The sequence below is a fragment of the Mobula birostris genome, chromosome 8 (assembly GCF_030028105.1).
Source record: "Mobula birostris isolate sMobBir1 chromosome 8, sMobBir1.hap1, whole genome shotgun sequence".
NCBI lineage: Eukaryota > Metazoa > Chordata > Chondrichthyes > Myliobatiformes > Myliobatidae > Mobula > Mobula birostris.
The window spans coordinates 166250169-166322257 of record NC_092377.1 but is presented as its reverse complement, the minus strand read 5'-3'; the positions used below and the strand labels follow the sequence as shown (position 1 = coordinate 166322257).

The window sequence follows — 72089 nt, the reverse complement described above, 5'->3', positions numbered from 1 at the left end:
GGTTCTTGAACTAAAACAAAAGAGTAATTGTCAGAGAGAGTGAGTGAGAGAGGGAGAGAAAGGGGAGGGAGAGGGAGGGAGAGAGAGGAGAGGGGAGAGAGAGATAGAGAGAGGGAGAGAGGACAGAGGAGAGAACGAGAAAAGAGGGAGAGAGAGAGGGTGGAGGTCAGAGAGAGGAGAGGGGGAGAGAGAGATAGAGAGAGAGAGGCAGAGAGAGGAGAGGGGAGGGGGGAGAGAGGGGGAGAGAGGGAGCAGAGAGGGAGAGAAAGAGAGAGATAGAGAAAATAGTTTGGATTTGATATCTGGAACACTTAGACCTCATTGACTTTTTTCTCGTTGAATTAAGAGGGTCTGACCTGCTGGGAACGGCTGGACAGTGTGACATGACGAATGCCCTGGACAGAATCATACAGCGTGGAAACAGGCCTTTCAACCCGTATAGTCCGTGCTGATCAATATTCCCATCCGTTAGTCCCATTGCCCATGTTGGCCCCATATTCCCCTAAGCCATTCCTATCTGTATTCTGCTTCAAGAACCCTTTGAGTGTTGTTAACACACCAGCCTCACTCCACCGGCAGCTCACTCCACCTACTTACCACCCCCTGGGTGAAAAAGTTGCCCCACGGGTTCCTGTTAAATCTTTCCCTCTCACCTTAAACCTATGCCCTGTAGTTCTTGATTCCCCGACCCTGGGGAAACAGTCAGCGCACGTTCATCCTATCTCTTCCCCTCATCTTTATAAGATCACCCCATGTACTGCATATAGGGAAAGAGACAGACAGACAGAGGCAGAGGGAAAGAGAGAGAGAGTGTATGTGTTCAGGTTTGAGGTCCTGATCTCTTGTTAGGAACTCACAGACCTGTTCGTTTTAATCAGAAGGGCTTGACTTACTGGGAACTCTTGGAGTAACTGGACAGGGTGACGTGGCTGATGTCCTGGATGTTGATAGCCGTGGGCTCCGCCGAGATGGCTTGCCTCTTGGTCCGGTGCTGCTCTTGGGTGCTGGGTTCGTTCTGTTCGGCCGGCTGAGCGGCCGGCCGCAGCACCGAGCGGTATTTATCCAGCTCCGTCTGCAGTTTCTGGATCAGTTCGTCCTTCTGGTCAAGTTCCAGCTCGAGTTCGTCGATGAGCGCGTCCCTCTGCCTCAGCTCCTCGATCTTCTCCTGCAGCGCGTACTGCAAGTCGCGCAGGGTCCCCATCTTTCAGCCGGCAGTTAGCTCCAACCGAATTCACCGCTGACTCACTCACCCTAGCTCCGGCCAGCGATGCGCCCAGACGCGGTGAGCTCTGCGCCCGAATCACCGAGTACCACTCCCATTCTCTTTGCGCTTCCCGCTGCCGGCCCCCGAGGAATCAGCCAAACCTTTTAATGCCGCATCCCCATTCTATTTTTGACTTCGGGTGGAGACGTTGGAAGATGCAAGACAGTGTCGCCGAGAAGCTCTCCAAACCCACGCAGATAACCCTTCCGGAATGACTGACAAAAACTTCGGTAGGAATTCTCCGAAGATAAGGAACGATCCGTCGCTTCTAACAACGTTGGGGACCGAATCCACCGGGAGAGCAAACTGTGCGGACTGACCCCAAGGGTACAGCAAACTTCGCTGAAGCCAGAAATCGGGAGGAGCCGTGGAACACGGGATCGCACTGCAAGCCACTCCCGTCCTCCTCCTTCCCCCCCGAACTCAACGTACAGATCCTCAGTAACACCGGGCAGTGCAGACACTGAAGAGGTCTCCCAGTGCGACGGTACAGAACGGGTTAACGTTCGAGATTACGACGGCATCTTCCTATTAAACGGAACTGGAGCGTGACTGATCAGACCCGACTGCCCGTCCGGTTGCTGCTGCCGAACGTGAGTAGCGGCCGGTCCGGTCCAAGATTCAGAACCACAAATCCAGGGACAGCGCCCAGTCAGGTGCCCGCGAAGTGGTCGCAGAGACCCACGCTGACAGAGGTCATGTGTGTGTGTGTGTGTGTGTGTGATGATGGTGGTGTGTAAGTTTCCAGGCCAAATCATTTCGGTATATTTAAAGAGGAACTTCAGGTTCTTGATTAGTAAGAGTATCAAAAATTGCGGGGAGAAGGCAGGAAATTGGCACTGAGGGGGATAGTAAATAAGCCATGATCGAATGGCAGAGCAGACTCGATGGGCCGAATGGCCTGATTCTGATTCTGCCTTATGGTCTACTGTCTAGTGTTGTGTAGTAGTATGTGTTGTACTGCGGTCGTGTGTGTTTGTGTTATGTGGTAGATTAAAGGCAACATTAAGTGGGGCTACTTCACACTGAGAGTGGTGGGAGTGTGGAATGAGCTGCCAGGTGAAGTAAATGTGGGCTCACTTTTAACATTTAAGAAAAACTTGGACAGGTACATGGATGAGAGGTGTATGGAAGGATATGGTTCAGATGCAGGTCAGTGGGACTAGGCAGTAAAATGGTTCGGCACAGCCAAGAAGGGCCAAAAGGCCTGTTTCTGTGCTGTAATGTTCTATGGTTCTATGGTAGTGATGGTTTTGTGTGTGTGTGTGTATGTAGGTGGTATGTGTCGTTGTGTTTGTATGTGTTGTGTGTGGTTTTGAGTTGTGTGTGTGCTGTGTGGTGGCGATTTGTGTGTTTCTGTGACTGTTGTGTGGTTGTATGTTGTGCAGTGGTGCTGGTGGTGATGATAATATGTGTTTGTGTGTGTGTGTGTGCCTGTATTCTGTGTACCAGAGCTAGTTATATGTTCAGTGTGAGTGAGTTTGGTATAGTCTATTTTGTGTGTGTTCTGTGATTGTCTGTGTGTGTATGTATGCTGTCTGGTGATGATACTGTGTGGGTATTGTGTAAACCATAGAAACCATAGAAACTACAGCACAGAAACAGGCCTTTTGGCCCTTCTTGGCTGTGCCGAACCATTTTCTGCCTAGTCCCACTGACCTGCACATGGACCGTATCCCTCCATACACTTCTCATCCATGTATCTGTCCAATATATTCTTAAATGTTAAAAAAGAACCTGCATTTACCACCTCATCTGGCAGCTCATTCCATACTCCCACCACTCTCTGTGTGAAGAAGCCCCCCCTAATGTTCCCTTTAAACTTTTCCCCCCTCACCCTTAACCCATGTCCTCTGGTTTTTTTCTCCCCTTGCCTCAGTGGAAAAAGCCTGCTTGCATTCACTCTATCTATACCCATCATAATTTTATATACCTCTATCAAATCTCCCCTCATTCTTCTACGCTCCAGGGAATAAAGTCCTAACCTATTCAACCTTTCTCTGTAACTGAGTTTCTCAAGTCCTGGCAACATCCTTGTAAACCTTCTCTACACTCTTTCAACCTTATTTATATCCTTCCTGTAATTTGGTGACCAAAACTGAACACAATACTCCAGATTCGGCCTCACCAATGCCTTATACAACCTCATCATAACATTCCAGCTCTTATACTCAATACTTTGATTAATAAAGGCCAATGTACCAAAAGCTCTCTTTACCACCCTATCTACCTGTGACGCCACTTTTAGGGAATTTTGTATCTGTATTCCCAGATCCCTCTGTTCTACAGCATTCCTCAGTATGTTCTACCTTGGTTTGTCCTTCCAACATGCAATACCTCACACTTGTCAGTATTAAACTCCATCTGCCATTTTTCAGCCCATTTTTCCAGCTGGTCCAAGTCCCTCTGCAGGCTCTGAAAATCTTCCTCACTGTCTACTACACCTCCAATCTTTGTATCATCAGCAAACTTGCTGATCCAATTTACCACATTATCATCCAGATCATTGATATAGATGACAAATAACAATGGACCCAGCACTGATCCCTGTGGCACACCACTAGTCACAGGCCTCCACTCAGAGAAGCAATTCTCTACCACCACTCTTTGGCTTCTACCATTGAGCCAATGTTTAATCCAATTTACCACCTCTCCATGTATACCTAGCGACTGAATTTTCCTAACTAACCTCCCATGCGGGACCTTGTCAAAGGCCTTACTGAAATCCATGTAGACAATATCCACTGCCTTCCCTTCATCCACTTTCCTGGTAACCTCCTCGAAAAATCCCAATAGATTGGTCAAACATGACCTACCACGCACAAAGTTATGTTAACTCTCCCTAATAAGTCCCTGTCTATCCAAATGCTTGTAGATTCTGTCTTTTAGTACTCCCTCCAATAACTTACCTACTACTGACGTTAAACTCACCGGCCTATAATTTCCCGGATTACTTTTCGATCCTTTTTTAAACAACGGAACAACATGAGCCACTCTCCAATCCTCCGGCACCTCATCCGTAGACAGTGACATTTTAAATATTTCTGCCAGGGCCCCCGCAATTTCAACACTAGTCACCTTCAAGGCCCGAGGGAACACTCTGTCAGGTCCCGGGGATTTATCCACTTTAATTTTCCTCAAGACAGGAAGCGCCTCCTCCTTTTCAATCTGTACAGTTTCCATGATCTCACTACTTGATTCCCTCAATTCCATAGACTTTATGCCAGTTTCCTTAGTAAATACAGACGCAAAAAACCTATTTAAGATCTCCCCCATTTCCTTTGGTTCCGCACATAGCCGACCACTCTGATCTTCAAGAGGACCAATTTTATCCCTTACAATCCTTTTGCTCTTAATATACCTGTAAAAGCTCTTTGGATTATCCTTCACTTTGACTGCCAAGGCAACCTCATGTCTTCCTTTAGCCCTCATGATTACTTTCTTAAGTATTTTCTTGCACTTCTTATACTCCTCAAGCACCTGATTTACCCCCTGTTTCCTAGACATTTCATACAACTCCCTCTTCTTCTTTATCAGAGTTGCAATATCCCTTGAGGACCAAGGTTCCTTATTCCTATTCAATTTGCCTTTAATCCTGACAGGAACATACAAACTCTGCACTCTCAAAATTTCCCCTTTGAAGGCTTCCCACCTACCAATCACATCTTTGCCAGAGAACAACCTGTCCCAATCCATGCTTGTTAGATCCTTTCTCATTTCTTCAAATTTGGCCTTCTTCCAGTCCAGAACCTCAACCCTAGGACCAGATCTATCCTTGTCCATGATCAAATTGAAACTAATGGTGTTGTGATCACTGGAACCAAAGTGCTCCCCTACACAGACTTCCGTCACTTGTCCTAACTCGTTTCCTAACAGGAGATCCAATATTGCATCCCCTCTAGTTGGTCCCTCTATATATTGATTTAGAAAACTTTCCTGAACACATTTTACAAACTCTAAACCATCTATACCCCTAACAGTATGGGAGTCCCAATCAATGTATGGAAAATTAAAATCCCCTACCACCACAACTTTATGTTTCCTGCAGTTGCCTGCTATCTCTCTGCAGATTTGCTCTTCCAAGTCTCGTTGACTATTGGGTGTAGTGGCATGTGTGTGTTGCGTGGATGTGTGTATTGTGTGTGTTGCGTGGTAATGATGGTAACGTGTGAGCATTGTGTAGTGGGATATAGGTGTGTTGTCTGGTTGTATCTGCGCGTGTTCTGTAGTGGTTATGGGACTCTGTGTGTGTGTGTGTGTGTGTGTGTGTGTGTGTGAGAGACAGAGAGAGAGAGAGAGGGGAGTGTATCTTTTACAGATATTTTCATATGAGATTAGAGGTAAAGTTATTTAAATTCAAAGCTGAATTTTGGAGACCTCAATTAGAGTGGGCTCAGTTTCAGATGCCATTGACACCTGCCAACACAACATTAATGTGCAAAGCAGTCAGAATTCACCATGGTTTCAACTGAGAAATGTATTTTGAAAGGGGTTATTACATTCTGAGAGAATTGTGTTAAGCTGAACCTTTACTTAAACCATGGCAACGGAATCATCTGATCTTTGTAAACTGCCAAAGGATGGGTGACCATCCACCAGACAACATCTGTGACCCTGTTAGACAGTGAACCCATTGCCAATTTTATCATGGCTTCAGTTCAAAGTCAGTTGATTTGCACCCAGTGTTCAAGCCAACTCTCAGAGACCTGACATTGCACCAGTCAGATGCCTTCATGATATAGCATTGAGAATGCATTATCTTATTAAGCCCTACACTCCTTGAAGATACACTAACTGGATATTGTCATGGCAGTGTTTAGCTAAATGTGGGGTCAGGGGACACAAGGAAAATGGAGGTCAGTCAGAAGCAAAGGAAAACCATCCACTTGCTGGAGTCATGGTAGTGTAGCAGTTAGTGCCAGTGATCGGAAAATGCGGGTTCAATTCCTGACACTGTCTGCAATTAGTTTGTACGATCGCTCTGTCACCATGTGGGTTTCCTCCAGGTGCTCTGATTTCCTCCTACATTCCAATGACCTATGGTTTAGGGTTAATAAGTTGTGGGTATGCTATATTAGCACCACAAGAGTATAAAAGTAAGGATGTAATGCTGAGACATTATATGGAACTGGTGAGGTCTCACTTGGAGAATTGTGAGTAGTTTTGGACCACTTATTTAAGAAAGGTTGTGCCGACATTGGAGAGGATTCCGGGGAGTTTCACAAGAATGATTCCAGGAATTAAAGGCTTATTGTATGAGGTGTGATTGATGGCTCTGGGCCTTTACTCACCAGAATTTGGAAGATTGAGGGGGGAATCTCATTGAAACCTATTGAATTTTGAAAATGAATGGATGGGGAATCTAGGACCAGAGGGCACAGCCTCAGAATAGAGGGATGTCCACTTAAAATGGAGATGAGGAGCAAGTTCTCAAGCCAGAGAGTGGTGAATATGAGGAATTCATTGCAAACCACAGCTGTGGAAGCTAAGTCATTGGATATATTTAAGGTTGTTGGTTGATAGTTCCTGGGTGTCAAGATCTCTGAGGATCTAACCTGCTCTCAACATATCGATGCAGTTATAAAGAAGGCAAGACAGCAGCTATACTTCATTGGGAGTTTGAAGAGATTTGGCATGTCAACAAATACACTCAAAAACTTCTATAGATGTACTGTGGAGAGCATTCTGACAGGCTGCATCACTGTCTGGTATGGAGGGGCTACTGCACAGGACTGAAAGAAGCTGCAGAAGGTTGTAAATCTAGTCAGCTCCATCTTGGGTACTAGCCTACAAAGTACCCAGGACATCTTTAGGGAGCGGTGTCTCAGAAAGGCAGCGTCCATTATTAAAGGCCTGCAGCACCCAGGGCATGCCATTTTCTCACTGTTGCCATCAGGTAGGAGGTACAGAAGCCTGAAGGCACACACTCAGCGATTCAGGAACAGCTTCTTCCCCTCTGCCATCTGATTCCTAAATGGACATTGAATCTTTGGACACTACCTCACTTTTTTTAATATACAGTATTTCTGTTTTTGCATGTTTTAATCTATTCAATATATGTAATTGATTTACTTGTGTATTTATTATTTTTAAAATTTTTTATTTATTATTAATGTTTTTCTTTTCTTTTTTCTCTGCTAGATTATGTATTGCATTGAAATGCTGCTGCTAAGTTAACAAATTTCATGTCACATTCCGGTTATAATAAATCTGATTCTGAGATTCTTGATTAGTCAGGGCATGAAAGGATACGGGGAGAAGACAGGAGATTGGGGTTGAGAAGGAAATGGATCAGCCATGGTGAAATGGCAGAACAGACTCAATGGGCCGAATGGCCTAGTTTTGCTCCTATGCCTTATGGTCTTATGGACACCTGCATGCTGCCCCAGCACATCCTTGGACTGTGATGGTCATCGATACAAGTGATGCATTTCACTGTATGTTTAAACGTACGTACATGTTACAAATAAAGCTAATCTGAATCTTTGCCCTCATATCTTGTACAGAGGAAGATAGGCATGATTGTTTGAGTAGCACCTCAGCAGTAGTAGTTCTTAGGCCATTTGACATAGGAGCAGTATTAGGAATTTTGGCCCATCAAGTCTGCTCCACCATTTTATCACGGGCAAAGCTCCTGCACAAGCTGGCCAACGATCCTCTTCCTATTCCTTTTAGAATCAGAATCAGTTTTATTATCACCAGCATGTGATGTGAAATTTGTTAACTTAGCAGCAGCAGTTCAATGCAATACATAATATAGAAGAAGAAAAATAATAATAAATAAATAAGTAAATCAATTATATTGAAGAGTTTAAAAATCATGCAAAAAACTGGAAATAATATATATTTAAAAAGTGAAGTAGTGTCCAAGGATTCAATGTCCAATGTCTGGTTTCCTCCCACAGTCCAAAGACGTACACACCAGCCCTACTGACCACATGGACAATAAATGTCAGCCCTACTGACCACATGGACAATAAACGCCAGCCCTACTGACCACACGGACAATAAACACCAGTCTTACTGACCACACGGACAATAAACGCCAGCCCTACTGACCACACAGACAATAAACACTAGCCCTACTGACCACACGGACAATAAACGCCAAACCTACTGACCACACGGACAATAAACGCCAGTCTTACTGATCACACGGACAATAAACGCCAAACCTACTGACCACACGGACAATAAACGCCAGCCCTACTGACCACACGGACAATAAACGCCAAACCTACTGACCACACGGACAATAAACGCCAAACCTACTGACCACACGGACAATAAACGCCAGCCCTACTGACCACACGGACAATAAACGCCAGTCTTACTGATCACACGGACAATAAACGCCAAACCTACTGACCACACGGACAATAAACGCCAGCCCTACTGACCACACGGACAATAAACGCCAGTCTTACTGATCACACGGACAATAAACGCCAAACCTACTGACCACACGGACAATAAACGCCAGCCCTACTGACCACACGGACAATAAACGCCAAACCTACTGACCACACGGACAATAAACGCCAAACCTACTGACCACACGGACAATAAACGCCAGCCCTACTGACCACACGGACAATAAACGCCAAACCTACTGACCACACGGACAATAAACGCCAGCCCTACTGACCACACGGACAATAAACGCCAAACCTACTGACCACACGGACAATAAACGCCAGCCCTACTGACCACACGGACAATAAACGCCAGTCTTACTGACCACACGGACAATAAATGTCAGCCCTACTGACCACACGAACAATAAATGCCAGCCCTACTGACCACATCGACAATAAATGCCAGCCTTAATGACCACATGGACAATAAACGCCAGCCTTACTGACCACATAGACAAACCGAAAATAAAATGAATGTAAACAGAAAATGTCTGCGGTTTGAACCCTCCTCCATTCTATTATAAGATTGTATAGTTCAGCTCTTTTTGTTCAGTTGTGGAGCAGTTTGTGAAAAAGCCCCAAGGGATACAGATAGGATTAATGCAAGCAGGCTGTCTCCACTGAGGTTGGGAGAGACAAGAAATAGAGACCATAGGTTAGGGGTGAAAGGTGAAATGTGTAAGGGGAACATGAGGGAGAACCTCTTCACTCAGAGTGTGATGCAAATGTGGAACAGGCTGTCAGCAGAAGTGGTGGATGCAGGTTTGATTTCAACATTTAAGAGGTTTGGATAAGTACATGGAGGAGTATAGAAGGCTATGGTCCAGGTGTGGGTTGGTGGGACCAGGCAGAATAACAGTTTGGCATGGACTAGATGGGCCAAAGGGCCTGTTTCTTGTGCTGTAGTGTTCTCTGACTGTATGACCTGGATGACATTAATAATTAAATGTCATGTCAGACGACTGACAAATAATGTTCCCAATTAAAGAGTCCAGCCAGGTACATTTGGGACAGAATGGGATTACTAATTTCCAAATCTCTCACAATCAGTAACCTGAGGGTTACCATTGACCAGAATCTTTGTGAAACCTGTGGCTATGATCCATCCCCCATTGGCAGAATGATGGAATGATGGCTTGCTGGGAGAATGCAACTTCAGTGAAAATCAGTCAGAGGGTGGTGAGAGTGTGGAATGTGCAGGATGTGGGGTCAATTGCAAAGTTTAAGAGAAGCTTGGATGAGTACAATGATGGGAGGGGTACAGAGGTCTGTGGCCTAGATGCGGGTCGATGGGACGAGGTAGTTCGGCGTAACATGATAAGAACATAAGAACTACGAGCAGGAGTCAGTCATCTGGCCCATTGAGCTTGCTCTGCCATTCCATTAGACCATGACCGTAGACTCAGCACCACTATCCTGCCTTTCCCTCCGTAACTTCCGCTGTTAGTCAAAAATCTAACTGTGTCTTACATATATGCAGTGAGATAGCCTCCCCTGCTCCCTTGGGCAGAGAAATTCACAGATCCACTACTCTCTGGGAAAAGCATATTCTTCTCACCTCTGTCCTAAATCTATTCCCCTGAATCCTAAAGCCTTGTCTCCCAGCTCCACACATTTCTAACCAGCAGTGCCCAAAGCAACTCACGCAAAAATGCTGGAGGAACTCAGCATGCCAGGCAGCATCTACAGAAATGAATAAACAGTTGATGTTTCGGGCTAAGACTCCTCTTCAGGGCTGGAAAGGAAGGGGGAGAACACCAGAATAAAAAAAAGGTTGGGGGAGGATAAGGAAAATAGCTAGAAGCTGATAGGTGAACCCAGGTGGGTGGAAGAAGGCTGGAGAGGAAGGAATCTGATAGGAGAGGAGAGTGGACCATGGAGAAAGGGAAGCAGGAGAGTCACCCAGGGGTGGTGATAGTCAGGTGAGACAGGTAAGAGGCCGGAGTGGGCAATAGAAGGAGAGTGGAGGGAGGAGAGAAAAAATGTTTTTTTACTGGACAATACCCAACACCTAAAGACAATTTTGAAATATTCTAAACTTGACCAAAAAGTAAAGAAACCTTATAGGCTAGATAGGATAACTGCTGTAGTGCTCTGTTCATCATTCACCAAGTGACTCAGTACAGAGCAATTTCTCTGCATTTTGGAGATTTATCTGTATCTGAGGGCACTGCGGTAGTGTGGCAGCGAGCATGGTGCTATTACAGATCGGGGCATTCTGGAGTACTGAGTTCAATTCCAGCATCCTCTGAGGACTGGACCCAGGTGTGGAGGAATGGCAGGCTTTTGCCGTTACGGAAGTCACTGGTACCTACTCAACCCAGGAGCTGTGGATGGCAGGCTCCCGACTTGAACCAGGATCCCCAGGAAGAGACGGAAACAAGAGGTTGGACATTGAAATACCAACGGAGCCTCAGAGGAGTGACTGAGCAACACCTTGAGATAATTCATTCTCTCTGACACAATGACCCCCCCCCCACCCCCACCTCAGGCACTGAATCACAGACCTCTTTAAATCATCATGTGCCAACCACAATCAACTTATCAAGACTAAACGGAAAACACAAGGCTTAACAACTCTAGTTAAGACATTGATTAGTAAATATAGGTTCTCAAGAACCCTAGAAGCTCAATGCTCTATGACAAGACACAGAGATAGTGACAGTACATTCTGTGCCCCCCCCTCCCCTCCGCTAAGGCTGGCGTGTGATGGCCCAGGGAGCACTCAAGGTTGGACTGACAAACACAAAACAGACCTGGAGCTCAAGTCAGCACTGGAATATCCAGAACATCTCTGATGCTCCCAAGGCAAATCTGAAAAAACACAAGGGAGATCTCCCAGAGGCAGGGCTGGATTAGATAGCTCAGAAACATTGCATCAGACTCAGAACACAGCCTATAACTTGGAAAAAAAACCTACATTTCATCACCATGCAAGGAAACAATGTCAGTGTGCTGTTAATTGACACTAAATTGCTAAGGTCAGAGAACAACTAAACCCAACCAAAAGTCAAACTGTGCAAATATAATAAATAAATAATATTGAGAAGGTGAGTTGTAGAGCTTAAAGTGAGTCTGCAGACTGTGGAATCAGTTCAGTGTTGAGGTGAGTGAAGTTATCCACACTAGTTCAGGAACCTGATGGTTTAGGGTAATAACTGTTCCTGAACCTGGTGGTGTTCCTGAACCTGGTGGTGTGGGACCTGATGGTTGAGGGGTAATAACTGTTCCTGAACCTGGTGGTGTGGGAACTGATGGTTGAGGAGTGATAACTGTTCCTGAACCTGGTGAATTCTGCCATGGATGGTTCCAAGCCCAGTTGCAAAAGGAGGCTGGTTGGACGTGGGACTAGCAACCCCATCCCATTAAAAACCCAGAGCTACAGAAACACCAGCAGAAGCTCCAAATACCTCATCCCTGGGAGAGGAAGGATTCACCAAGAAGATAGGCTATACCTGGAGACAACGTGAAAGACTGACCCTGGACAGAGGACTGGCAAACATCTGTCAGTGGCCTGTGCCCCACTGAGGGTGATGGGCTTAAGTGAGGAAGAATCTGGTGGTGAGGAACCTGAGGCTCCTGTGCTTCCTTCCTGTCAGCAGCAGCAAGAAGAGAACGTGGCCTGGATATTACTGCATATTAATCTCTCCACAACCACCACTCGAAAACATATTAAGGGCTACTAGTACAATATAACCCTTGCAGACAATATCTATCACAGACACGAACAGGAGCCATTATGCACAAAGCAGAAGCCCACAGATTGCAGAGAGATGAACAAGTAATCAAGTTGCTTTAAGTATAGTGTATGAATTGACTGTAAGAATATTCTACTCACATTAAGGCTATAATCCCACCTGATCTGGACAAACACCAGTCTGCTTACCGGGCAAACCGCTCCACAGAGGATGTAATCACAACAGCCCTCCATATTGCTCTGACTCACTTAGAGAAACTGAACACTTATGTGAGGATGATATTTGTGGACTTCAGTTCTGCATTTAACACAGTCATCCCCCATAAACCGGTCTGCAAACTGAACACTCTTGGCCTTGGTTCCTCCCTGTGCTCATGGGTCATGGACTTTCTCACAGACCGACCACAGCAAGTCAGAATTGGTAAGCACACCTCCACCAGCCTCATCTTGAAAATAGGCACCCCGCAAGGCTGTGTGCTGAGCCCTATGCTCCACACACTCTTCACACATGACTGCACCTCCATCTACACCTCCAACTCCATTATTAAATTTGTGGACGATACCACAGTGGTTGGTCTGATCTCGGACGAGGATGAAACAGCCTACAGGCTTGAGGTGGATCATCTGACGGAGTGATGTAAGGACAATGACCTGGTCCTTAACACTTCTAAAACAAAAGAGATGATCATTGACTTCAAGAGATCAAAGGACAGGGTACACACACCCCTCCATATACATGGAGAGATAGTGGAAAGTGTGGAACCTGAAGTTCCTTGGAGTTATGTTGTCAAAACAGCTGACATGGACCACCAACACCTCGCTGCTTGTAAAAAAGGCACAACAAAGACTCTTCTTCCTCGGAAAGCTGAAACAGGCCAAACTCCCACAAAAGCTGCTGCTTAACTTCTACAGAAGCACAACTGAAACCATCCTGACCAACAGTGCCACCGTGTGGTATGCCAGCTGCACAGCCGCTGAGCGATAAGACCTGCATCGCGTGGTGAAGGCAGCCCAGTGAATTGTCAGGATGGAGCTCCCAGGACTGGACACCATCTACTCCAGCAGACTCAGGAGGAAAGCAATCAGCATAACCAGAGACACCACACACCCCGGCCACTCCCTGTTTGACCCGCTGCCCTCCAGCAAAAGGTTCAGGACACTAAAAGCCAGAACAAATAGACTGAGGAACAGCTTGTATCCCAGAGCTGTGGCCTCCATCACACCACTCCACAGAACAATGACTGAAACTGTGAGCACACACAGGGACTCAAATACTTGCACTAATGGCACTTTGTGCATTACTGTGATATTCTGGTGCTGCTGCAGCTTATGTTCTGCTACTTATCTATTTAATACTGTTTTTCTATTACTGTCTTGCTTTTATCTACCACTGTATTTAATTGCCTGAGAGGAAGCCAATCAGAGTTTCATTGTACCCCCATGTATAATGACAATAAAGATCATTCAATTCAATTCAATTACCAAATAATGTCAAGGTCCTACAACAACAGAAGAAGAACAAGTACTGTTTCCATTAAATTGGAGAAACAATGCATTAAATTATACATTTCTTCCTTGGGTATCACAGCCTTACCGTCACATACTCTAGCAAGTTTCTACAGAAGTAGCTTGGAGAGCATTCTTACTGGTTGCATTGCCTTCTGCTGTGGGGGGTGGAGATCAATGCACAGGATCAGTTAAAAGCTGCAGAGTGAAGTAAACCCAGCTAGCTCCATCATGGACACTGGCCTCCCCACCATCAGGAGATCTTCAAAAGAGGATGTCTCAGGAAGGCAGCATCCATCACGAAAGATCCTAACCATCCAAGGTGTGTCCTCTGCTCATTACTACCATCAGGGAGGAGGTACAGGAGGTTGAAGACAAACACTCAACGTTTTAGGAACAGCTTCTTCCCCTTTTCCATCAGATTTCTGATTAGTCCATGAACCCATGAACATTACCTCACATTTTGCACTATCTTTTTCAGATATTTCTTCTTGTAACTAATAGTAATTTTTAATGAATCGCACTTTACTGCTGCCACAAAACAACAAATTGCACGACATATGCTAGATTATTCTGAATCTATTTCTGACATATGACCATGCTATATACAGAATAAGACAGTCAGCATCTAATCAAGCCATTGCAGAGATGCACTGTCACTGAGCAGACCAAAAACAAGCTGGTGTGCCACTATTTTGTTAAATACAACCGAGACAATTCTGTGATCTGCATCTGGGTCACAATCTCTTGACATAATGTCCTTTAGGGACCTCAGTCAATAGAGGAGCATGTCACTATGAATTTAGTCTCACAGTAGCACACAATGAATCACAGGGTAGTATATGGTGACATAGTGTCATAGAGTTCTACAGCACAGAACCAGGCCATTCAGCCCATCTAGTCTGTACTGAAATATTAATCTGCCTAGAGCCTTCGACCTGAACTGGAGCATAGCCCTTTATACCTCTCCCATCCATATGGGGTGTCAGGGAGGGGTAGCACCTCTGGTGGGGGAACATGTTGCGTCCTTTTCAGGGCAGTTAGTCCACCTTTGGTCCCCACCTGGCACTCAGCTCTCACCTGTGGCTCCCCGTAGCTGTTTGCATGCGACAGCGGTCACACCCTGGGCAACGGCTTCGACAAGCCGGCTAAACCAGGTGAGGGTAGCCGACGGGTCTCAAACCCTCGGTGAGATAGGGAGTTGTCTATCCCAGCATGTGAAGACAGACTCCGGTGGATTGAGCGGACGAGACCAATGGAAGGTCTAACGGTCAAGAAGGCGGTCTCTGCAAGCGTCGTGGAACGTGTAGAGCAGGACAAGACACAGAAGACGTCCTGGTCATCCACTGCGCCTAGTCCCATCTCCAGCCGTCTCGACTCTGTCTTGCCACTGGATCCAGATGGGAATTGGGAAGAGAGAGTGAGGCTGACGCTGTGCAACTCTCCCTCACTTAAATCCGAATCACGCGCTAGACTCGACTCCATCATTATGGTGTCAAGGTCCTCATCGACGATGACGATGGACGAACACATTCATATACCTGTTGAAATTTCTCTTAAATGTTGCCATTGAACCCATATTCACCACTTACACCTCGTTCCACAATTACACCACCTTCTGAATGAGGAAGATCCCCCTCATATTCCCCTTGAACATTTCACATTTCATCCTCAGTCCATGACCTCTAGTTCTATTTTCACCAACTCAGTGGAAAAAGCCTGCTTGCATTTACCCCATCTATCACCCTCATAATTTTGTACACCTCTGCCAAATATCCCCTCATTCTCCTATGCTCTAGCAAATGTAATCCTAACCTACTCAACCTTTCCCTGTGAATCAGGTCCTCAAGTCCTGGCAACATCCTTGTAAATTTTCTCATATTTGTACATACAGTATACTGTACCTACCTGGATAATAAATTTGCCCTGAACTTTGAGTGGCTAATCCTTGATTCATCATCATCATTAGGTGCTGTGTTGTATGATGTGGGCAATCATAGTCTCATGACCATGATTATTCTTCAGATTTTTCTACAGCAGTGGTTTGCCGTAGAAAACCACTGGCCTCATTCTGGCCAGTGTCTTTACAAGACGGGTGACCCCAGCCATTATCAATACTCTTCAGAGATTGTCTGCCTGGCATCAGTAGTCACATAACCAGGACTTGTGATCTGCACCAGCTGCTCATACGACCATCCACCACCTGCTCCCATGTCTTCATGTGACCCTGATTGGGGAGCTAGGCAGGGTGGCTAGTGGCGGGAAGGAGAGACTTACACCTCCTTTGGTAGGGACATATCTTCATTCCACCACCCTAAAATTCTTGATTGGAGGGCTTAAGTTAGCCAGGAATACTTTCCAGTTGTGACTTGGTGCTTCAGTTCAAGATATCAAGTTGGCAAAGGGGCGCTCAGGGGAGATGAGTAAAAGCTTAGACCGAGAACTGGGTCTACTAGCATTTTCGATGGTGATGGAGGAACTAGTGTTGCTTTGACCCCAGCATCTGCAGAGTGTTTTGTATTTTCGATGGTGATGTACAGGCAGTCTTCAATGGAAGAGACAGACAATGGAAAAAGTGTGAAGAGGGAATAAAGACAACATGCCAGGGCAGGCAGTATAAAGATTGGGATGTCACGTTGCATTTTATGAAACTTCAGTTAGGCTGCATTGGAGTGATGTGTTCAGTTCTGGTTACCACACTATAGGAAGGATGTGGAAGCTTTGGAATGGGTGCAGACGAGGTTCACCAGGATGTTATCTGGATTAGACAGTATTAGCTATTAACAGAGAGGATGGAGAAATATGGATTTTTTTCTGGAGCATTGGAAAATGAGGAAATGTGCATAGTATGTAAATTATTAGAGGTATACATTCAATGGTCACATTATTAGGCACCTCCTAAAGCTAATAAAGTGGCCACTGAGTGTACGTTCATGGTCTTCTGCTGCTGTAGCCCATCCACTTCAAGTTTAAAGTATTGTGCATTCAGAGATGATCCTCAGCACACTGTTATTGTATCACGTAGTTATTTGAGTTACTGTCATCTTCCTGTCAGCTTGAACCTGTCTGGCCATTCTCCTCCGACTTCCTTCAATAACAAAGTGTTTTCACTGACAGAACTGCTGCTCACTGGATGTTTTTTGCTTTTCACACCATTTTCTGTAAACTCTAGTGACTGTTGTGCATGAAAATCCCAGGAGGTCAGCAGTTTCTGAGATACTCAAACCACCCCATCTGGCACCAACCATCATTCCACAGTCAAAGTCACTTAGATCACATTTCTTCCCCATTTTGATGTTTGGTCTGAACAACAACTGAACCTCTTGACCATGTCTGAATGCTTTTATGTATTGAGTTGCTGCCATATGGTTGGCTAATTAGATATTTGGATTAACAAGTAGGTCTACAGGCGTACCTAATAAAGTGGCCACTAAGTGTAGATCGAGCAGCCAGTCAGATTCATTTGCCTAGGGTATAAATGCCAAACACTTTTACGGAGGTTTAAGGTGCAAGGGGGGGGGGGAAATGTTTGAAAGAGATTTACGAGGAACTTTTTTACACAGAGAGTGGTGGGAGTTTGGAATGAATCCATGGGAGGTATTGGAAGCAGATATGGCAGCAACACCTAAGAGTTTCTCAGACACATGAACAGTGGGATGGAGGGAATGGAGGGATATGGACCATGTGCAGGCAGTGGGATTAGTTAGATTGACATCATTGGCATCATGATGAGCCAAAGTGCCTGTTCCTGTGCTGTACTATTCTATGTTCCAGATCAAAAATAATACAGATCTTAAAAAAGTTATACAAAAAGGTTGAGGCTGTCATCAGGGTGAAGGAGCAACGTCTTTTATTCCGTATGAGTAGCCTCCAATCTGATAGCATGAATATTGATTTCTCCTCCGAATTCCCTCCCCTTTGCCTCGTCTTCTATTCCTCACTCTGGCCTCCTACCTCTTCTTACCTGCCTATCACCTCTCCATGGTGCCCCTCCTCCCTCCCTTTCTCTTGTGGTCCACTCTCGTCTCCTACTGTTTTCTTTCCTCTCCAGCCCTTGACCTTTCCCACCCACCTGGCTTCACCTATCACCTTTTAGCTCTCCTCCTTCCCCTCCCCTCCCACCTTTATATTCTGACATCTTCCCCCTTCCTTTCCAGTCCTGAAGAAGGGACTCAGCCCGAAACGTCAACTGCTCATTCATTTCACTTCCATAGAGGCTGCCTGACCTGCTGAGTTCCTCCAACATTTTGTTTGTGTTGCTTTGGATTTCCAGTATCTTGTACAAGATATACTTTCTTCCCCTGCAAGCAAATCTGATCAATCATTCTAGATAACCCACTCACCCCCTCTATCTGTTGCCCCATCACTGCACCGAACTGTAAACTTCTTATTTATTAATGAGCATTTTATTCCCTATCCATACTTTAACCTCCAACTTCATTAGCTTTGCTGTTTTGCATAATTCTTTTATGTTTTTATATAATTCCACATTCTTTGTAATTGCTAGATGTTGTTGTTTGTGTTGTATGACCAACACACCACAGCAAATTCCTAAAACAAACTTGAGGAAATTTGCAGATGCTGAAGATCCAAAGCAGCACACACAAAATACCAGAGGAACTCAGCAGGTCAGGCAGTTACTATGGAAAAGAGTACAGTCGGCGTTTCGGCCGAGACCCTTCCGCAGGACTCATTCCTGATGCGTGGATTCTTGCTCCTTGATCCTTGATATAGTTACCAGGAAAGTATGACAGTTTGAAGGTATTTTCTGAAGAAAATCTTTGAGGACTTTAAAATCATGGCAGGGTTTGATCAGGGAGAAGTAACAAAGATATTCCCATGTGGAGAGATGAGGACTATAGGGAATTATTAGTCCCCACAGAATGATCAGAATGTGGAAACGACTGCTACAAGGAGGAATTCAGGTCCAGGGATTTCCAACCTTTTTTATGGGATGGGCTGCTACCATTAACCGAGGTGCCCATGAGCCCAGGTTGGGAAGCCCTGGTTTAGACACATTTGGAGAATTCTGGATCAGTACACGAGAGAGGCAACAGGAGGATGAGCTGGGACGGTCACATGGGTGCCCAGAGGCCCCCGTGCTTGGTCTCTGAGTGGTTAGATATATAAGACCCTAAGATATAGGAGCAGAATTAGGCCGATCAAGTCTGCTCTGCCATTTCATCATCATGGCTGATCCATTTTCCCTCTCAGCCCCAGTCTCTTGCTTTCTCCTCATATCCCTTCATGCCCTGACTAATCACGAATCTATCAACCTCTGTCTTTAAATATACCCAACGACTTGGCCTCTACAGCCTCATGTGGCAATGAATTCTGTTGATTCACCTCTCTCTGGCTAAAGAAGTTCCTCCTCATCTCTGTGCTAAAAGGATGCCCCTCAATTCTAAGACTGTCTTCTCTGGTCTTATACTTGATTTACTTCTTATTTTTTGTTTTTCCCGTTTCCCTCCTTTTGCACGTTGGTTGTTTGTCAGTCTGTATTTGTGTATAGTTCTTCATAAATTGTTTTGCATTTCTTTATTTTCCTGTAAATACCTGTGAGAAAATGAACCATAGAATTATATGGTGACATTGACACACCATTGATAATCAATTTAGTTTTTCTTTGTCTTTGACTTTGATCCTGAAGCTGGGCGATGGCAGAACCACCCGCTGCGTCAACGTACTGCCTTGTCTGTCCATGAAATGGATGGGTAGGGACTGATAAAGCCAGTTGTGTGACTGATGGCAATATGCACGAGCAGGGACAGGGACAATGTTTGAATAAAAGCAGCGATGCTTGAAAATCTCAGCAGCTCAGACAGAATCCATTGATGTGTCGAGTTAACACAGACATGGGACTGCAGATTTAAACCTGCAGCAGAAACTTTTGTAAACCCTGCACCTGTGGAAGGAAACGGATGGTCGACAATTTGGGTCGAGAGCCTTCAGCTGCATTTGTCAGCAACCCTTTAACAGAATGCTGTGTGAGGAAGGATGTTGTGACGGGGATGCATACAATGACTAATAGTATAGTTAAATTGGTACGAGCTGAGGTTTATTGTTGTCACACCTCCGAGGATCGTCACCCTGTCGGGGTGGTGAGGCTTGTGAGTTCCTCAGATCCCAACAGCGATATCATATGCAGTTTAGCTCCTGGTAAGGACACCCATGGTGGTAAGGTCACGAAGAAGGCTTCAGACAGAGCGATCCAACCAAGACCTCAATGGTGGAGCAGGCAGAAGATGATGACACATCGCAATGGTGGTGAAGGGGGAGGAAGGCAGCGGCAGTGAAGGGTCCCCAGATCTCTGAGGATCTAACCTGGTCCCAACATAACGATGCAGTTATAAAGAAAGCAAGACAGCGGCTATACTTCATTAGGAGTTTGAAGAGATTTGGTATGTCAACAAATACACTCAAAAACTTCTATAGATGTACCGTGGGAGAGCATTCTGACAGGCTGAACCACTGTCTGGTATGAAGTGTGGGGGCTACTGCACAGGACCAAAAGCTTGACATCCGTGGTTGGGAAGTTGTTGGAGTCGATTGTCAAGGATGAGGTTACAGAGTACCTGGAGGCATATGACAAGATAGGCAGAACTCAGCATGGATTCCTTAAAGGAAAATCCTGCCTGACAAACCTATTACAATTTTTTGAAGAAATTACCAGTAGGCTAGACAAGGGAGATACAGTGGATGTTGTATATTTGGATTTTCAGAAGGCCTTTGACAAGGTGCCACACATGAGGCTACTTAACAAGATAAGAGCCCATGGAATTACGGGAAAGTTACATACGTGGATAGAGCGTTGGCTGATTGGCAGGAAACAGAGAGTGGGAATAAAGGGATCCCATTCTGGTTGGCTGCCGGTTACCAGTGGTGTTCCACAGGGATCAGTGTTGGGGCCACTTCTTTTTACATTGTACATCAACGATTTAGATTATGGAGTAGATGGCTTTGTGGCTAAGTTTGCTGATGATACGAAGATAGGTGGAGGGGCCAGTAGTGCTGAGGAAACGGAGAGTCTGCAGAGAGACTTGGATAGATTGGAAGAATGGGCAGAGAAGTGGCAAATGAAGTACAATATTGGAAAGTGTATGGTTATGCACTTTGGCAGAAAAAATAAACGGGCAGACTATTATTTAAATGGGGAAAAAACTCAAAGTTCTGAGATGCAATGGGACTTGGGAGTCCTCGTACAGGATACCCTTAAAGTTAACCTCCAGGTTGAGTCAGTAGTGAAGAAGGCGAATGCAATGTTGGCATTCATTTCTAGAGGAATAGAGTATAGGAGCAGGGATGTGATGTTTAGGCTCTATAAGGCGCTGGTGAGACCTCACTTGGAGTACTGTGGGCAGTTTTGGTCTCCTTATTTAAGAAAGGATGTGCTGACGTTGGAGAGGGTACAGAGAAGATTCACTAGAATGATTCCGGGAATGAGAGGGTTAACATATGAGGAACATTTGTCCGCTCTTGGACTGTATTCCTTGGAGTTTAGAAGAATGAGGGGAGACCTCATAGAAACATTTCGAATGTTAAAAGGCATGGACAGAGTGGATGTGGCAAAGTTGTTTCCCATGATGGGGGAGTCTAGTACGAGAGGGCATGACTTAAGGATTGAAGGGCGCCCATTCAGATCAGAAATGCGAAGAAATTTTTTTAGCCAGAGGGTGGTGAATCTATGGAATTTGTTGCCACGGGCAGCAGTGGAGGCCAAGTCATTGGGTGTATTTAAGGCAGAGATTGATAGGTATCTGAGTAGCCAGGGCATCAAAGGTTATGGTGAGAAGGCGGGGGAGTGGGACTAAATAGGAGAAAATGGATCAGCTCATGATAAAATGGTGGAGCAGACTTGATGGGCCAAATGGCCTACTTCTGCTGCTTTGTCTTATGGTCTTATGGTCTAAGTAGCTGCAGGGGGTTGTAAATTTAGTCAGCTCCAATTAGGGCACTAGCCTACAAAGTACCCAGGACGTCTTCAGGGAGCGGTATCTCAGAAAGGCAGCGTCTATTATTAAGGACCCCCAGCACCCAGGGCATGCCCTTTTCTCACTAAGGAGGTACGGAAGCCTGAAGGCACACACTCAGCGATTCAGGAACAGCTTCTTCCCCTCTGCCATCCGATTCCTAAATGGACATTGAACCCTTGGACACCACCTCACTTTTTTAATATATGTTATTTCTGTTTTTTGCACAATTTTAATCTATTCAATGTACGTATACTGTAATTGACTTATTCATTGTATTATGTATTGCATTGAACTGCCGCTGCTACGATAACAAATTTTACGACACATGCCGGTGATGATAAACCGGATTCTTGTTCTGATTCGTCTTGCATTCGGGACCCCGACTCTGATGTGCCAAGAACAGCGGGGTTGCCGCCGGTGCATCAGCCTCCCCATGTTAAACAAAGTCAGGCACAGTCATTCTCCATTGCGGGCAGAGTACGTGGACCCTGGATCAGCTTCTACAGCCACCTGAGGACCCCAATGGACAACCCCTTAGGAGAACATCATACCCAACTCGAGTGATTGCATTAGAATTCTTGTCACAGTACAGTGATAAGCTTGTCTTGAGTTCTGTTCATACAGATTGCAACATCTGAGCTAGAATGAAGTACAACAATAACGATACAAAATAAAGTGTAAAAGTTAAAGAAAAGTACATTGCAGGTAAACGATAAAGTGCAAAATCATGTCGATGTAGATCATGAGGCCAAGAGTCCACCTTATCGTCTAAGGGGTCTGTTCAAGCGTCTGATAAAAGCCTGGTGGGATGTGCTTTCAGGCGGGTGTATCTTCTCCCCAATGGGAGAGGGGAGAAGAGAGAATATCCAGAATGGGTGGGGTCTTTGATAATGATCCCACCAAAAATAAGTCAAGGTACATGCAGCCTCTCTAGGCAACAATGAAGAACCTGGTTAAAATAAATAAACAACAACAGGAAAAGAAATACTAATGGAGGTTCAAAGTCAAAAGTTATAGTCAAAGTAAATTTATTTTATATGTCATCATACACTACCTTGAGATTTATTTTCTTGCAGGCATTTACAGGAAAAAGAAAGCAATACAATAGGATGTACGAAGAACTATTCATAACTATTCTTACCTCAGCGGTTGGTAAGTTGATGGAGAAGATCCTAAGAGGCAGGGTTTATGAACATTTGGAGAGGTATAATACGATTACGAGTAGTCAGCATGGCTTTGTCAAGGGCAGGTCGTGCCTTATGAGCCTGATTGAATTTTTTTGAAGATGTGACTAAACACATTGATGATGGTAGAGCAGTAGATGTAGTGTATATGGATGTCAGCAAGGCATTTGATAAGGTTCCCCATGCAAGGCTTATTGAGAAAGTAAAGAGGCATGGGATCCAAGGGGACATTGCTTTGTTGACCCAGAACTGGCTTGCCCACAGAAGGCAAAGAGTGGTTTTAGATGGGTCATATTCTGCATGGAGGTCAGTCACCAGTGGAGTGCCTCAGGGATCTGTTCTGGAACCCCTACTATTCGAGATTTTTATAAATGACCTGGATGAGGAAGTGGAGGGATGGGTTAGTAAGTTTGCTGATGACACAAAGGTTGGAGGTGTTGTGGATAGGGTGGAGGGCTGTCAGGGGTTACAGCAGGACATTGATAGGGTGCAAAACTGGGCTGAGAATTGGCAGATGGAGTTCAACCCAGAAAAGTGTGAGGCAGTTCATTTTGGTAGGTCAAATATGATAGCAGAATATAGTAATAATGGTAAGACTCTTGGCAGTGTGGAGGATCAGAGGGATCTTGGGGTCCATGTCAATAGGACGCTCAAAGCAGCTGCGCAGGTTGACTCTGTGGTTAAGAAGGCGTACGGTGTATTGGCTTTCATCAAACATGAAATTGAATTTAGGAGCCTAGAGGTAATGTTGCAGCTATATAGGACCCGTGTCAGACCACACTTGGAGTACTGTTCTGGTTACTTCACTACAGGAAGGATGTGGAAGACATAGAAAGGGTGCAGAGGAGATTTACAAGGATTTTGCCTAGATTGGGGAGCATGCCTTATGAGAATAGGTTGAGTGAACTCGGCCTTTTCTCCTTGGAGCGACGAAGGATGAGAGGTGACCTGATAGAGGTGCATTAGATGATGAGAGGCATTGATCGCGTGGATAGTCAGAGGCTTTTTTGCAGGGCTGAATTGGTTGCCACAAGAGGGGACAGGTTTAAGGTGCTGGGGAGTAGGTACAGAGGAGATGTCAGGGGTAAGTTTTTTACTCAGAGAGTGGTGAGTGCGTGGAATGGGCTACCGGCACCAGTGGTGGAGGGGGATACGATAGGGTCTTTTGAGAGACATTTAGATAGGTATATGGAGCTTAGTGAAATAGAGGGCTATGGGTAAGCCTAATAATTTCTAGGGTAGGGACATGTTTGGCACAACTCTGTGGGCCGAAGGGCCTGTATTGTGCTGTAGGTTTTCTGTGTTTCTATGTTTCTATAAATAATGACTGACGAACAACCAATATGCAAAAGAAGACAAACTGCAAAAGGAAATTTGGAGAACATGAGGTGCAGAGTCACTGAAAGTGAGTCTGTAGGTTGTTGAAGCAGTTCAGAGTTGAGGTGAGTGAAGTTATGCACACCGGTTCAGAAGCTTGATGGTTGTAGGGTAATAACTGTTCCTGAACCTGGTGGTGTGGGACCTGATGGTTGAGGGGTAATAACTGTTCCTGAACCTGGTGGTGTGGGACCTGATGGTTGAGGGGTAATAATTGTTCCTGAACCTGGTGGTCTGGGACCTGATAGTTGTAGGGTAATAACTGTTCCTGAACCTGGTGGTGTGGGACCTGATGGTTGTAGGGTAATAACTGTTCCTGAACCTGGTGGTCTGGGACCTGATGGTTGTAGGGTAATAACTGTTCCTGACACTGGTGGTGTGGGACCTGATGGTTGCGGGGTAATAACTGTTCCTGAACCTGGTGGTGTGGAAACTGATGGTTGAGGGGTAATAACTGTTCCTGACCCTGGTGGTGTGGGACCTGATGGTTGAGGGGTAATAACTGTTCCTGAACCTGGTGGTGTGGGACCTGATGGTTGAGTGGTAATAACTGTTCCTGAACCTGGTGGTGTGGGACCTGATGGTTGAGGGGTAATAACTGTTCCTGAACCTGGTGGTGTGGGACCTGATGGTTGAGGGGTAATAACTGTTCCTGAACCTGGTGGTGTGGGACCTGATGGTTGAGGGGTAATAACTGTTCCTGAACCTGGTGGTGTGGGACCTGATGGTTGAGGGGTAATAACTGTTCCTGAACCTGGTGGTGTGGGACCTGATGGTTGAGGGGTAATAGCTGTTCCTGAACCTGGTGGTGTGGGACCTGATGGTTGTAGGGTAATAACTGTTCCTGAACCTGGTGGTTTGGGACCTGATGGTTGAGGGGTAATAACTGTTCCTGAACCTGGTGGTGTGGGACCTGATGGCTGAGGGGTAATAACTGTTCCTGAACCTGGTGGTGTGGGACCTGATGGTTGAGGGGTAATAACTGTTCCTGAACCTGGTGGTGTGGGACCTGATGGTTGAGGGGTAATAACTGTTCCTGAACCTGATGGTGTGGGACCTGATGGTTGAGGGGTAATAACTGTTATTGAACCTGGTGGTATGGGACCTGATGGTTGAGGGATAATAACTGTTTCTGAACCTACTACTGTGGGACCTGATGGTTATGGGGTAATAACTGTTCCTGAACTTGTTGGTGTGGGACCTGATGGTTGAGGGGTAATAACTGTTCCTGAACCTGGTGGTGTGAGACCTGATGGTTGAGGGGTAATAACTTTTCCTGAACCTGGTGGTGTGGGACCTGATGGTTGAGGGGTAATAACTGTTCCCGAACCTACTACTGTGGGACCTGATGGTTGTGGGTAATTTCTGTTCCTGAACCTGGTGGTGTGGGACCTGATGGTTGAGGGGTAATAACTGTTCCTGAAGCTGGTGGTGTGGGACCTGATGGTTGAGGGGTAATAACTGTTCCTGAACCTGGTGGTGTGGGACCTGATGGATGAGGGGAAATAACTGTTCCTGAACCTGGTGGTGTGGGACCTAAGGCTCCTGTACCTTCTACCTGATGGTAGTAGTGAGAAGAGAGCCTGGCCTGGGTGCTGAACGTCCTTGATAGTGTTTCCTGCTTTCCTATGGCCGTTCAGTGGTGGGCAGGGTGTTTCCTGTGATGGGGTGCGCCGTGTCGACTGCTTTCTGTGGACTTTTCCATTCCTGGGTGTTGTAGGTTCCGCATATGAAGGTTATGTATTACACAATGTTGATAGAAATCTCTCTGCACAGTCTAATGAAATATTGTAGTGTTGTTACTCACAGCATAGTTACTGGAACCCGCAGCGCAATGTTAATTGCAAAGTCGGCAACTGTCTGTTACAGTCCATGCATCCAACCACAATAAGAGGCTCTCAAGCCTCTTGTGCCAGTCAGTCACATCCTGGGCTGTCTGCAGCTCAGCTCCATTTAGCTTCCTACTTAATCCAAAAAACAAATTTCACATCAGCTCCAAGTCTTCTTTTCCATCATGTTTAAATCAGATTCAGATTTATTTATCATGTCTACATCGAAGCCTACAGTGAAATGCGTCGTTTGCGTTAATAACCAACACACCTCGGGATGTGCTGGGGGCAGCCCGCTGGTGTCAGCACAGATTCCGGTGCCAACATAGAATGCCCACAATGCTCGGCAGAACACAACGAGCCACAAAACAGCAACCGCAAATTTATTATTACTGACATTTGATGTGAAATTTGTTGTTTTGCAGCAGCAGTACAATCAAAGACATAAAAATCTATCAACGACAAAAAATAAATATCAGAACAAAACAAACTGTACTAACAAGGTAGCATCCACAGGTTCCTGGATCTACGCTCCCCATCAGGCTCTTGAACAAAAGGGAATAACGACACTCATTCTATTTCTGGTGTTCCCACAACCGATGATCTCACTTTAAGGATTCTTCATCTTTATCTTGTTATTTCATGCTCATTATTTATTGCTATTTATTTATATTTGCATTTGCACAGTTTGTTGTTCATTGATCCCGTTTACAGTTACTATTCTATAGATTTTTTAAGTATGCTTGGAGTAAAAATAATCTCAGGGTTGTATGTGCTGACATGTATATACTCTGATGATAAATTTGACGCAGAACTTTGAACCTTTTGAACTTTGAATGTCCTAGCTCTATTACATTGATTAAAAAATATTAATTCTTTAAACAGTTGAACATTTTGGCTAAAGAAGTTTCCATTGGTCATGGTCCAGGAACGTTGGAGGAAAGCCCATGTTATTTCTTTGTATACAAAGGCAAAAGGGACAAACCTGAAATCAATCAGTGAGCTATCCACCAGTTGTCGGGAAATTGCTGAAGAAGATTCTTTCGGACAGGATTTACTTGCATTTAGAAACGGTTCAAGGTTCAAGTTGATTATCACATGTACATTAGAATGTGCAGTGGATGTGTCATTTGAATTAACATCCAACACACCCGAGGGTGTGACGGGGCAGTCCGCAAGCGTCGTCACACCTTCCAGTGCCAACATAACATGCCCACAATGTTTAGCAAAACAGCACCAAACACAACTATGAACAAAGCAACGTCAGTAAAGCAAGCCCTTTTCTCCTTCCCACTCTCACACATACACAGTCCTCCAACTCCAAAACAGGCCGTCTTATTCAGCCTCCAGCCTCCAGCCACCGGTGTGCTCAGACTAGGAATGGACCTTCAACTACCCCAGTGGACTGGCAGAGATTCGCAGACCTGAGAATCCAGCTAACGGGCTTCTAGTCAGCGTGGTTAGTGTGGGAGAGCTCCTGTCTCACAAACTGGATTGAGCTTCTTGAGGGGTGAAGGAGATGATTGTCATAAATAGGACAGAGGATGTTACCTACATGGACTTTGGTCAAGCACCTGATGAGCTCTCTCGTGCTAGGTAGTCCAGAAGGGTAAGTCATGTGATGTCCACTGGGAGTTGATCAGTCATGTGATGTCCACTGGCAGCTGATCAGTCATGTGACGTCCACTGGCAGCTGATCAGTTGGATACAGAATTGGATTGGCCACAGAAGGCAAAGGAGAATGGTGGAGGGGTGATTCTCTAACTGGAGTCCCATGATTTCCTGAAAGGATCAGTGTTGGGACCTCTGTGTGATCTGAATGAATGTGTAGGTGATCTGATAAGTAAGTTTGTGGGGGATACAAACATTGTTGAAGTAGAGGGTAGTGAGGAGGGTTGACAAAGGATAGAATAGGATATACAATAGCTCAGTCGGAAATTTGGGTACAGAAATGGCAGGCAGAACTTAATCCAGACAAGTGTTAGATTTTGCATTTGGGAGGCCAAATGCAAGGGAAAGTTTTTGTAAAGCAAATGGCAACATCCTTAAGGGCACTAATGTACAGAGAGATCTTGAGGTGCAAGTCCATCGCTCTCTGAAAAAGGCAACACAACCAGCTACATTTCATCAGGAGTTTGAGGAGATTTAGCATGTCACCAAAGACTCCAACAAATTTTCATAGATGTACCATGAAGAGCATTTTGACTGGTCGCATCATCATCTGGCATGGAAGGGCCATTGCTTAGGATCAGGAAAAGCGGCAGAAGGTTGTAATCAGAATCAGAATTGGTTTAATATCACCAGCATATGTCATGAAATGTGTTAATTTTTTGCAAAAAAAAAGGAAATTAAAAAAAAAGTAGTGAGGTAGTGATCGTGGGTTCAATGTCCATTCAGAAACCGGATGGCAGAGGGTAGAAGCTGTTCCTGAATCACTGAGTGTGTGTCTTCAGTCTTCTGTACCTCCTTTCTGACAATAACAATGAGAAGAGAGCATGTCCTGGGTGGTGTGGGTCCTTAAAAATGGACACTGCCTTTTGAGACACTGCTTCTTGAAGGTGTTTTGGATACTGTGGAGGCTTGAACCCATCATGGAGCTGATTAATTTTACAACTCTCAGCAGCTTACTTCGATCTTGTGCAGTAGCTCTCCTCCCCATATCAGATGGTGATGTAGCCAGTCAGACTGCTCTCCACGGTCAGTCAGAGTCAGAGGCCTCCATCGGTCAGGGTTGTCCATGGATGTTGCATCTTAGCTGTCTAGATATACAAGCCTGGGCAGTACGATATGGCGAGCAAGCTGTTGCCCATGTAGCAAGCTCCCGCTCTCCACGCATCTGATGAACCTAAAGGAACGGCATAGACCGATAGTTTGGTACCAGCGGCATTGCAGGACTTGCCAGCCAGCATTGAAACTCCACTCCGTAGGACTGCCTGAGGGACTCCACTCCGGATTTTCCCCTCGGGGTTTACTCCTGAAGCCTTCCCCATGGGTGGGTATAGCCGCAAGGCAGCAGAGGTTTGAGATCAGAGTTTTCCTTCTCCGAGATGAGCTGCCAACCAGGGCTGATGAGCCCCATCTGCCTGAAGCAACTGGTTTTAAGGCACCAGTAACCCACCTTTGCCCCTTCTCCTGTCAGTAGAGCTGTTCCGCTGGGCTTCGTAGCTAGGCCCCATGTGAAGGCCAAGAGCTGGACTATTTGAGGTGCACGCCATTGGGAGCATTTAACAGGTAGTGGGAGCTTGGCCGCATTACCACCCCCGGCTATAGCAACCACAAGGAACCCACTGTACATCTGTAGAAATTTGCAAGTGACACACCCAATCTTCTCAAACTCCTAATGAAAACTCAGCCAGCCACAGCATGGGCACCAGCCTCCCCACCATGAAGGACACCTTCAAAAAGCAATGCCTCAAAGAGGTGCCATCCATTGTAAAAGACCCTCACCATCCAGGACATGCCCTCTTCTCATTGCCACCATCAAGGAGCAGGTACAGGAGCCTGAAGACACACACTCAACGTTTTAGGAACAACTTCTTCCCCAGATTTGCGAACGGTCCATGAATCCATGAACACCACCTCAGAATTCATCTTTCGCACTATTTATTGCCTATTGCAAATCATAGTAATTTGTTATCGTTTTTATATTTATATTGTCAGAAAACAACACATTTCATGATATATGCAGTGATAATAAATCTGATTCTGTGTAACGTGGTGAACAAGACATACTTGATTTTGTCAGTCAGGCACTGAGTATATATGTTGAAAATTGACTTTGCAGCTGGATAAATCTTTGGGCACTTCTGCAATATTGTGCACCTTTCCAGTTGCCACTATAGAAGAAAGACATGGAAGCTTTGGAGAAGGTGCAGAGGAAGTTAACTAAGGTGTTGTCTGGATTAGGAAGTATTAGTTGAGAAGTTGGACAATCTTGGATTGTTCTCACTGGAGGGGTGACCTGAGAGAAATATATATAATTACGAGAGGCATAAATAGGGGTTCCCAGCTTTTTATGCTGTGGACCAATACCATTAATCGAGGGGATACATAGTCAGAGTCTATTTCCCAGGATGATTGTACAGGAGCTGGGATGTTATGTTGAACTTGTATAAGATGTTGCTGAGGCCAAATTTGGAGTATTATGTGCATTTCTGCTCAGCTATCTCGAGGAAAGGTATCAATAAGATTGAAAGAGTCGGAGACAATTCACAAGGATATTGTCCTGATTTGAGGACCGGAGTTATGGGGAAAGGTTAAATAACCTGACTTTATTCCCTAGAGCATAGACGAGTGAGGGGAAATTTGATACAGTATACAACATTGTGAGGGGTATAGACAGGGTAAATGCAAGCAGCCTTTTCCACTGAGGTTGGCTGGGACTACAACTAGAGATCATGGGTTAATGGTGAAAGGTTTAAAGGGAACATGGGGGTGGGGGGAATGGTTTCACTCAGAGGCTGATGCGGCGGGGAACGAGCTGCCAGTGGAAGTGGTGAATGTGGGTTCGATTTCACCATTTAAGAGAAGTTTGGATAGGTAATGGATGGGAGGTAATAGAGTGCTATGGCCCAGAGGCAGGTCAATGGAACTAGACTGAATAATGGTTCAGCATGGGCCTGTTGGGCCGAAGGGCCTGTTTCTGTGCTGTAGTGCTGTTTGACTCTGTGTGATTAGGAAACTGCTAACACACAAAATGCTGGAGGAATTCAACAGCTCAGGTAGCAACTAAGGAAAGGAACGACAATTGCACTCTAAGTCTCCAACCTCCAGTCCCTGGCCCGGATCTGCAGACTCACAAACATTGGCCCTCCAACCCCAGGAGAAGCTACCTCTGAGCCAGAACAAGAAAAACAATGAAAATTTTACAAGTGAATATGTTGATTCTTCAGCTGCCCCGCTGAGAATTTCAGCAGTGTTCGGGTACGTGCGCAGCCTGAGGCATAATGGTTAATTTCCAAGACCTGTTCCTTCGTTGGTACGCAGAGCGAATTCTAAACACTGTTCACATGTTCCAGTTCCTGTTGCGGATCATGCCTCACATAAATTCTAAATCATCCTCATCGATAAGCCTATATCACAGTCACCTAGGGAAAGGAAGGATGTCATCAAGCTAGGAAGGGTGCACAGAATGTTACCAGGACTGGAGGCTTCAGCTGTGAAGAGAATCTGGATAGACTGGGACGTTTTACAGATGGCATGGTAGAGTAGCGGTTAGCATATTGCTTTATAGTGCCAACTGTAAGATTGTAGTTCAATTTTCTGCTGCGATTTCTGCTGCTCTCTGTATGTTCTCCCCGTGATCACTTGGATTTCGATTCAATTCAAGATTAATTGTCATGAATACCTGTGAATACAGCTCCAAGAGGCAGCGTTGCTATGGGGTCAAGGTGCAAAACAAAGTACCAACACTCATACACGGCACAAAGCACACATAGCACATACAAGATAGCAAACACATGTAAGTTATCAGTGAAATACTGACACTTAGAAAAAACAGTCCAGCCCTTGAGTTCATGAATGCTGCAGACATCCGCAACCACAATGGAGCTTGTCTTCTGCCGAACGAACACTGGGGGGCAGTACTGACTCCAGCCTGGATGCTGTGTCACACCGCCCTCTAGTGGAGCTCATCAGCTTTAACGCCTCTCTCCTGGCAGGTTGGTAATTTGTGTGCATGCTATCTTGGCGCTGGATGTGTGGTGACACTTGTGGGCTGTCCCAGCACAAGCAATGGATTGCACTGTATGTTTCAATATATATGTGACAAATAAAACTGATCTAATCTTTTCTTTCTCCCCCTGGAGAGTAGGAGGCTGAGGTTTAGAAAATCACAGGGGCATAGATCAGGTGAATAGTGAATAGTCACCATCTTTCCCCAGCACCAAGGAGTCTAAAGCTGGAGTGTCTCAGCCCAAAACGACGACTGTTTATTCTCTTCCAAAGAAGCAGCCTGACCTGCAGAGTTCCTCCAGCACTTTGTGCATTTTGCTGAAACTAGAGGGCACTCAAAGATTCAAAGTAGATTTATTATCAAAGTCTTTCCCATAGACAGCCAGGAAACAAAGATAACTCTGAAACCCGATCAAAGAAAAACATCAAACCTCACTCTCTATGCGCAAAGCAAAAACAAATTGCCCAAAGTGCAATAAAAAACTGAGTGACAAACACAGAAGCTTCCAGGCATATTCAGCAGGTGTCCAACCTGGTGAGATGAAGGAGGGGCCAGGCCCGGAGTCACCCCATAGTGCCCGGAACCTCCAAGTGTTACAAACTAATCCCTCTAACGTGAAGTCTAACAGGAGGTGGATCAAATGGCCTGCAGCTAACATGACTTCACTGTGGAAGCAGTTTGATGAAGATGTTAACCAAATTCTGGAGGCAACGGCGAAGGGAGGGGTTGATAGAAAGCTGCAAGCCATGACAATTATTGTCAGTATCACCCAGTGGAGGCTGATTGTAGGGGATTCGCAGCTCGTTCCTTAGCTAGAGCCTTCAGCAATTTGGGCATCGAGGGAGAGAGGAAGAGGAGAGTCATCCGCAGTACCGCCAATGCGGCAGAGAGGGCCTCAAGATGGCTGTGGCTCAAAAGAGGGGAGCCATGGAGTCATAAGTAGCTAGGCATCTGGACACAAGCTGGGGTCTGATCAGCCCCGGCTGGGTCACCTGGAGGAGGTTGTATGATGTTGAAAGACTCGAAACACCCGATGATTCCAGGAACATCACTGAAGATGTATCCAGAAGCAGCAATAGGTGTATGTACACAGTTCAGCTCAGTATTCAGAATCAGAATCAGGTTTATTATCACTTGCATGTGTTGTGAAATTTGTTAACATCAGCAGCAGTTCAATGCAATACAGAGGGGAAAAATAATAAATAAATAAATAAATAAATTGCAGTATATCTATACACATATTGAATAGATTAAAAATCATGCAAAAACCAGAAATAATATATATTTAAAAAGTGAGGTAGTGTCCAAGGGTTCGATGTTCATTTAGGAATCGGATGGCAGATGGGAAGAAGCTGTTCCTGAATCACTGAGTGTGTGCCTTCAGGCTTCTGTACCTCCTACCTGATGGTAACAGTGAGAAAAGGGCATGCCCTGGGTGCTGGGGGACCTTAGTAATGGACCCTCCCTTTCTGAGACACTGCTCCTTGAAGATGTCCTGAGTACTTTGTAGGCTAGTACCCAAGATGGAGCCGAGTAAATTTACAACCCTCTGCAGCTTCTTTCTGTCCTGCGCAGTAGCCCCTCCATACCAGACAGTGATGCAGCCTGTCAGAACACTCTGCACAGTACATTTATAGAAGTTTTTGAATGTATGAAGAGATACCAAATCTCTTCAAACTCCTAATGAAGTATAGTTGCTGTCTTGCCTTCTTTATATCTGCATCGATATGTTGGGACCAGGTTAGATCCTCAGAGATCTTGACACCCAGGAACTTGAATCTGCTCACTCTCTTCACTTCTGATGCCTCTACAATGATTGGCATATGTTCCTTCATCTGACCCTTCCTGGAGTCCTCAATCAACACTTTCGGCTTACTGACATTGAGTACCAGGTTTTTGCTGGACACCATTCCACTAGTTGGTATATCTCACTCCTGTACACCCTCTCGTCTCCATCTGAGATTCTACCAACAATGGTTGTATCGTCAGCAAATTTATAGATGGTATTTGAGCTATGCCTAGCCACACAGTCATGTGTATATAGAGAGTAGAGCAGTGGGCTAAGCACACACCCCCAAGGTGCGCCAGTGTTGATCGTCAGCGAGGAGGAGATGTTATCACCAATCTGCACAGATTGTGGTCTTCCAGTTAGCAAGTCAAGGATCCAATTGCAGAGGGAGGTATAGAGACCCAGGTTCTGTAACTTTTCAATCAGGATTGTGGGAATGATGGTGTTGAATTCTGAGCTATAGTCGATGAACAACATCGTGACATAGGTGTTTGTATTATCCAGGTGGTCTAAGGCTGTGCCCAGAGCCATTGAGATTGTATCTGCCATTAACCTATTGTGGTGATAGGCAAATTGCAATGGGTCCAGGTCCTTGCTGAGGCAGGAGTTCAGTCTAGTCATGACCAGCCTCTCAAAGCATTTCATCACTGTCGATGTGAGAGCTACCAGGCGATAGTCATTAAGGCAGCTCACATTGTTCTTCTTAGGCACTGGTATAATTATTGCCTTTTTGAAGCCAGTGGGAACTTCCACCCAAAGCAGTGAGAGGTTGAAAATGTCCTTGAGTTGGCTGGCACAAGTTTTCAGAGCCTTACCAGATATTCCATCGGGACCTTCCGCCTTGCGAGGGTTCACCCTCTTTAAAGACAACTAACTTCGGCTTCCGAGACAGAGATCACAGGGTCACCGGGTGCAGCAGGGATCTTCACAGCTGTCATTGTGTTTTCCCTTTCAAAGCGGGCATAGAAGGCATTGAGTTCATCTGGTAGTGAAGCATCATTGCTATTCATGCTACTGGGTTTCATTTTGCAGGAAGTAATGTCTTGGCAACCCTGCCAGAGTTGTCATACATCCCATGTCGCCTCCAGCCTCGTTATCTGCAGGCCATCCCAATCAAAATAGCCCAAACTAGCAACACAAAAAGGAGCAACCAGAAACCCGAAACACATCATAATGTAACTCATGGAGTCCAATCCACAAACCATGTTGATTAAACCTTGCCCAAGACCCAGGACTCCAGCACCAACGAGAGAGAGAGAGAGACCATTAGAATGCAGGGACCTACCTTTGGGAGCAGCGAGTGAGAGGGAGGGAGAGAGAGCATCACTCGCAGGCACTTCCCTCTGGCAGCAGTGAGCGAGAGGCTGGTAGACGGCGTTGAATATCCACCTGCCTTCTGCACTCGTCTCAATGATTTCAGTCTTCCTCGGCACTTTAATTGGTATAGGTTTAGGGTGAGAAAGGAAAGATTTAAAACTGATCTGAGGATACCCTTTTCCCACACAGAGGGTGCTGCATATATGGACAAGATGCCAGGTAGGGGCAGGCACAATTAAAACTTTTAAAGTACGTTTAGGGCAGCATGGTAGAATAATAGTGAGAGTAGCACTTGGCGTGGGTTTCCTCCAGGTGCTCTGGTTTCTTCCCACATTCCAAAGCCATAAAGTAACACAAAATACTCTGCAGATGCTGGGGTCAAAGCAACACTCACAACACGCTGGAGGAACTCAGCAGGTCGGGCAGCATCTGTGGAAACGATCAGTCAACGTTTCGGGCTGGAACCCTTCGTCCTGACGTACCCGACCTGCTGAGTTCCTCCAGCTTGTTATGAGTGTTGCCAAAGCCATAACAGTTAATTAGTAAGGGCTAGTAAGCTGAGGGCATGCTGCGTTGGCACTGGAAACACGGCAACACTTGCTGACTGCCCCAGCACAATGCTCAGACTGTTGGTCATTGACTGTATACCTAATAAATCAAGCTAATCTTTATCTCTATCAGTCATTGGGCAGTCTTGGTAGGGGCTGAACAGCAAAGTGTGGTGAACCTGAGAGAACCTGAGGCTTCTCCAGTATATATAACCCTGGCAACTTATGTTCTCAGTATTATTTATTTACTTTTTTTTGTATTTGCATAATTTGTCTTCTTTTACACATTGCTTGTTTGTCAGACCTTGTGTGGAGTTTTCCATTGATTCTATTGGATTTCTTTGTTTTACTGTGAATGCCTGCAAGCCTTCTTGTGTGGTTTGGCTACGAAGCCCCGGCAGACCCATTTCTACTGACAGGAAAATGGGAAAAGGCAGGTTACTGACACCTTAAAACCAGCCCCATGTTGTACTGCCCTGGCTTGTGTGTCTACGTGGCGAGGCGCAACACCCACGGTCAACCTCAACCATCGGAGGGCCTCAAGTTCCCGTTATCTTTATTACTATTACACTGTTTACACCTTGAGCTCCAAGCGAGCAAACGATTTCATTCCATCCTGATGTATAGCACAAGACTAATCTGAATCGGAATTATAACATCATTATAACACGAGAATATCATTCCATCCTGATGTATACCACTAGACTAATCTGAATCTGAATTATAACATCATTATAACACTAGAATTTCATTCCATCCTGATATGATTTATACTTTATACTTTTATACTTCATACTTTATTGTCGCCAAACAATTGTTACTAGAATGTACAATCATCACAGCGATATTTGATTCTGCCCTTCCCACTCCCTGGATTACAAATATTAAATATTAAAAATAGTTAAAATTAGTAAATATTAAAAATTTAAATTATAAATCATAAATAGAAAAATGGGAAGTAGGGTAGTGCAAAAAAACCGAGAGGCAGGTCCGGATATTTGGAGGGTACGGCCCAGATCCGGGTCAGGATCCGTTCAGCAGTCTTCTCACAGTTGGAAAGAAGCTGTTCCCAAATCTGGCCGTACGAGTCTTCAAGACTATATACCACTAGACTAATCTGAATCAGAATTATAACATCATTATAACACTAGAATTTCGTTCCATCTTGATATATACCACTAGACTAATCTGAATCAGAATTATAACATCATTATAACACAAGAATTTCATTCCATCCTAATATATAGCACAAGACTAATCTGAATCAGAATTATAACATCATTATAACACAAGAATTTCATTCCATCCTAATATATAGCACAAGACTAATCTGAATCTGAATTATATGCTATAAATGTATGAGGATTAATCCAGTCGAGTGTGAAATTGCGGAACAATCTTGCACGCAATTCAGAAAGGTAATCAGTCCCAAATGGATCTTACTACTGTCCAAAGTTCAAAGTGCATTTATTATCAAAATATGTATAAATCACTGCAACCTTGAGATTTATCTGCTTACAAGCAGCCACAAAACACAAAAACCGAAAGAATCCAATAGAAAAAGGAGCAACACCCAATGTGCAGAGAGGAAAAGAAGAAACAAATTATGCAAGCAATAACATCAAGCATCGGCATTCAGGACAAAAGTGAGTCCAGAGACCTGGAGCCTGGAGCAGTGGGAATGGGCCCAGACCTCAGTCACAGTTCACCACACAGCACCGCGGGACAAATTGGCGTGAAGCTCGCAGGCACGAAGCCTGGTGCAGTTGCATCAGGACTGTTACATGCTCAAGGAGATCTGTTTTTTTTTTGTGAGAATGATGTAATGGTCTTTTGGAGGTCACCTGCTGTGATTTTCCTGCCGATGTGAGGTCACATGATGTCATGTGCCCCGTGACTGTATAAGGGTCGACCCAGGTGACGCAGTTGTTTTTTGAGTTTGTAGGTTTCCAGGTAGAACTTGTTGTATCTCCGTTTCTGTTGTATGTTTGTTTTTGGTGACGCAGTTTCATTTTTAAAACAGTTGTGCTTTCTGTTGCAAGATACCATTATTATTTGGACTGGAAATTTTTGCTAGATGTGTTGATTTACTCAATTCCAACATTTGAAGGGAGAGTGAAGAATTCATCGAAATGCAGGATCGAAAGATCAAGAGAAGTCGGCATTGTTTGGCAGTTTAATAAAGGAACGACCTTATTGAGTCTTCGTTGGAGTAGCAACCTGCATCAAGATAACTCTTGCCAAAAGAGCAATGAGTTCATGCAAAAAGGTGCTCTCTCTCTCTCGAAAGGAATTTAAGGTCAGTCGATTTAAACTGTTTATTTTTGGCATCGGGAATCCTGTGGACAGAACCAGCAGTAAAGTTGCGTCTGTGAAGAAATCCTTCTCCAGAGAAGTCTCTCCCAATTGAACGTGTAAATCTGTTGGACTTTCGAAGTTATCGCTTTAAGAACCATATCTGACTGTATCGCTTTAAGAACTGTTTTCGCATTTAACGCTTTAAGAACCAGAGCCGAGTGAGGAGTTGGTGAACGGCTGCATATCTGTTAACTTCTGGTTAAAGTTTTCATTTGTTTTTTTTCCCCTTATCGTTTATCGGTGTTTAATAAATGTTTGGTTATTTTTATATAACCTGTCTCAATTGATATTCATTGTTGTGTTTACGTTACAGGACACAGTCAGAGCAATTTCAGGCCTGCAAATTATTCCATCTATCATTCAGCATGGCTGTCTAATGATTAGGACATTCTGAGAAGATTTTTACAAGCAATATCACAAAATATTAACTAAAGTAAAAGATCTTGTCGAAGTACATCTATGTTACCGTATTCTAACTTCAAATTTATTTTCTTGTAGATGTTTACAAAGACTCAAGACTCAAAGTACATTCATTATCAAAGTATACATACGGACCCTGACTCTGAGATCCATCCTCCCTCAGACATCCACAAAACAAAGAAACACCATAGAACCCGTTGAAAGCAAACATCACACAGCCAACATGTGAAAAGAGAACAAATCACGCAAACTGCAAAACAAAACGAGGGAATAACACACAGAATACTAAACATAAAAGTCAATAAATAACACTGAGAACATAAGTTGTAGAATTCTTGAAGGTGAGTCTGTACATTGTGGAATCAGTTGAGTGTTGAGGAGAGTGAAGTTATCCATACTGGTTCAGGAGCCTGATCATTCAGGGGTAATAGCTGTTCCTGAACCTGGTGGTGTGGGACCTGATGGTTGAGGGGTAATAACTGTTCCTGAACCTGGTGATGTGGGACCTGATGGTTGAGGGGTAGTAACTGTTCCTGAACCTGGTGGTGTGGGATCTGATGGTTATAGGGTAATAACTGTTCCTGAACCTGGTGGTGGGGGACCTGATGGTTGTAGGGTAATAACTGTTCCTGAACCTGGTGGTGTGGGACCTGATGGTTGAGGGGTAATAACTGTTCCTGAACCTGGTGGTGTGGGACCTGATGGTTGAGGGGTAATAACTGTTCCTGAACCTGGTGGCGTGGGACCCATTGAAACAGCACCTATGACCAGGAAGACAAGCATCTCTGCATTCTCCTGTCAAAGTAGCTGGAGTTTGTAAAGCACAAGGAATGAAAGAATTAAGCTTTCTGTTTCTATACAGGATCTATAGCGTTGACTGTGATCCCAAAGTACATCCCAGCTTCAAAAGGTGTGAGGCAGAAGATCATGCACAAAACCTCGCCTTGGCCCAGTGCTTTTGCCAGTAAATTTCATTCAACAGCATGGTCATTCCTTGTGGAATGGTGAAGGAAGATTAAAAATAGCACTGAAACAGAAGCCAAGTACAAACGGTAATAATAAATGGGAGGTGTCCAGAGTGACACACACACACACAAAGTACTGGAGGAACTCAGCAGATCAGGCAGCATCCATGGAGAGGAACAAAGAGTAGATGTTTTGGGCCAAAACCTGATAAGAGTGCACCTGGTATTATGTGTGTGTTCAAGCCTTTGCATCTTCTGCCTGACTGGGGAGGGGTGGAGAGAGAAAAGAAGTTGTCCATTGTGGGAGGGGTCTTTCCCAAAGCAGTGGGAAGTGCAGAGTAAATGGATGGAGCAACAGCAAACATGTGCATGTGGCCAGTGTGCCTGTGTGTGTAAATTTAAAATAACTAGATACTTTGAGAGCAGTTTTGACTCCTTATCTGACCTGCACCCAGACCATAACCCTCCATACCTCTCCTGTTGTATTCTGATGTTTTTAATCCTAGGTTCCTTTGGAAGTCAAGAAAGAGGCACAAAACTTGTTGCTTCACAATTGTTTCATTAAGTGGTAATAGAAGAAAGAGAATTGGAAATGGACAGTGACAGGAGTCTAGGAATAAAGAGGGAAGGAAGGGAAAGAATAAATTCTCTAAAAATGGCAAGGCATCATTTTCAGCTGTTTTTATACCGTAGATAAAAACATTCCATTCAAATTTGTAGATAAGAGTTAATCAATGAGCTAGTCCCTATTCAAATAATGCAATACCCAGAGAAGCTTCTGAATCATACAAACAACTGTAACCACTAGGGGCACACTTGCATATACATACTGTGACCACTAAGAAACATACTGAAGAGATACTAGCAATTGTTAAGCTGCAAAATAAAAGGTCAATTGTACAGTCTAATCCAGTCTCCCATCCATGAACATTATCTAAATTTCTCTTAAATATTGAAATTGAACTTGCATCCACACTTCCACTGGCAACTATTTTCACACTTGCAATACCCTCTGGTGAGGAAGATCCCCCTCATGTTCCCCTTAAACTTTTCACCTTTCACCATTGACCCATGTCCTCAACGACCTCCTGTGCAACATCTTTAGGTATCTTCCTCAAATTGCTGAGGAGAAAGTAGGTACTCTCCACCCGAGGTCTACCTGAAGCAAAATGAACATCAGCAGCAAGGTATGATAGAGAAGAGCCCAGGGACCCGGTGAAATGTTGACCAAGCAGTCTGGCAATCCGGAGACACGAGGGACTGCCGATGATGGAATCTAGAGCAATACACAAGATGCACGAGTGATCCAGCAGGTCAGGCAGCATCTGTGGAGAGAAATGGCTCTGGTATAAGGTCTATCTATACTTCTTGCTGCCTCAGCAAAGCTGCCAGCATATTCAAAGACTCTAGCCACCCCAGACATTCTCCTTTCTTCCCTCTTCCATTCAGGGAGAAGATACAAAAACCTGAACATATGGACCACCGAGCTTCTACCCTGCTGTTGTAAGACTATTGAATAATAAGATAAGATGGAGCCTTGACCTCACAATCAACTTTGTTCTGGTCTTGCACCTTGTTGTCTGCCTGCACTGCACTTTCTCGGTAGCTGTTACACTTTATTCTGCATTCGTTATTGTTTTACCTTGTTCTGCCTCAATGCACTGTGTAGTGATTTGATCTGCATTAACAGTATGCAAGACAATCTTTTCCCTGTACCTTGGTATATGTGCAAAAGGAACCAAATGGATTCTATTTCACTCAAAATGTCAACTGTCTATTCACCTTACTCTCTGACCCAGGGACAACTGGAGGTGACTAAGCTCAAGGAACACGATTTGGTGGAGGAGAGTCCCGGGACTTGGCTACTGTGGGCCCAGCAACCTGGCTCCAGGCCTAGGATAGCTGGAGGAGACCATGTAGCAGCCTACTGAACTTAGGGACAAGCGATAGTGGCCAATGACATACCGTTAAGTGTTTACCATCCTTAGACACGCCGGTTATTTGATTTAAGCCAAAACTCTCAGGAATATGACCCAAATCGCATTCATCACCAAATCATGACCATTGCCTGTGTTACTAAAAACAAGGTCCGACTGGTAATCAGCCCCAAGGCAATGGATCTCACTAAATTCCACTTTGAGAAAAACATTTTCCAACAAAAGTTGACTTTAAAAAATTGTGCAGACACGATCCCTCTCGCACTTGAATTATTTACTAGCACCTTTTTTACTGAATCATAAAAACTATCTTCACTACAGCAGACCCGAAGTCAAATTGAGACATAATCAAATCAGAACACTCAGCTCAGGTAGCAGAGCAAAGAGAAGCAGTTAATGTTTCAGCCCATCATTTAAGAGTTCATGTTTCTTGCTGAACCGTGGTGTCCCGTCTACAATTCTGGGTGGAGATTAACTGCATATTTTTCCAGCACATCTGCTTTCATCTTCCCCCGGCTGATGAGAGTTCTCCTGGTCCATGCCCACCAGATTTCGCATTCAGTAGATCACCTTTAGGAATTTCCGCCAGCTCGTACAAGATCCCATTACGTACTCACACTCCCTGTCAGCATTTCAAAGGAATTACTCCTTCACTGTTCCCTGGCTCACCTTTCCCTGCTCAACAACCATTGCCAGTACTGTCACTTTCATGCAACTGCAAGATTTACAGTGCCTGCACTTTCAGCTTTTCCCTTCCCACCATCCAGGGACCCAAACAGTTTTCTCCCTCCATTCAAGCAGCAATTCACCTGAAATTCTTCCAGTCTATGGGCCACATTTAGACCATAATACTATTTCACTGTCTGATTTGATATACATGTGAAAAATAGATTTGAATCTGAGGGGAATCTCATTGAAGCCTATTGAATCTTGAAAGTCTTAGAGAGAGTGACAAAGGAAGTGTAAGGCACTCCTTCCCTCAGCTAGCCTGCAGGTCACCCTTGGACAAGGTGTAGCACCTGATTAGCTCCTCGATCAGGGTCACATGAAGTTACGGGAGCAGGTGGTGGATGGTCGTATGAGCAGCTGGTGCATATCACAAGTCCTGGTTATGTGACAACTGACGCCAGATGGACAATCTCTGAAGAGTATTGGTAATGGCTGGGGTCACCTGTCTTTTAAAGACACTGCCCAGAAGAAGGCAATGGCAAATCACTTCTATATAAAAATTTGCCAAGAACAATCATGGTCATTGAAACCATGACTGTTCTTGGCAAAGTTTTCTACAGAAGTGGTTTGCCATTGCCTTCTTCTGGGCAGTGTCTTCCCAAGATTGATGATTGCCTACATCATATAACACTACACATAATGATGATGTTATACAACGTGGTATGTAATGATGATGTCATATGGCACGGCGTACAATGGTGATGAGATAGAGTGGAAGTGGAGAGGATGTTTCTAATAGTGGGGGAGTCTAGGACCAGGGAGCAGAGCCTCAGAATAGAAGAACATCTCTTTGGAACAAAGATTAGTTGAATTTCTTGAGCCAGAGGGTGGTGAATCTGTGGAACTCATTGCCACAGAGGGCAGCAGAGGCCAAGTCATTGGGTGAACTTAAGGCGGAGATTGATGGGTTCTTGATTGGTAATGGAGTTAGGGTCAGAAGGCAGGAGAATGGGGTTAAAGAGATAAATCAGCCAGGATGGAACGGCAGATCAGACTCAGTGGGCTGAATAACCTAATTCTGCTCCTATGCCTTATGATCTAATTGGAGGAATGTAAGGGGGGGTGTGATTTAGAGGTAACTTCTTTACACAGACTGTTGGGTGCATGGAACACTGGCGGGGTGGTAGTAGAGGCAGATACATTTGGGACATTTAAGAGACTCAGATAGGCACGTGAATGATAGAAAAACGTTGGTCTATTCGGGAGGGACGTGTTCGATTTATTTTAGATTAGTTCAAAAGGTCAATACAATATTGTGGGTGGAAATGCCTATACTGTTCTATATTCTATGTAAAACTATTGTGTTGACGCAGCTTAAGGTCTGAATAAAATACATACTGGAAATGAACGGAAGAATTTGTAAACTCCTATCGAGAGTGTGTGTGATAAACATTCCAAGAGATCTGCGTCAGACTTCTTCTGATCTGTTTAATACTTTTTAAAAAACCCTAAAAATGTTAATAGCAGTTTATTTGTATGCGGTTCAGCTGAAACGGCCGAGCAAAGAAACTCAGTAAAGTTGTTGAAACTTTCCGAAAAGTCTCCGGGAAAAGTTCTCCTGCCATGATGGATATGTATTGCATCCAATAGTAAGTACCAGGGCGGGACGAACGACCTTGAGTTAGCCAATAGACAACGAGAAAATGCAAAGGTGGGGCTAAAACGGTCATGAATGATGGTGAAGTGAGCCAATGGCACAGCAGGGGGAGAAGGCAGCTGGCCTATCGGGTGTGGAGATTGGGGTGTCGCTGGCGGTTAGGGCGGCGGAGGCTCGAAGGGAAATTGGGAAATAAATGAACGGTGACGGCGGCCGTGCGCCCGAGAAATGGCGAAGATGATCATCGGCTTCTTCCTCTTCATCTCGCCGGCCTTTCCCGTCGGACCGTCGGGAATAGAGCTGCACGCCGAGGTAGGAGCGCGGCGGAACGAGCCCTTGGCGGCGCGCTGGGAAAGCGGGAGGCTTCAGCGGCCCGATTAGGCCGCGTGTGGAGGCAGTGTTTGAAGGAGGGTCGCGACCGGGCGGCTCGATTGGTCCCGGGCCTCGGCTCTCAACCACTGTCCTCACCCGCTTTGGGTCAGGGAGAAAATCTGCCCAAGTTTGTCCCGAGTTTAAAGGACTGCTGACGTGATGTGACATCGGAAGCGGGCTGGAGCGGAAAGTGCTCAGTCCCACTGGGGGCAGCAGCACACTCTGTGGGCGTAAATATTTATCAAAAGTTATAACCTGTTGTCAAAATGCTGCATTTTCTCTAAAGTGAGCAGAATCTTGTTTGTCTTTTTATTCCAATTGTCACCACCACTGGTAAATGGAGATGAAACATCCGAATCAATGAAGAAATGGGGGTGGATTTCTGTATTGAAAAAGTTTATGGTATGAATCAGAATCGGGTTTAATATCACCGGCATATGTCGTGAAATTTACTCTTTGTGGCAGTAGTACAATACAATACGTTAAAAATGAATTACAGTAAATATATATGTTAAATAGTTCAAAAATGGAAAAAATAAGTAGTTATGTGTTCATGGGTTCAGTGACCATTCAGAAATCTGATGGCAGAGGGGAAGAAGCAGTTCCTGAATCGTTGAGTGTGTGTCTTCAGGCTCCTGTATCTCCTTCCCAATGGCAACAATGAGAAGAGGGCATGTCCTCCGTGATGGGGGTCCTTAATGATAGATGCTGCCTGCCTCCTTTGAAGCATCACTTCTTAAAGGTGCCCTGGATACGATGGAGGGTAGTGCCAATGATGGAGCTGACTAATTTTACAGCTCTGTGCAGCGTACTTCTATCCTGTGCAGTAGCCCTCCTCCCTGGCCATACCTGAAGGCAATGCAGCCAGTTATATTGCTCTTTAAGTACATCAACAGAAATTTGTGAGTGTCTTTGACAATGCCAAGTCTCCTCAAACTCCAAATGAAATATAGCTGCTGTCGTGCCTTCCTTGTAGCAGTATTGATATGTTGGGCCTAGGATAGATCTTGAAATTGCTCACTCTTTCCACATCTGACCCCTCTATGATGACTGTTCTGTGTTCCCTCGTCTTACCCATTCTGTAGTCCAAAGTCACTTCGTTGGTCTTCCTGACGTTGAGTGCAGGGTTGTTGCTGTGACTCCAGCCATCTAGCTGATCTGTCTCTCTTGCGTACGCCCACTCATCACCATCTGAATTCTGCCAACAATAGTTGTGTTGTCAGCAAAGATCAATTAAGAAATGGGTGAGGGGTGGATACCTGTTTTGGAAAAAGTTTATGGCATGAAATTGACTATTATAAAGAGTGAGGAGAGTAGATCTAATAGTGATCTCTAGTACCAAGAAGCTTCTTCCATCAAGAGATAGCAGATGATGGAATCGAGAGAAGAAAGATAAATTGATTTTGAACTCACGAGAGAGCATAGATCATCAACTTTTTTGCTGTTGATGTTCCTGTAGCAGGCAATTTCTTTTTTACAAGGTCGAGTTGCTAGCTCGACATTCAACCCGCATGGATGGAAAGCATGCCAGGGGAGCCGGCTGGATTCGAACTCGGGAGCCTTTGCTCCAAAGTCTGGCGCTGGTGCCACTACGCCACCAGCCGGCATGGTGGAATCGAGAGCAGCAAATAATCGGCTGGGAGAACTGTGTGTCAAGCAGCGGGAGATGTCAGGACTGATGTAGGTTTTCAATGGGGGTGCTTTGACAGCTTTTTCCCCCTCCCACAAAATGGTCCTGAACCTACTGAGTTCATCCAGTAATTGCTTTGTAAATATATCATCGAGTAGGATCGGCGGTGGTTGATGTATGGAAAGGCTGCTTCCTGTGGTTTGGAAGCCCAAAGGTCACTCAGAAGTTGTGGCCCGATGGGCAGTGCCCGGGATCCACGAGGCCACTGTGAAAGTTGGAATCCTGACGTTGGCTCGTCCACTGGAATCCTGGAGGCAGCCTGTCCTGAGGTTGGAGGACTGAGTGTGAGCTGGTGGGAGGGGGGAAGGAAAGGGGCTTGTTTACTGTGTTGTTGCCTGTGTTGTTCTGTGAACATTGTGGGCATGAAATGTGCCGGACATTTACAGGCTGCCCCCAGCACATCCTTGGGTTGTGTTGGTTGTTAACATAAACATCATATTTCACTATGTTTTGATGTGATAAGTGACTCTGTGGCTTCTCTTTCTCCTTCTCCTTCTGGATTTAGTGTTGTATAATGAACCGGATTTGATAAGGGAACTCGAGGTGAAGGAGCCATTAGGAGGTAGTGACCATAATATAATGAGTTTTAAACTATAATTTGAGAGGGAGAAGGGAAAATCGGAAGTGTCAGTATTGCAGTTGAACAAAGGGGACTATGGAGCCATGAGGGAGGAGCTGGCCAAAGTTGACTGGAAAGATACCCTAGCAGGGATGACAGTGGAACACCAATGGCAGTTATTTCTGGGAATAAAACAGAAGGTGCAGGATCAGTTCATTCCAAAGAGGAAGAAAGATTCTAAGGGGAGTAAGGGGCGACCGTGGATGACAAGGGAAGTTAAGGATAGTATAAAAATAAGAGAAGAAATGTAACATAGCAAAAATGAGCAGGAAGCCAGAGGATTGGGAAACTTTTAAAGAGCAACAGAGGATAACTGAGACTGAGGTCCTTTAACATCTGCCGGACGATGCTGAGGATGTTCTACGAGTCTGTGGTGGCCAGTGCGATCATGTTTGCTGTTGTGTGCTGGGGCAGCAGGCTGAGGGTAGCAGACACCAACAGAATCAACAAACTCATTCGTAAGGCCAGTGATGTTGTGGGGATGGAACTGGACTCTCTCACGGTGGTGTCTGAAAAGAGGATGCTGTCTAAGTTGCATGCCATCTTGGTCAATGTCTCCCATCCACTACATAATGTACTGGGTGGGCACAGGAGTACATTCAGCCAGAGACTCATTCCACTGAGATGCAACACAGAGCGTCATAGGAAGTCATTCCTGCCTGTGGCCATCAAACTTTACAACTCCTCCCGTGGAGGGTCAGACACCCTGAGCTGATAGGCTGGTCCTGGACTTATTTCATAATTTACTGGCATAATTTACATATTACTATTTAACTATTTATGGTTCTATTACTATTTATTATTTATGGAGCAACTGTAAAGAAAACCAATTTCCCCCAGGATTAATAAAGTATGACTATGACTATGACTAAAAAAGCAATATGGGGAGAAAAGATGAGACACGAAGGCAAGCTAGCCAAGAATATAAAGGAGGGCCCTTGAAGACAGAAATGAGTGAATTTATTATGGGGAACAAGGAAATGGCAGGCGAGTTGAACAGGTAATTTGGATCTGTCTGTCTTCACTAGGGAAGACACAAACAATCTCCCAGATGTAATAGTGGCCGGAGGACCTAGGGTAACGGAGGAACTGAAGGAGATTCACATTAGGCAGAAAATGGTGTTGGATAGACTGATGGGACTGAAGGCTGATAAATCCCCAGGGTACTTAAGGAGGTGGCTCTAGAAATTGTGGACGCATTGATAATTAATTTCCAATGTTCTGTAGATTCAGGATCAGTTCCTGAGGACTGGAGGGTAGCTAATGTTATCCCACTTTTTAAGAAAGGAGGGAGAGAGAAAACAGGGAATTATAGACCCTGACATCAGTGGTGGGGAAGATGCTGGAGTCAATTATAAAGGATGAAATAGTGGCATATTTGGATAGCAGTAACAGGATCGGTTCGAGTCAGCGTGGATTTACAAAGGGGAAACCATGCTTGACTAATCTTCTGGAATTTTTTGAGGATGTAACTATGAAAATGGACGAGGGAGAGCCAGTGGATGTAGTGTACCTGGATTTTCAGAAAGCCTTTGATAAGGTCCCACATAGGAGATTAGTGGGCAAAATTAGAGCACATGGTATTGGGGGTAGGGTACTGACATGGATAGAAAATTGGTTGGCAGACAGGAAACAAAGAGTAGGGATTAATGGGGCCCTTTCAGAATGGCAGGCGGTGACTAGTGAGGTACCGCAAGGCTCGGTGCTGGGACCACAGTTATTTACAATACACAATTTCTTACTAGCTCTTCCTTCAGTTAGTCCTGACGAAGGGTCTGGGCCCGAAACGTCGACTGTACCTCTTCCTAGAGATGCTGCCTGGCCTGCTGCATTCACCAGCAACTTTGATGTGTGTTGCTTGAATTTCCAGCATCTGCAGAATTCCTCGTGTTTACAATATACATTAATGATTTAGATGAAGAGATTAAAAGTAACATTAGCAAATTTGCAGATGACACAAAGCTGGGTGGCAGTGTGAAATGTGCGGAGGATGTTGTGATAATGCAGGATGACTTGGACAGGTTGGGTGAGTGGGCAGATGCATGGCAGATGCAGTTTAATTTGGATAAATGTGAGGTTATCTACTTTGGCGGCAAGAACAGGAAGGTAGATTACTATTTGAACGGTGTAAGTAGATCAACAGAACGAAGACCATCATCCTCGACCTCGAGGGATAGCCACGACAACGGTGTCAAGCTAGGAAAAGGGGGAAGTACAACGAGATCTGGGTGTCCTTGCTCATCAGTCACTGAAAGTAGGCATGCAGATACAGCAGGCAGTGAGGAAAGCTAGTGGCATGTTGGCCTTCATAACAAGGGGAGTTGAGTATAGGAGCAAAGAGGTCCTCCTGCAGTTGTACAGGGTCCTGGTGAGACCACACCTGGAGTATTGTGTGCAGTTTTGATCTCCGAATTTGAGAAAGGATATTCTTGCTATTGAGGGAGTGCAGTGGAGGTTCATGAGGTTAATTCCCGGGATGGCGGGACTGTCATATGTTGAAAGATTGGAGCGACTGGGGATGTATACACTGGACTTTAGAAGGATGAGAGGAGATCTGATTGAAACATGTAAGATTATTCAGGGATTGGACACACTAGAGGCAGGAAACATGTTCCTGATGTTGGGGGAGTCCAGAACCAGAGGCCATAATTTGAGAATAAGGGGTAGGCCATTTAGAATGCAGTTGAGGAAAAACTTTTTCACCCAGAGAGTTGTGGATCTGTGGAATGCTCTGCCTCAGAAGGCATGGAGGCCAATTCTCTGGATTCTTTCAAGAATGAGTTAGATAGAGCTCTTAATGATAGCAGAGTCAAGGGATATGGGGAGAAGGCAGGAACGGGGTACTGATTGTGGATGATCAGCCATGATCACAGTGAATGGTGGTGCTGGCTCGAAGGGCTGAATGGCCTACTCCTGCACCTATTGTCTATTGTCTGTTCACCTTTACACCATCCTGGTTTGAAATTGTTGCTGCTCTTTCATTGTTTCTGGCTAGAAGTGTCAGTATTGTGGAGGTGGCCTCGTACTGTGCCTTAGAGTGATTTACAGTGGTTCAGGAAGGCAGGTAGGCATTTGAGGACAAGTTAAGATGAGCATTAAATGTTAGCGTTGTCACCAAAATCCACATCCCGCAAATGAATGGAAAAAGGACTCTTCCAAACAATAGGATAGGCACAAGGGTTGTAAGATTGTGCAAGGTGCTGTGGTGATATAAATAATTTTTTTAATGTAGCTCAGCATCCAATGGATTTGGAAGGGGCATAACCCAATTAGATTTGATTTGTAACCACACAGATCAGTGGGTAAATTTTCAGGCATGTTTTGGAAGGAACAAGGAAATAAGAGGGAATTCTGGTATCAGAATCAGGTTTAATATCACTGGCATAGGTCATGAAATTTGTTGTTTTGCAGTAGTAGTAAATTGCAATATAGAATAAGCTGTACATTAACAAGTAGTGCAAACATATTGAGGTAATGTACAGGTTCATTGTTCATGCAGAAATCTGATGGCAGAGGGGAAGAAGTTCAAAGTGCATTTATTATTAAAGTAAGTACAAAGAGGTGATTGATAAGTTTGTGGCCTAGGGTAGGAGTAAAATTTAGAATACCTAGCACATTTAGCCTCTCCTACATTTACACACTTAGTCCAGCGGTCGTGGAGCATACGGATCCCTTCTTAGTGGAAGTCAGCATCTTGGACCTCCAGAAGTGGTCCACAGCAGGGGTGGTTGATATGTTTGTGGCTCAAGATAGAAGGCGATGAGTTATTAACTTCAAACTTTCTGCATAATCACTCTAAAGAGTTGAACTGCAGGTGCATGTAACAAGAGCTGTTTAACTCATCTCCTTCTAACTTAGGCCACGAACTTATCATTCACCCCTGCTGTGGACCACCTGGAGGTCCAAGATGCTCTCGTTACATGCACATGCAGGTCAACTCTTTGCGTGATTATGCAGAAAGTTTGAAGATAATAACTCATCTCCTTCTGCCTTAAGCCATGAACTTATCAATCACCCCTGCTGTGGACCACTTCTACAAAGAAGGTATCCGTGTGCTCCACGTTCGCTGGACTAAGTGTGTAAATGTAGGAGGGGACTATGTTGAAAAATAAATGTGCTAGGTTTTCTAAAATTGACTCCTTCTACCTTAGGCCATGAACTTATCAATTACCCCTCGTATATAACCTTGAGATTCGTCGTCTTGCAGGCAGCCACAAACTAAAGAAATGTCATAGAACCCATTTAAAGAAAAACCCCACGCAGCAAAGACCATCACACACAGTGTGTGAAAAAAGAACAAATCGCACAAACAAATAACACGCAGAACATTAAACATCAAACTGCAGGGTCCTGAAAAGTGAGTCCACAGCAATGAAGCCGCTGAAGCAAATGAAGCTGGTCCAGGAGACCAGTGGTTGCAGGCGACAGCTGCAGTTAGTTCAGCGCTGCAGCTCCTCAAACATATCTCACAATTAGTTTTTAAAAAAAAGTTTAAAAGAAACACACTTGGAACATGAACTGCAGGGTCTCCCATAGTGAGCCCACAGCCGTGTGTGTTTAACACTGAGGCGAGTGAAGCCCGTCCAGTAGTCCGATGGCTGCTGGAACTTTGCAGGGTGGAACCCAAGACTCCTGCACCTTCTGCCTGATGGCAGCAACGAGATGAGAGGGAGATGGGTCAAGCGCAGGCAGGCAGTGCTAAAAACCTGTTCGTTTTCTGCTCTCATCTTTGGTCATTTTAATCTCGCTCGATGCTTTAATTGGTGTGGAGTAAGAGCCAAGCACAGGTTTGAGTTCCGCCATCAGGAATCAACATTCATCTGCACTTTCCACGCTCATTCTTGCTGAATCTCCCAGGAGGTCACAAAAGCACCAGACCATTTAGTGAGCTCAAAAATACATCTTTAAAATGGAAATTACAGGCTGCAATTGATCACAGTTCAGAAGTATATTTTGGAGAAGAGTATCTAGTAGTTTTGTGAGCCATCTGCCAGATGTTGTTGTTGGTCACTGATACCTTCTTTCAAAGATTTGAAGTACGTTTATTATCAAAGAATGTATAAATTGTACACCTTGAGATTTGTTTGCTTATAGGCAGCCACAAAGCACAAAACCCAAAGAACCCAATTTTAAAAAAAGACCATAATACTGCACTGAGAAAGGGGGATAAAAAACACACATACTTCATTCAAACGATAGGAGCAAGCAACAGCATTCCGAACCAGATTGAGTGCTTAGATCTGCTCTCCAGAGCTGCTGGATTAGGCCCAAGACTCTTTCTCAGTTCATCACATCAGCAGAGCAAAAATGCCCGAAACCTGCGAAAACGACAGCTGCCGGAGCAGTTCACAGCCTCAGCACCGCAGACAGAGGAATGAATGACGCAGAAGATCGAACAAAATCAGCCTGACCCTCACCTCTTGTCCCGACACTTGGACTTTCCAGTCTATCTGGACCGGCGTTTAAATGGTCCAATCATGGGGTGGTGCCTTGCTGTCAGACCCAGATCCTGGCACAATGACACGCTTGAGCCACACAGTCCGAAGCCAGTCTTCATCTCACCAAAGTCTCTCATCGCCCGGAGCAATCCAGCCTTCCCTCTGGGTTAAGTGGACAGGCATCGAAACTATTCCACATCGACTCCTCTCCAAATCACTCGCTTCAACTCCACAGCGATACCTGCTTCGTCTGCGACCGTCTTGCTGTTCCTAAAGCGCTGAGTGTGTGTCTTGTATTTCCGTATGGTAGCAATGAGAAGAGGGATTGTCCTGGGCGACAAGGGTCCTTATCAGCTAGAAAAGTGACATGGATAGATTGATGGAAATTAAACCATATCTGTAAAGACAGTATAGCATTTTATAAAGTTTTGTTTTCCCTCAGAATTAGAGATGTGAGACTACTGAAAAAAGGTGGTTTGCTAAAATGTTCTAAATTACTGGTCTGACTCAGTGTGATTAATGAGACTCTGGCGCCATGCTTTATAGTTATAGGCTGGACCTACAGTACCTTTTCCTACAATCATCTTGAAGCTAATAGAATTGGGGTTGCTGACCCCACAGTGCTCCCACACTGATAGATCAGCAATTTGCACAGCCTGTTTTCTAAAGAGGGGGTCAGGATATTGCTCCTTTTCTGGTAGGGCCATCTGTGTACTGCTTCAGACACTTAAAGGCCTGCCGGGGGTCCACAGACCCTTTGCTTAATGGTACTAGTCCATGGCATAAAAAAGATTGGGAACCCCTGGTTTATCCCATCTAATCTCTTTGCAGTAAGGCAGAATTTGTCATTATTAGCCAAGTTAAGTTGCCATAATTCATACTGTGGGCCGGCATGGTAGTATAACAGTCGGCATAATGTTATTACAGTGCCAGCTGTAAGATCGAGGTTCAATTCCCAAGCTTATAGCTAGCGCTATAGAGGGTTGCTATTTTCAAAATATTTTTGTATCTAAAATATTAATTGTGGTGAGTGAAGGACGCTGTTGTCAGGGTGAAGTGGTACAGTGCAGGAGATGTGTGATAGTAACCAGGCTTTGAATCCAAAAATCCCACAAGATGCTTCAAAAGAGAATTATTACATTTTTTAAAAAGCCAAACTGTATGTAAATAGCTTTTACTTATAGCCAATATCTCTCAGAATATTTTTTTTTAAAGATGGATTTTTAAGGACAAAAGAGGAATTGATTGCTTAAGTTAAATCTAAGACTTTGACTGCTAGGAATGGAGCGATTTTTAAATCTGAAGCTGATCGAAAGGTCACAATTGGATACAGGTCTTGGGATTGAAGACAATTATTGAGAAGGCCAAGTCTCTGAAAATGCAAATACAAATTTTAGTTGAGACTCTATTTTTATTTAGCGATACAGCACAGAATTGGCCCTTTGTGCAGTGCCGCCCCAGCAACCCCCAAAACCCCAAATTAACCCTAACCTAATCACAGGACAGTTTAGAATGACCAGTTAACCCAGGCGGTACGTCTTTGGACTGTGAGCAGAAACCGGAGCTCCAGGGGAAAGCCCACACATTCCTCAAGGAGGATATACGGACTCCATACAATTGAACTCCAGACTCCCATGCCCTGAGCTATAATAGCTCCACGCTACGGCACCACAGCAGTTACAACCCAAGAAGCAAGCACACATTGTTGAATGTGCAGGACTTGCATAAGTTATGGGCAGTAGCTTGGGATACCACATGTTAATGGTATAGTTAGAACACAAAGCTTCAATTGGGATTGGTATTGGTTTATTATTGTCAGATGTACCAAGATACAGTGAAAAGCTTGTCTTCAATACTGTACATATAGATCAAATCATTACAGAGCTCTAGATTAAGGTAAAACAATAACAAAGCAGAATGAAGTGTTTAAAAACTACCCAAAAGAGAGTGCGGGGAAGGTAAACGATAAAGTGCAATGTCATAATGATCATAATTAGGCCAAGAGTCCCATCTTATAGTACAAGAGGCATGTTCAAGAGTCTGATAACAATGGGCTAGAAGCTTTTCTTGAGCCTTCTAGTATAGGCATTCAGACTTTTGTATCTTCTGCCTGTTAGGAGAGGAGAGAATATTTGGATTGAATGTAACACCAAGCTTGTCAGCAGTCTCATTTGGATTCAGATTGAAACTGGAGACATGAATAGCGAACGAGTTGTATTTGGAAGTGAAAATGATGGACAAGCAGATAGAGCAGCTGGATAGTGTAACGGTTACAACACCAGTGAGCTGGGTTCAATGCCACTAATGTCTGTAAGCAGTTTTCACACCTCCCCATGACTGTGTAGGCTTCCGGGTGCTTCAGTTTCCTCCCACAGTCCAAAGATGTGCGGGATACTAAGTAGGTTACACACACAAAATGCTGGAGGAACTTAGCAGGCCAGGCAGCATCTGTGGGAAGAAGTTCCTTCGGCATTTTGTATGTGTTGCTTGGATTTCCAGCATCTGCAGATTTTCTCTTGTTTGTGATCGGGTTAGTTGGTTAATTGGTCACATGGGTGTACTGAGACAGCATGTGTCGTTGGGCTGGAAGGGCCTGTTACTGTTCTGTAGCGCTATGTAAAATAAATAATAAATAATAAGTGAAAGAAAAGACAATGTCATTCCTGGAATTCATTTCTATTTGCGTTTAGAAAGCAAGAGTTTTAAGTGAGATAGCAAATCATAAGCCCAGTCTGCAGATGATGGCGGTCTGGAGCAACACACACAGAATACTGATGGAACTCAGCAGGTCAGGCAGCATGAAAGGAAATGAATAAACAGTTGACATATTGGGCCAAGAAGGGAAGATGTCTCCTCACCTTAAAGCTGTCTTCCTTCCCCTCCTCCACCTTTTATTCTGGCATCTTCCCCCTGCCTGACCTGCTGAGTTCCTCTAGCATTTTATGTGTCTTAAGTGAGATGTCCTCTGTGCACTGGTGAATTTCCAAATTTCTCTAACATTAATAGCAGGGCTCATTTCTAAGTAAGCACCTTTCATAATGATCACGACTTTCTCTCGTTCAAGGTGGATTTGCAGCATGCTTGTTAAGTTTTAATGTATCAGCATATTATTTGGAACATAGGCTGGGATCTCAAATCTTTAAGTACGTTTCCATTTGCTTCTACGCAATTACCTTGTAGAAGTTACAAATTACCTCAAGTGCTTTGAGTGCATTACTTTATTTTACACAGGCCTGAAGCCCACGCTTAAATTTTTCACCTGTGACTTTAGGCTTCCTGCAATATAAAACGTCTGCTTATTGGCTTTCAGTGAAGAGTAGTAGAGCATAGAAACAGGCCCCAAGGCCCTTTCTAAACATTGACTGTACTTCTATATTTATGACCCCTTTTTAATTCTGTATGCCTCTTGTTGGCAGGGTGGAGGTAACTTCTCTACCAAAGGAGGTGCAAGGTGCTCCTTCCCTCCGCTAACCTGCAGGTCACCCTTGGGCAAGGTGTAGCACCTCCTTAGCCTCCCCCCACAACCCTATTGGGGTCAGGTGAAGCCATGGGAGCAGGTGATGGATGGTCATATGAGCAGCTGGTGCATATCACAAGTCCTGGTTATGCCAGGCAGGCAATCTCTGAAGAGTATTGATAATGGTTGGACTCACCTGTCTTGTAAAGACACTGGCCAGAAGAAGTGGGCAGAAAGATCAGGAAGGGATCGGAGAGTACGGGCAAGTGCAATAGGAATCGATGTGAAAGGTGAGGGGAGTAGAAGTATTACTTTAAAAGGATTAAAAGTATTATATATGAATGCACGGAGTATAAGAAATAAAGTGCATGAGCTTGAGGCTCAGTTGGAAATCGGGAAGTATGATGTTGTGGGAATAACTGAGACATGGCTGCAAGAGGACCAGGGCTAGGAAACGAATGTTCAGGGATATACATCCAATCGAAAGGACAGACAGGTTGGCAGAGGGGGTGGGGTGGCTCTGTTGGTAAGGAATGAAATTCAGTCACTTGTGAAGGCGGACATAAAAGCAGGAGATGTAGAGTCAGTATGGGTAGAACTGAGAAACTGTAAGGACAAAAAGACCCTGATGGGAGTTATCTACAGGCCCCCAAACAGTAGCCTGGATATAGGGTGCAAGTTAAATCAAGAGTTAAAACTAGCATGTTGCAAAGGTAATTCTACAGTTGTTATGGGGGATTTTAATATGCAGGTACATTGGGGAAAATCAAATTGGTACTGGACCCCAAGAAAGGGAGTTTGTGGAATGCCACAGAGATGGATTCTTAGAGCAGCTTTTGTTAGAGCCTACCAGGGAGAAGGCAATTCTGGATTTAGTGTTGTGTAATGACCAGATTTGATACGGGAACTCGAGCTAAAGGAGCCATTAGGAGGTAGTGACCATAATATGATAAGTTTTAAACTACAATTTGAGAGGGAGAAGGGAAGATCAGAAGTGTCAGTATTACAGTTGAACAAAGGGGACTATGGACACATGAGGGAGAAGCTGGCAAAAGTTGACTGGAAAATACCCTAGCAGGGATGACAGTGGAACAACAATGGCAGGTATTTCTGGGAATAATACAGAAGGTGCAGGATCAGTTCATTCCAAAGAGGAAGAAAGATTCTAAGGGGAGTAAGGGGCGACCGTGGATGACAAGGGAAGTCAAGGACAGTATAAAAATAAAAGAGAGGAAGTATAACATAGCAAGGATGAGTGGGAAGCCAGAGGATTGGGAGACTTTTAAGGAGCAACAGAAGATAACTAAAAAGGCAATACGGGGGTGGGGGGGGGGGGAGATGAGGTACGAAGGTAAGCTAGCCAAAAATATAAAGGAGGATAGTAAAAGCTTCTTTGGGTATGTGAAGAGGAAAAAAATTAGTTAAGACCAAAGTTGGGCCCTTGAAGAAAGAAGTGGGTGAAATTATTATGGGGAACAAGGAAATGGCAGATGAGCTGAACAGTTACTTTGGATCTGTCTTCACTGGGGAAGACACAAACAATCTCCGAGATGTAATAGTGGCCAGAGGACCTAGGGTAAGAGAGGAACTGAAGGAAATTTGCATCAGGCACAAAATGGTGTCGGGTAAACTGATGAGACTGAAGGTTGATAAATCCCCAGGGCCTGATGGTCTGCATCCCAGGGTACTTAAGGAGGTGGCTCTAGAAATCGTGGATGCATTGGTAATTATTTTCCAATGTTGTATAGATTCAGGATCAGTTCCTGCGGATTGGAGGGTAGCTAATGTTATCCCACTTTTTAAGAAAGGAGGGAGAGAGAAAACAGGCAATTATAGATCAGTTAGTCTGATATCAGTGGTGGGGAAGATGCTGGAATCAATTATAAAAGATGTAATAGCGGCATATTTGGATAGCAGTGGCAGGATAGAGTCAGCATGGATTTACGAAGGGGAAATCATGCTTGACTAATCTTCTGGAATTTTTTGAGAATGTGACTATGAAAATGGACATGCGAAAGCCAGTGGATGTAGTGTACCTGGACTTTCAGAAAGCCTTTGATAAGGTCCCACATAGGAGGTTAGTGTGCAGAATTAGAGCAAATGGTATTGGGGTAGGGTACTGACAGGGATAGAAAATTGGTTGGCAGACAGGAAACAGAGTAGGGATTAATGGGTCCTTTTCAGAATGGCAGGCGGTGACTAGTGGGATACCGCAAGGCTCGGTGCTGGGACCGCAGCTATTTACAATGTACATTAATGATTTAGATTAAGGGATTAAAAGTAACATTAGCAAACTTGCAGATGACACAAAGCTGAGTGGCAGTGAAAAATGTGAGGAGGATATTATGAGAACTTGGACAGGTTGGGTGAGTGGGCAGATGCATGGCAGATGCAGTTTAATGTGAATAAATGTGAGGTTATCCACTTTGGTGGTAAGAACAGGAAGGCAGATTATTATCTAAGTGGAGTCAAGTTAGGAAAAGGGGAAGTACAACGAGATCTAGGTGTCCTTGTTCATCAGTCACTGAAAGTAAGCATGCAGGTACAGCAGGCAGTGAAGAAAGCTAATGGCATGTTGGCCTTCATAACAAGGGGAGTTGAGTATAGGAGCAAAGAGGTCCTTCTGCAGTTGTACAGGGCCCTGGTGAGACCACACCTGGAATATTGCTTGAATTTCCAGCATCTGCAGAATTCCTGTTGTTTGCGCTGGAATATTGTGTACAGTTTTGGTCTCCAAATTTGAGGAAGAACACTCTAGCTATGGAGGGAGTGCAGCGTAGGTTCACGAGGTTAATTCCCGGGATGGCGGGACTGTCATATGTTGAAAGATTGGATCAACTGGGGTTGTATACACTGGAATTTCGAAGGATGAGATGGGATCTGATTGAAACATATAAGGTTATTAGGGGATTGGACAAGCTAGAGGCAGGAAACATGTTCCCGATGTTGGGGGAGTCGAGAACCAGAGGCCACAGTTTAAGAATAAGGGGTAGACAATTTAGAAAGGAGTTAAGGAAAAACTTTTTCACACAGAGGGTTGTGGTTCTGTGGAATGCTCTGCCTCAGAAGGCAGTGGAGGCCAATTCTCTGGATTCTTTCAAGAATGAGTTAGGTAGAGCTCTTAATGATAGCATAGTCAAGGGATATGGGGAGAAGGCATGAACGGGGTACGGATTGTGGATGATCAGCCATGATCACAGTGAATGGTGGTGCTGGCTCAAAGGGCTGAATGGCCTACTCCTGCACCTATTGTCTACTGTCTATAAGGCAATGACAAACCACTTCTGTATAAAAATTTGCCAAGAACAGCCATAGTTATGGAAAGACCATGATCACACACGTCATACGACACAGTACATAACTATTGAATACCTCTGTTGGGTTCTTTTTCAGCCTCCTCTATTTAAGGAAATCAAAGCCAGTTTATCCAGTCTCTCTTCTTAGCTATAGTGCTTCATGGCGTCAAACAAGGCTGCGTTCTTGCCCCGACTCTGTTCAGTATGGTTTCAATGCTGACGTAATGGTCTTTCTGTAGAAGCAGTGCTTGGGTTATGTTTAGAGATAATGGGTGCTTTGGAATGTGAGCCATCCAATGACGGGAGTGTGTTTTCGTACCGTGTGCCTGACACCGGGGTGATCTGGGTCTTTTGTTCAGCGGGAGATGGAGAGAGACACGGTCGTAGGACTCGACCCGGAGCGGAGCCGTGATCCGACGAAGGCCAGGGAGATTGAAGGCGGATCGGCGAAGGGGAAACCATGAGCTCCAATTTGTGCACACTAGATTGTTTCATTAAAATGGGCCCTTTATTTGCTTTTCCTTTGCTAACCCTTCAGTCAAATTAAGAATTATAAAGCTAAATCGTTTAATTGTATATTATGATTATGAGGACACGCAGTCCCCTTTTTTGTCATTTAGTAATGCATGCATTAAGAAATGATAAAATGTTTTTCCAGAATGATATCACGAAAACACATGACAAACCGACTTAAAAACTAACAAAAACCACATAATTATAACATATATTTACAACAGTGCAAAGCAATACCGTAATTTGATAAGAACAGACCATGGCACAGTAAAAGTCTCTTGAAGGTCCCATCATCTCACGCAGACGGTGAACCTCCAGCGCCGCCAACTTGCCGATGAAGCATCCGACCACAGTCCAACTCTGAGTCCGTCTGAAAACTCCGAGCCTCCGACCACCTCTTCGGCACTAAGCACCATCTCTGCCGAGCATTTCGACCCCGGCAACAGGTGATATGCAAAGCCGAGGATTTGGGGCCTACATCTCTGGAGATTCTCGATCACACAGTAGCAGCGCCAGCGAAGCAAGCATTTCAGAAGTTACTCCAGATGTTCCTCTGCGTTTCTCACGGCTGTCCCCATCAAATCTGGATTGTGCACAGCCCCCTAGTTAACACATAATCGCTGTTCACTTGGAATGGCCGCACGTGCTGCGTCGCGCCGCCATCTTCTCCTCCCTCCTCATGGTATATGGTGTACTGTCTAATATTTGGTGGTACTGATTTGTAACGGGAACAAATCACGCAGCATCCACACAAACAGAGTTTGGGTAAGCTTGTGCCCAATCTTACATTTTTGGGAGAGCCAGAGATCATATTCCCTAGACTTGCGTAGCGACAGAACCTGAGGGTTACACATGTAAGTGTGTGTGAGAATTTAAATTGATCCTTGACGCAGGAATTTGGTAGTAATCAAACCAATATTTTATAAATTTGTACCACAATCTCATCCTCTGGCTAATGAAGGCACATTTTTCCCCATACACCCAATGTTGGTAGAAGAAATTGGTTGAACACAAATCACGACAGGTTGACTGATGTACAGGGAAATTGTTACCAGCAAATGTTAGGAGTTTAGAGATGTCTTTCTGCGTCAAATGAACATGTAGGCACAGCAAGCAACTGGAAATGTAAATAGCTCTGGCCTTTTGCTATAAATTGCAGTATGAGTGAGACATTCATATTTCCAAGTTTTCAAAGCTCTGCTGAGAACACATTTGGAACACCTATACAGTTTTAATCAACATACCTCAGTAAAGATATAATTAGAGAGGTTTGCTAGATTGAATCACAGAATGCAAATTTATCCTAAGATATGAAAAAGATGAATGGGCCTATGTTATTTCTTACTAAGCACCAAGATTTTGTGGTTTCAAATAAGTAGGGTAATTATGGGTTATGGTCAGAGGAACTGGACTGGTAGGTGGTGGGCTAAATGGCTGTAGCCTGCAACTAGTGGACTTCAGTATCTACTGCAGTGATGCCTGGCTTTGTGAACTTCATTTCTGAATGCAGTTCTAGCAGGACTAGTCGATGTTTCGGGACTGCTGAAGGGTCTTGGCCTGAAATGGTGACGGTACTTTTTCCCATAGATGTTGCCTGGCCTGCTGAGTTCCTCCAGCAGCTTGTGTGTGTCACAGGTAGATACGGCCATAAATAAAGCCTTTGGCACCTTAGTCTTCATAAATCAATATATTGAATAGAGGAGATGCGATGTTGGTGAGACCTTAATTGGTGTACTGTGTATAGTTTTGGTCACCTACCTGCAGGAAAGATGTAAATAAGATTGAAAGAGTGTGGAGAAAATTTACAAGGATGTTGCTAGGACTTGAGAACCCAATTACAGGAAAAAGTTGAGTAAGTTAGGACTTCATGCCCTAGAAGGTTTAGGGGAGATTGAATAAGAGGTATAGAGATTGAGGGGTATAGATAGGGTAAATGCGAACAGGCTTTTTCCATTGGGATTTGATGAGACTAGAACTAGAGGTCATGGGAATATGAAGGGAGACTAATTTATTCAGAGTGTAGAACAAACTTCCAGCACAAGTGATGGCTGTGGGGTCGATTTCAACATTCCAGAAATTTTGCCTAGGTAACAAGGATGTTAGGGGTTTGGAGGTCTATGGTCTGGAGGTAAGTCAATCTGACTAGGCAGATTAATGGTTCAGCACAAACTAACTAGGCTAAATGGCTTGCTTCTGTCCTGTAGTGATCTATGACTCTTAACTTCTAAGGGGTCAAACAACAGGAATTCTACAGATGCTGGAAATTCAAGCAACACACATCAAAGTTGCTGGTGAACACAGCAGGCCAGGCAGCATCTGTAGGAAGAGGTGCAGTCGACGTTTCAGGCCGAGACCCTTCGTCAGGACCCTTTGTCTCGGCCTGAAACGTCGACTGCACCTCTTCCTACAGATGCTGCCTGGCCTGCTGCGTTCACCAGCAACTTTGATGTGTGTTTCTAAGGGGTCAGTTGGGTTTTATATATAGCTCAGTGAGTAGTGTTTGGTGAACTTGTGGAAGTAATTTAATCATGGTTCTGACACTAAGTGAACATCAGCAGACCGGAGAGATAAAATTACTCTGCTCTAATCTCACCGATGCTTACTTGAATTCAGTTTCTTATATTCCGACATTGAATATGGCATATGTGCAGGGAGTATGAGGTCAAGGTTTTCAGTTGATTTGCTGAATTAGGTGAACACAATTGTCAACGAAACACCACAACACCAGTGCTGCTTTTGGGTGGAATTATAGTTAAAGACAGGACGAATTTCCTTTCACTTTGGCTCTTGAATCCATAGATCAAGAAATGGAAGGCTAATTCTTCTTTCATCCCTCTTCCTCATTCTCAGCTCTCCCTTAGCTTGCTGCCCTCATTTTATCATTCTCTGGTCACTTTTTGATTTGGTCTGCTCTTGCCTCCTTCCTCACTTGAAAATTCACTAAGAGAGCTCCTTCTTTTAAGGTCCTCTAGTGAATTTTCATTGTCTCCCAACTATATTAAACAGCTAATCATTGCACAAGTTGACCAGGTAAATGGCTCATTCTGCATGTGTACTTTTCATCTCTTTGAAATATGCCATCATTCTCTGTTCCCTCAAAATAAGATTGTTTTCCTGAATACACTCAAAGTGGGATCTCTATGCTGTAGGTAGGATTTAAGTTTATTCAGGGAGTTTTGCTTAATCAGTCCTCAGTTGCTAAACAATCATTTCATTAAAAAAAATATGGAAGTACTTTTGTTTTCTTGAATTTCTGTGTTCAATTTTGCATTCTAAAGTTACTGCACAACTCCTAAACTTGCATGAAATTTTTGCAAAGTAGCCTTGAGGCATTAGTAACTATTTTGAAGACAAACGCAATAATTTTATAAATGTTATTAAATTTGTGCTAGCCTAGTCTGTGATAATAAAAAGGAGTTAATTACAGTTAGGATACATTGGGACCAATACATTGCAACCCACTTAAGTGGCTGTCTCAGTTAGCTGAAGTTTCATAGAAATGGAAAGGATAAAAAGAGAAAATATCATTTAACTGAGGAAGAATTTGTGTATTTAAATGAAATACAGAACAAATTAGGACACTACCAATACCTCTACAGTACCATAAAACTATATTGGTTCCTAATAATTATCAATGAAGGAATTCATTTGTTGTTTTCTTTTGACTGGCTATAAATGAACAGAATCAGCACAGATAGCCAGTGCAGATAATGGACTGTGTTGTATCCTCCAAATCTTCATTGCCATTGTAACGTTCAAGATAATTATGATTACCTTCAAATTCTTTGCAATGTTGAAGTAGTGAAATCATTTCATTTTCACTCCCAGCTGTTTCTGGCATCTGCAAGCCTGAATGCTTGAAACCTACGATGAGGAAAACAATTCTGAATTGTCTTGCTGCTTACTTCTTGGCAACTATCAGTAACAAATATCACTACTTTTTGAATACGAACACCCACAACTAACACTATGTAAAAACTGATTGCTCTAAGCACAGTGTAGTCTGTAATGGCCTTGTAAGTGCTCGCAACTGATGCTAGTCACACTGTTAGGCAACAGTCTCCTGGCCCAATTAAGTGGCATGGTGTTCTAAATAAGCAAAGGGAATTCCAGCTACTTTCTCAATTTGGCTTTTGTTCTTTAAAAGTTGTACCCAAATAAATGTCTGCCTTGATTAACCATGGCTCAATTAACTGGAATCCACTATATTTAGATATGTGCACTTCAAACTAGTAAGAGTTGAGATTCTATTTCTGAGTGCACCTAATCAAAATGAGTGGTTTTTATTTGAGGTGGCAACTTTAAATAATGGGAGAACAGTGTCAAAATGGTGGAAACTGTTGTCAAAGTCCACTCGTTAGTACTTGGTGTGGGATTATTTATTTATTAAGATACAGCGCAGAGTAGACCCTTCTGGCCCTTTGAGTCATGCTGCCCAGCAATCCCCCTGTTTAATCTGAACCTAATCACTGACCAATTTTCAGTGACCAATTAACCTACCAATCGGTACATCTTTGGACTGTGGGAGGAAACCAGAACACCCGGAGGAAACCCAGTGGTCATGGGGAGAATGTACTAACTCCTTATAGGCAGTGGTGGGAATTGAAACTGAGTTACCTGTACTGTAAAGCGTTGTGCTAACCACTACACTACCGTGCCGCCCCATATTGGGGGTGGGGGGGGGGGGGTCACCAGTTTAATTCTATGTAATTGAGGGGAATGGAGTGGTTCTTCTGGGTAAGATGATTTCAAATGAAGGCAGTGAACCTGAGTGGTGAGGGATAGCACTTGGGTGTTAGAGGTATTCATTAAGCACCATGGTCAGGGGAGCTACTGAGAAATGAAGAAGGTTGACTTGTAATGGGTATGCTTGGTGAGAATGTCTTTGAGAGAGGATAGGGTAGTTTAAGTTGCTGTTAGAAAGGACAGCAGAGTGACTGCATGCTGAGGGAAACACATTCTTTTAACTTAAGCAGAGAAAACACCCAGATTGGGAATGTGCTGAAATAGATCCTTCCAGAAGGATTAGATAAATAAATAAAATTAAATAAAGGAAGAAGATGGTGCCAGCGACGTTGTTCAGACAGCTCACGAACTGAACATTCCCTGACTGTTTCAATGACTCTGGTTTAATGTTTTGTAATTTTTCTTCTTTTTTGCTGACTGCCCGTTGGGTGTTTGTTTTTTCTTTGAGCTGGTTCCTTGGTGTTTCTTTGTTTCATGGTTGTCTTTGGGAGGACAAATCTCAGGGTTGTATACTGTATATGTGCCTTGATAATAAATGTACTTTGAACCGCATCATCAGAAAAGTGGAGGACAGCGTGGGAGGGGAGGGTTACATTGATCTCAGGGTAGGGTAAAAGATTGGCACAACGTTGTGGGCCAAAGGGCCTGTACTTTGCTGTAGAGGTACCATTATTTCCTTTTTGATTCAAATGATTCTTTCCCACTGACAGTTCACATCATTCCACTGGGGTATAGTTGTGATGACCATTTGAATCTTCCTCACTGCAGTATAAAATTTACCTTTTTTGTTTCCTTAATTTACTTTTAGATATTTAAACTGGACTTTTTTTTAGGTGTTTGAGTGTTTTGGATATATTTTAAAAGATCTCTTCCCAAGGTGGAACTAGGTATACATGATGCCCTTTGTCTTCAGTATTTTTACACAACGTTGTTTTTGTTTTCCTCTCACTGGGTCACTGTGTATTGTGGACTGTTTTTATTCTTGTTTTTTAGGCCAAAGAGCTCTGCTTCGGAGTGAACAATGAGCCTTACTGGTGTGAAACGGGATACTGCTGTGGGGAGACTGAATGTTGCACCTACTATTACGAACTGTGGTGTAAGTTTCTGAAGGGGCCACAGGATCCTATTTTAACCTTGCCCACTTAATATTTCTTAAAAGTCTTGGATGCAAAGTTAATGAAGATTAAAGAGTTTAAACCCCATTTACAGGGCAAGGTAAATAATGCTATAGTAACTGGTGGTTGCACAGGTTATTGAGTTATTGCTATGCCTGTGCATAGTGTTGGTCAAAACTGAAAATCAGGTTCAAGTTTATTGTCGTTCAGCCATATACATGTATCCCGCCAAATGAAAGAACATTCCTCCGGGCCATGGCGCACAGCATGTAACAGTATAACACTTGGTGCTTCAGACATGATTAGGTCTGGGAGGTGACAGTGAGTTCAATTGTCTCACTGTCTGGGGGAAGAAGCTGCTTCCCATTCCAACAGGAGTCTAATGTTGTGGTGCCTCATGCCTGATGGGAGGTGTCCTTAACCACTGAGGGCCCTGCGTAAGCAGCGCTTCTGATCAATATCTTTGGTGAAAGAGAGGCTCCGATGATGCTCATCGGTTCTCGCAATCCCATGTAGGGTCTTGTGGTCAGAATGTGACACACTAAGTGGTCAATTCTCTAACTCCATGGATTCATTGATCTGTCTTGTTATATTTTCATTGTGTTATATCCTTCTCATGTACGTATCATGAAATAATGTTTAAACTAGACTTGAAGAGGTACAAAGATGGGAGGGATGCAAAGAATCCTCATGCAGGATTCCCTTTAAAGTTAATTTACAGGTTGAGTCAGTGGTGATGAAGGCAAATGCGAAGTTTGCATTCACTTTGAGAGGAATAGAATATAAAAGCAAGGATGTAATATTGAGGCTTTATAAGGCATTGGTGAGGCCTTGCTTGGAGCATTGTGAACGGTTTTGGGCCCCTTATCTAAGAAAAGAGATTGGAGAGGATTCAGAGGAGGTTAACAAGAATGATTCCAGGAATGAAAGGGTTACTATATGAAGACCGATTGATGGCTCTGGGCCAGTACTCACTGGAATTCAGAAGAATGAGGGGGGGATTTTATTGAAACTTGTTGGAGGCCTTGATGGAGAACTTTCTATAGAGAAGATTTTGGGCAGCTGGGGCTCATCAGCCTTGGACAGCAGCCCGCCTGGGAGAAAGAAAACTCTGATTTTAAACCTCCGCTGCCTTGTGGCCATACTCACCCATGTGAAAGGTTTCAGGAGTAAACCCCGAGAAAGAAATCTGGAGCCAGGGTCCCTAAGGCAGTTTGATGTTCTTTACAACTGCACTCTGGCAACCTCTACGATGACACTGTTGCCAAGCTGTATTGGCGCCTGCCCTTTCCTTGGACTACATCAGTGACATGGAGAGGGGGAGCAGCCTGGTTCTTCAAATCTTCCCACCCAGGCTTGCACCCTGGAGAGGACACAGTTCACCAGAGGCGCAAACCCATGATCCCCTGCGATCGATGGCTACCTACTGTACTCTATGGTGGGGGAATCTAGGACCAGAGGGCACAGCCTCAGAATAGAGGGATGTCCATTTAGAATGGAGATGAGGAAAAGTTTCTTTAGCCAGAGAGTGGTGAATTCGTGGAATTCATTGCCACATTCAGCTGTGGAGGCCAAGTCATTGAGTATATTTGAGGCAGAGGCATGAAGTGTTACGGGGAGAAGACCAGGAAATTGGGCTGAGAGGGAAATGGATCAGCCATGATGAAGTGGCGGAGCAGACTTGCTGGGCCAAATGGCCTAATTCTGCTCTTATGGTTTTATGGGTATGAAGTTCTATGGTCCAGGTCCAGGTGAATGGGACGAAGTAGAATAACAGATTGGTACCCACTAGATGGGCTGAAGGTAGTAGTTGAATGGAAGTGCCATGTTGTGGATGAAGTGGAGAGGCTGAGCATAATAGTAATAGGCATAAAGGAAAATGAAGGGCAAAGTGGGTGAGAAAGGCTTGATTGACTTTATATGTAGATTAGTGGGCTGAACAACCTGTACTTTTATGTGATCTAATGGTCTTTGTCATGGCACTGTTGTCTTTTATCTGGATTGAATTATAGTTGTACTGAGGGAGCCCTGCATCATTATAAGTACCATTTTTGAGATGCTGTATTAAAGTAAGACTTGCCTGCCCCAGATTTTAAGCTGTTCTTTAAAATATAAAATGTAACTGTGATTTTTAAGTTGTTGAAAAACCTTGGCCAAGATGCATGCATGATCTTTGCACTTGTTCTACCTCCCCATTGCAGAGGTGTTGTCTGTGATAATAGAGCACTGCAGTGAACATTTGGCCCAGATTAGATAGTGAAGTCATGGAGTGAAACAGAATAATTCAATGCGCAATACTCATCTTCTGTCATTCGGCTTCCCTCTGGAAACCTGATCCAAAATGCTATATTTGAACATATCTGTGTCCTCCAGTTTCTGACTTCCAAAAAAATTAATGTAGTTGAGTGTCTCCCCCCACCCCCATGAACAATTCCCCAGCAGGTGATGTCATTGTTGGAGCAGCCATTGTGCGAGTGGGGCAGTGTTAGAGTGGTCTGGCTTTGGCTCAACACGTTTGGGCAAGCACAGGCAAAGGCTGAAAGTAAGCTAGCAAGTTTTCTTTCTGTAAGTTCTTAGCTAATGCGCTGAGAATGGGTGCAGAGTTAGTGGTATGTTTCTTGTGTGAGATGTGGGAACTATGGGAGACCTCCAGTCTCTTCGATTACAACATCTGCACAAAGTTCACTGAGCTGCAGCTCCTTAGATCGTGTTGAGGAATTGGAGCTGCAGCTCGATCACCTTCAGCTCATACGGGAGAACATGGAACTGGTAGATAGGAGCAACAAGGAGGTGGTAACTCCCAAGTTGCAGGAGGCAGGTAACTGGGTGACCATCAGGAAAGGGAAAGGGAATAGGCAACCAATGCAGAGTACCCTATGGCTATTCTGCTCAATAATAAGTATACCACTTTGGATATTTTGTGGGGGGGGGGGGGGTGTGAAATGACCTGCTAGGGAGAAACCACAGTGGGCAGGTCTCTGGCACTAAATCTGGCTCTGTGGTTCAGAAGGGAAGGGGGAAGAGGGGAGCTGTAGCGATGGGGGATTTATTGGTTAGGGGAACAGAAAGGAGTGTCTGTGGACGAGCATGAGATTCACAGATGACTTGTTGCCTCCCAGGTGCCAGGGTCAGGGACTTCGCAGATTGAGTCCACAGCATTCTGTGGGAGTGTGAACAGCCAGAGGTCGTGGTCCATCTCAGTAGCGAGAGAAGAGTAAGTAGGATGGGAATGAGGTCCTGCAAAGGGAGTTCAGGGAGCTTGGTGCTAAGTTAAAGGACAGGACATCCAGGGTTGTCATCTCAGGATTGCAACCTGTGACAGGTACTTGTGAGGCCAGAAAAGAAAGATCATACAGTTTAACACATGGCTAAGGAGTTAGTGCTGGAGGGAAGGAAAGGTCAAATAGGTTAGGACATTATTCCCTGGACTGTAAGAGAATGAGGGGAGATTTGATAGAAATATACAAAACTATGAAGGGTATAGATAGGGTAAATGCAAGCAGGCTTTTTCCACTGAGGTTGGATGAGACTAGAATTGGAGATCATGGGTTAAGGATGAAAGGTGAAATGTTTATGGGAAACATGAAGGGGATCTTCACTCAGGGTGGTGAGAATGTGGAACAAGCTGCCGATGGAAGTGGTGGATGTAGGGTTGATTTCAACCTTCAGAATTTAGGTATATGTGGCTAGGAGGTGATGGAGGGCTATAGGTCAATGGGACTAGGCAGTTTAAAGGTTTGGCACAGTAGATGGGCCAAAGGGCATGTTTCTGTTGCTCTAGTGTTCTGTGAGTCCATATTGTGTGTTATGTCGATTGAGTTAGTGATTACAGGTGTATAATTCAATTGTCTTGGTCCTTGTAAAGCTGTAAATATTTTTTTCATACTCGTGAAATGCAATTCTGAATACCGCTGCTCTTTCTTTGATTATGACAGGGTTCTGGTTGGTCTGGACTATAATTATCATGCTTAGCTGCTGCTGTGCTTATCGTCACCGGCGTGTAAAACTCCGACTGCAACAGGAGCAGCGACAGAGGGAGATCAGTCTGATGGCATATCAGGGTGCTAGTACCTACACAACACAACCACTGGATTTAAGTGAGTATATGCATCTTATTAGATCATTGCAGAGATAGATTATTCAATAACATATGCGCTAAATCTTAATTTCTAAAAATTCTGCTGCGTAAAAATAGAATATGTGGGAGTGGTTGGAATCTCACAGTCGAGATGCATGCTATAATTGTAATATTCCGGTCACACGGTGTACTGCTTTTGATCTATTTTACTGGAGTGATTGAACATTGGACATTACAGCACAGTACAGGCCCTTCAGCCCACAATGTTGTGTCAACCTTTAAACCTACTAAGATCGATGTAACCCTTCTCTCCTACATAGTCCATCATTTCTTTATCATGACTAACCAAGAACCTATCAATCCCCGCTTTAAATGCACCCAGTGACCTGGCCTCCATAGCCGCCTGTGGCAATGAATTCCACAGATCCACCTCCTTCTGGCACCCCTCTGTTGTGAGGCTGTGCTTTCTAGTCCTAGATTTTCCCACTAAGGGAAACGTACTCTTCACATCCACTCTATCTCAGCCTTTCAACATTCGATATGGTTCAATGAGATCTCTCCCACTGCTCCCCCCGCGGCTTCTGAATTCTAGTGAGTACAGGCCCAGAGCTTGTATAAAGCACAGTTGGAAAACTCTGTTTTCATGCTATCCATACAGATGAAGTGCGTTGGGGATAGTGCAAGGGAACACTATAACGCTTGATTCTACATTCTCTTGTAGTTTCAGACAGAGTGCAGTGCAAGCAGAAAGTAAGGTGCAAGGCCATAATGAGGTAGATTGAAGAACAGGCTGTACAGGCCATATACAAGTAGAGCAAGTCTGTAAGTGTTTTAAGACTAAATGTAATAGTATGCAAAAAGGAATAGGTGTATGGAAATTGTTTATTTTTAGCTCCTTGCTATACCTATTTTTAATGCTTCCCTTTGGAAGCAATACCTAACTTTATTCACGAATACATAACCTCTAAGTACTACTAAGATTAGAAATGCAGTAATATTCTTATTCCTCCCATATTTAAAGTTGTCAGCAATTGCATTTCACCAGTTAATTCATTTTTCCCCTCCAGGATTCTGGGCAAACTGTAAACTTCCAGACTATGAGGAAGTAGCAGGCCACCCAGCTACACCGCCACCTCCCTACTCTGAGCCACAACAACAGAACGGACAAGCCTCTGCCTGCGAAAACGCTCTGGTAGAGAGCCAGCCGGCTCTGCGGGAGTCTGCGGCCTCGCTGGCGCAAGGAGCGGAGACGAGCTCGTCCGCTCAACAGGAAGGCGGGCAGGCGGGGCCGGACATCCCAGTGCTCACTGGTTCAAGTGACAGGGTAAATGGTGATACAGTCCAAGGGGAGGAATCTGCTGATTTTAAAACCTTGGAGGCGGACTCTCATTTGTGTGACCACGGAGAAATGAAGGAAGACAGCTCCTCGAGGCACAGGCGAATCACTGGAGACTCTGGCATAGAGGTGTGCGTATGCCAGATGGATGAGGACCCTTACCACGAGGAAGTGGGTCTGATGAATGGCGACGGCGCCCGCGAGTGTTGTGAGGCGCAGTCATCGTGTAGCTCCCAGATTGTCAAACAGGCTTCAAGCGAGCAGCCGAAACAGCGCTCAACAAAAGAGCGGGAGGAGGAGAACAGTGATGTGGTATAAATGTGCCTCTATTGCTGGTACTTGAGTCAAACAGATGGTGCAATCTATGACTGCTGACTGTTAAGCATTAATTAAATCTGGACTTACAATATGTTTTCCACAAGGTACCCGGCATCAATCAGGTGAAAGACACAAATTGTAGTCTATAGACAGTTTTGCATCTGTCTGGTGTTTCAGTCGGGCGGCCTACAAATAGTCCAGATTTCTTATTAGCAATTTTTAAAATACTATAGCAATATAATGAGTGAATAATTTTCAAACTTTTGTCTTCAAAGCCTCTTATTAGAAAAATATTCAGGCTTGTTTTGCCATTTAAAACAAACTCACTCCAATTTTTTTAAAAATTACTTTGTAAAGTAGTAGGGTGAGGAAGGAAGCCTTTCTCTAACCTCAACTATAGTTTGAGGGGAAATGGGGCCTTTACATTATTTCCCATTTGCTGTTGTATAGCATTCGGGACATGACAGAAGTTCTCGAGCTACTTCAGTTAAGGCATCACTGGAGGACTTTCATCCTTGCAGTGTCCATGTAGCTTCCTGTAGAGTTCCTGACAAAAGTCCTGCCTAGAATTGGACAGTCGGTACGTGGTGACTCTCTGCCCTGTGATGCAGCACGTTAACTGGTTTACTGCCATATCCAAGGATACTTACATCATTTAACTTATTAAAAGATGGATCTGTTGTATTACAACACATTACCCATCTGAAACTCCCTGGCTCCTGGTGGTTCTTTTATGCAGGAGGCTCAGTTTTAATAAAAAATTGTTTGGTCTGCACTAATGCATTGTATAAGTTTACTTTTAAGTTTAAGTTTAGATTTGGCATTAAGTTTATTTCTGTGGTACTTTTGGTATAAGTTTAACAGAAAACAAAAATGTATTACAATTTGAATGTTGATGTGCTAAATGATATACCAAACTTTTATTCGTAGTAGGTAGAGTGTCTCCGTTATATTTTTAAAAAGCGCCAAACCCGAGGCGATTGTTCATAGGATAGTAAATGCAGTTTCTACCAAAAGAAAGTGTTAGATGTTCACCATGTGTTTTACAGGTATTCTGCCCATTTGACGCATAACCTGTTACACTGGAATTCCATCAGAAAGGTATGCAATAGTCATGTTTCACATTCTTGTCTGATGAGCTTGGATGAGGTATGGCAAGAACTTAGTTTTAGCAAGTGAAATACTGGCAGTTACAGAGCAATTGAAGATGTAATACTTGACAATATCGGCGTGTGTGTGTTCTTTCTCCCATTGAATATATAGGCAATAACCCCGTGAACCTTTATTTCAGCCTTGGGTTAGTTATGACAATTATTTTAATCAGTTGGGTACAGAGTTGTATAAGAAGGTTCAACCTTGTACCTCTTGACATGTAGACATCAAACTAACCCAGTGTGGAGGGTGGAAGGATCTAAATCTTTCTTGGCAGGACTTGCTTGTACTTAATATAGTTTTTGATTTATAAAATATATATAAGCATAAATAGTGTTGGAACATGCCTTAGACATCTGAAGAATTGGTGTAGGGAA

General features: G+C 44.3%; 2 protein-coding genes across 2 annotated transcripts in view; one reads left to right on the top strand and one right to left on the bottom strand.

The window, feature by feature from the left end:
- LOC140202355 (cGMP-dependent protein kinase 1-like) overlaps positions 1 to 1201 on the bottom strand; it is an 81016-nt gene extending 79815 nt beyond the window's left edge. The window contains exon 1 of the mRNA XM_072267266.1: positions 894 to 1201. Coding sequence (XP_072123367.1) covers positions 894 to 1201 — 308 coding nt within the window. The remainder of the gene's footprint in view (positions 1 to 893) is intronic.
- Positions 1202 to 43713: 42512 nt separating this feature from the next.
- LOC140201939 (WW domain-binding protein 1-like) lies at positions 43714 to 71335 on the top strand. The gene is made up of 4 exons (XM_072266780.1): positions 43714 to 43894; positions 64707 to 64809; positions 68764 to 68925; positions 69974 to 71335. The coding sequence occupies exons 1-4, from the start codon at positions 43811 to 43813 to the stop codon at positions 70558 to 70560; spliced, it is 936 nt and encodes a 311-aa protein (XP_072122881.1). The 5' UTR covers positions 43714 to 43810; the 3' UTR covers positions 70561 to 71335.
- Positions 71336 to 72089: the final 754 nt, after the last annotated feature.

Coding starts and splice junctions, on each gene's coding strand:
- LOC140201939 (XM_072266780.1), top strand. CDS start 43,811: ATGGCGAAGATGATCATCGGCTTCTTCCTCTTCATCTCGCCGGCCTTT. Junction 43,895..64,706: donor GAATAGAGCTGCACGCCGAG/GTAGGAGCGCGG, acceptor CTTGTTTTTTAG/GCCAAAGAGCTCTGCTTCGG. Junction 68,926..69,973: donor AACACAACCACTGGATTTAA/GTGAGTATATGC, acceptor TTTCCCCTCCAG/GATTCTGGGCAAACTGTAAA.